This window comes from Pituophis catenifer, unplaced genomic scaffold (assembly GCF_029215685.1).
Source record: "Pituophis catenifer annectens isolate HBS135680 unplaced genomic scaffold, rPitCat1.0.hap2 SCAF_2, whole genome shotgun sequence".
NCBI classification, from domain to species: Eukaryota; Metazoa; Chordata; class Lepidosauria; order Squamata; family Colubridae; genus Pituophis; species Pituophis catenifer.
In genome coordinates, this window is record NW_027256882.1 from 148,573,301 (window position 1) to 148,636,380 (window position 63,080).

General features: G+C 40.2%; 1 protein-coding gene across 1 annotated transcript; it reads left to right on the forward strand.

Annotated features, from left to right (window-relative positions):
* The first annotated feature begins 12,746 nt into the window (after positions 1–12,746).
* Positions 12,747–44,433, forward strand: GDF11 (growth differentiation factor 11). The gene is made up of 3 exons (XM_070934773.1): positions 12,747–13,137; positions 41,875–42,248; positions 44,053–44,433. Exons 1-3 carry the CDS (start codon positions 12,747–12,749, stop codon positions 44,431–44,433), a joined length of 1,146 nt encoding a protein of 381 aa, XP_070790874.1.
* Positions 44,434–63,080: the final 18,647 nt, after the last annotated feature.

Sequence of the window (63,080 nt, forward strand, 5' to 3'; positions counted from 1 at the left end):
GAAACACATCAGGGCCAGTAGTGGTGTAGGAAGTTAGCACCCACCTTTTTCCTAGAAGAATAACATATTTTGGGAAATATTAAAAAAGGCAGAATATTATGTTTCCCTGGATGAGAAATGGAGAAGCATGTTTTAAAGACAAAGCAGCTCCCACCTTCTTGCCCCAACCCTTTTGTTAATGGGCCAGAGGCAGAAACTCAATCTTTGACAATAGGACCCATCTGCATCACAATAGCAACAGAAACTCACCACAAGGCACCTGGGAAGATTGCATCAGCCAGCAAGGCTAGCTAAGACCCCCACCCCCTGGGAGTCTGACAACCAATCAGGATACTCTTTCGGGGCCCCAGGAAGTTCAAAGCCAGAGAAAGCATAAAACCCGGGGACTTGCTCTGTCTCGTCCCTTTTCTGTTCAGGAACTCAAGCCATGTGATCCTGTCCACCATTAAACCATCTTTCCAAGCAGTCTCCATGTTTCCAGTGTCTTTTTCCCCACTTGGAGCAGAACCCAGAAGGATATTTCTTCCAACAGTGGAAAAGATTGGAAGTCAATCTCCCGTCTCGACCTCCCTTCTCAGAAACCACAGGGGGTCTACACCTGCTAGTTCTACTTCCTACCTTTGGTCTATCTTCCAGGGGATGCCATTATCTGGGATCTTTACCCTAAAATTAATAAGTGAGAGAAGCCGAGTTACCACAAACTGTGCACCTTATTACTAAATAAAAGGGTGACAGTGGTGGAATGATTAAAAAGTGCTAGCCTCCTAGCATCCTATAGTCCACCTTCTGCTTCCATAGCTTTAAGGCACCTGGATAGCAAAATCAGCCGCTCCTCATTTGTGGTGAGGTAGATAAATCAATCTCAAAGGGGATAAATAGAATCAAACTTCCTTTTTAAAACAAAAGGGGAAAGCACATGCTATTTGAAGAACAAAGGTGGGAAAGAGGGCTGCTCAAATCTCATATTTAATCCTTGCTAGTATGCTAATTTTCTTACCGTGTCCAAGAGTAATACTTCCCAATATTTCTGTATTTGGTGGAGTGCAGGTAGTCCTTGACTTACAACATTTAGTAACTGTTCAAAGTTACAACAGCACTGAAAAAAGTGACTTATGATCGTTTTTCACAATTATAACCATTGCAACATCTGCTTGGTCACGTGATCAAAATTCAGATGCATGGCAGCTGGTTCATACTTATGACCATTGCAGCGCCCCGGGGTCATGTGATCCCTTTTGCGACCTTCTGATAAGCAAAGTCAAAGGTGAAATCAGATTCACTTAACAACCATGTTACTAACTGAACAACTGCAATGACTGACTTAACAAAAAGAGCCTTGGTAGTACAGGGGTTTAAGGCACCCTGTTATTAAGCTGGTTATTAAGACCAGCTGCCTGCAATTACTGCAGGGTTCGAATCTCGCCAAGGCTCAAGGTTGACTCAGCCTTCCCTCCTTTCTAAGGTAGGTGAAATGAGGACCCAGTTTGTGGGGGCAATAAGCTGACTTTGTATAAATATACAAAAGGATGAAGGCTATTGCTGAGCACATTGTAAGCCGCCCTGAGTCTTCGGAGAAGGGCGGCATATAAATCAAATTAAAAAAAAAACAAAAAACAATAGTGGCAAGAAAGGTCGTAAAATGGGGCAAAACTCACTGAACAAATATATCACTTAGCAACATAAATTTTGGGCTCAATTCAGTGGTGAAATGTAAAATTTGTTACTACCGGTTCTGTGGGCGTGGCTTGGTGGGGGGGGTAATGTGACTGGGGGGGGATGGCCAACTTTTTTTTTATTTTTAAAACCATTTTTTCTACAACCTTCAGCCGAAGAGGTTGTTAAAAAATGCTTTTAAAAGCATCTGACGATCCCAGCTGAGCTGTGTGATCATCAACGGCTTTTTTTTTTTACTTTTAAAAGCATTTTTTCGGCTGAAGAGGTTATAGAAAAAATGCTTTTTTAAAAAAAAAAAGCCTCTGATTATCGCGCGGCTCAGCTGGGCATGGGGGGGCAGGGGGGGCAGGGATTTTTGCTACCGGTTCTCTGAACCACCCGCTGCCATCGTTACTGGATCAGGCGATCCGGTCCGAACCGGGAGCATTTCACCCCTGGCTCAATTGTGGTCGTACATGTGTACAGTGATGTGACTTTGCTAGTGTAACTTTGATGTGAAAGTTAAAAAGACAGGAGCAAGGAACCAGGTCCAACTTTTGTAATTAGTTGCCACCTTGTTGGATGGCTTCCTTTTCAGGAAGGGAAAAAAATTATACAGGAAGTCCTTGACTTATGACGATAATGGAGCCCGCAGTGATGGTTGTTAGGCAGGTCCCCACATGACTGTCCCCGATGTTACAATCTTTTTTGCAGTGGTCATTAAGCAAACACAGGAGTTGTAAAGTGAATGCTGAGGTTGTTAAGCAAACACTGAGTCGTTAAGCAAACCCATTGTTCCCTATGCGGCATTTTTTTTTTTGCTGGAAATCAGAAGTAAACACTGGTTTCTGGCAAAAACATTGTAAATCATGATCATGTGACTGCAGAACACTGCCAAAATTAGTAAATGCAGGCTGATTGCTGAGTGCCCAAATGGCGGTCATATAATTATGGAGGGAGGGGCAGTTGTCAGAACTTCAAGTCATAAATAGTTTTTTCAGGCTCCTTCCAGTGGTGGGTTGCTCCTGGTTCGCACCGGTTCGCAAGAACCAGTAGTAAAAATTTGTAGTAGTTCAGAGAACCGATAATAACATTGGCTGGCCATGCCCCAGAACCGGTCCCTGGCCCAGTCACTTACCCCGCCCACCTCATCAGAGGCTTTTTTTTTTTTTTACTTTTAAAAGCATTTTTTCTACAACCTCTTTGACCGAAAAAATGCTTTTAAAAGTAAAAAAAAAAGCCTCTGATGATCGCGTGGCTCAGCTGGGGTCATCAGAGGTTTTTAAAAGCATTTTTTCTATAACCTCTTCGGCTTGTAGAGGTTGTAGAAAAAAAAATGCCTTTAAAAGCGTCTGGCGATCCCAGCTGACTTGCCTGATCTTCAGAGGCTTTTAAAAGCATTTTAACCTCTTAAGGTTGTAGAAAAAATGCTGTTAAAAGTAAAAGAAAAACAGTTACTACCAAACAGAATTTCTACTAGGACAGAAGACAAACATCATTAAATACTTCTGGTTTTCAAACAATTCTGAGCGTGATTTTTTTTTTTTTAAATGCTGATCCAACCCAGTTTGGAGAAAGATGTCTCCAGGCTCTTGATCCAAAAAAGGTGGCTGACTTCCTGTCATAGAGCAGCTCTGGAGATGGATGAGAAGAAACTTTCCTATGACCCCACCGTCTCTTTGTTAAAGCTCACAGAACAGAGTTCCTGGACTGAAGAGAGAGATGCCCCAGAGTGGTGTAACAGCCATTTTGGCACTCAGGCTGAGGGCTCAGGGGTTTCAAAAGTGGGTTGCTAAATTTTAAGGCCTGACAGGATTATGTCAGACCAGGAAGTCCTTCCTGCTTTATACTATTTTTGTACTCTTTCTCAAATTTGGAATTGGACTTCCAGTTCAGGCAGCCACAATCTATTACCGGTACTACTAGGAAACATGTCATCTGCTTGTGATGATCATCTACCAAAATGCCCAAGTTGGGATTAGCTTGATTTCATAAATTCACCTGGCAGCTTTCATTTGTGCTGCCATAGCAGTCTGTGTTCTTCTCAATGAAATAAAATCTAACCAGTGCTAATAACTTCCTTATATAGTTCCTGGAAGGGAGACATTAAGGAGGCAAGTATGTAGACAAAAATCTACACAGGATGAGGATTTCCCATAAAATTGCATCTATAAAACCATTTTATCCCTTTCATTTCCTTTACCACAATCTGTTATAAAATAGTTCTGCTTTTATAGGCTGTGTTTTTATGACTGAACACATTGGTTTAATCTGCTTTTATTGATTCTTCTTTTATATAAATTTCATATATGTCAGTAGTAAGCAATATATATGTTTCTATCTTTAGGCATCTATAAATATGGAGGGTGGGGGGGGCGAGAGATGAAAACCAGTCTCTGTGTGTGAAAGTAAGTAATTAGCTGAATGTGATTTGTAATTCCAATTATGGTTCAGTTTATAAATCATATTTTAGAAAAATTTGCTGATCTCTCTCTCCCTCCCTCCCTCCCTTTCCCCCTCTGAACTTCATTCAAACATATGTACGCTGTTCTCCTGTGAGATGAAGCTATTTCTAAAACTTAAATTACAATTCCTGGCCAGCAACGTCAATGGCTCTGTTCATCAAGGGAGTGTTATTTATGCATTTATTTAATGAAATATATAAATCTCAATCTCAAAGACTCTAGATGGTGTTCAGGAGCAATAGCGTCATAGCCTGTGCCAGCTTAATAAATACCATAAAACCAAAACATGTCTCATATCAACAATTGTGAAACAGTCAAATGACAAAACCTTCAAGACTAGCTTGTTTTCACAAACTTCCAGGAGGTTGTGAGAATGTGGGCTTTTGCTTGTGGCGGTGGGGTGTCATACAGCTCTGGGAGAAGTGAGCTGCTAAGACAATGCCTCTTGATAGATGGAAAACTTCAGACAAGATAGGCAGAATCTGACCAGGATATGTGGTTGAGCCTTAGAGGGCTTTAAAGGCTATTCAATATGCAGCCCTTTGGGATTGCACTTGAAAACTTGCCGGTAGCCAATGCTGATCCTGCAGCAGAGATATCCAAGGCTGCTGAGAGATTGAGCAGGAAAGGAATGCCTGTGCTCATTCCATAGAGGTCTCATCAAAAGTCACGCGTGAAAGTAACTAATGTGATTTCAGTCCCATGTTCAGGCTTAAAACCTGGCTGCCATAGGCCCAGCGACCAGTTTCTGCCAGGGCCCTTTGTCACTGCTGCCTTCCCACTTCCTTCTCTATAAGGGTGAGGTTAGATATAGGAGGACAGCAGTGGTGAAATCCAAATTTTTTTACTACCGGTTCAGTGGGCATGGCGTGGCAGGCATGGTGTGGCTTGGTAGGTGGGGCTTGGTGGGCGTGACAGGGGAAGGATACTGCAAAATCTCCATTCGCACCCCTCCTGGGGGAAGGATATTGCAAAATCTCCATTCCGACACCACTCTGGGGCCAGTCAGAGGTGGTATTTGCTGGTTCTCTGAACTACTCAAAATTTCCGCTACTGGTTCTCCAGAACCTGTCAGAACCTGCTGGATTTCACCCCCGGATGAGAGTTGTCTAGAAATAGATGAGCCTCTTTTTTTTTTTTATTTGATTTATATGCTACCCTTCTCCGGAGACTCAGGGTGGCTTACAATGCGTTAAGCAATACCCTTCATACCTTTGTATATTTTATACAAAGTCAGCTTATTGCCCCCACAAACTGGGTTCTCATTTTACCTACCTTAGAAAGGATGGAAGTCTGAGTCAACCTTGAGCCTGGTGAGATTCGAACTTACAGTAATTGCAGACAGCTGGTGTTAATCACAATGCTTTTAGTCTGCTGAGCCACCAGGTCTTTCTTGAGGAAAGAGCAGGCCGATATCTTTTATAAGGCTGCCGACATCTCTCAGTTCTGTAAAAAGATGTTGACTTTTGCTGGATGGTCCCCTCCCTGGTTGTTTTAACCAACTAGGAGGGCCAGGGGTCAAGAGCACAATTGTGGAGCTGAAATGGCGAAGGGCCCTGCCCATTTCCTCAGAACCCACAGGCTTTAGAACATCAAACCATTTGGAGAGCATTTGGTTGGAAGGGAATGCTGATATGACACAGAAAAAAAATAGAAAAGGAGGGTAAATGATAACTCAATTAGCTTTTTTCTTTTGCTGATATGTTTTCTGTGCCTTTAACTAAAGTAGGGACGATTAAAAAAATCAAGAGGCAGTAAAATTTTAAACTCAACAGAGGGTTTGCTACTTTAAAATGATTTTTATTTTTATTTATTTATATTCCATTTTTATTATTTTTAAAAATAACTCAAGGCAGCGAACATATTTAACACAATTCCTCTTCTTATTTTCCCCACAACATCCCTGTGGGTTGGCCTGAGAGGGAGTGATTGGCCGAAAGTCACCCACTGACTTTCATGGCTATGACAGGACATTGTTTCACTCTGCTGACTGGTATTCTTAATAGCCGAATCTTTATAGAAGGACAGCATGATTTTATTAGGCCAAAAACTCCTATAAACCCAGGATCCTCCTATAATGGGACAGGAGGGATATAGCTTTCCCTTTACATTTCATCTTCTTCCAAACATGGAGGTTTCAGATCCAGGAAGATAAGTTTATGCCATCACATATTTTTGGTAGGGAATCCAATAATTTTAACTGTGTGAAAAAAATATTTTCTTCCGACTTTTGATCAGGAGACTATTAGCCATTTAACAGGGCAAGCCAAATATAAGAGAATATATGGGAAAGAGAGAACAAGAATATCACAGCTGGAATTGAAGCTGGAGTTCCTGTTTTAATACGGTTTAAAAATCAATGTGTCTATAATAATGCACTATTGTAATCAGCTTTTGTTTTAACAAAGCAAAACAGCAAACAAGCTATACTTCCCCTCCGTATAGCTAAGTTCCTACCTATCCATTTTATAACCTCAATAGCTTACATCCCTGCCCCACTCTGAAGATTGTATGGCAGCCCCTTAGGAAGAAGTACCTGGGGGAGGATGGGGAAAACTAATCTAATTAGCATGAGAAGGAAAGGCCATTTGTCTAATTTTAAAACAGAATCTCATGATAGGCCAAAGACAACAAAGAGCTGTCTTAGAGAAAGGGAAGCCATATTGCGGATAGCAGAAAATGATTCAAGCAAGCAAATCACTGCAGAGAGATAACCCCTATTTGAACCCAAATAACATCTGGCTCCCCCGCATCTGACAATTCCTAATATGGATGAAACTGGTAATGTGGTGCCTCCTGGTGGCCAATGTAACTGAAAATACCACAGGATATATGTGTATATACTATATATTGTGTAAAAATAGATACGTTTATCTCCCTCCAAGAGCGGTGTGTGGAAGTCAGGTAAAACTTCATATAGGGCACAATACAAAATGTAACATCTCTATATCTCTGCTCTGGCAGCTTAAGGAAGGTGGATTTTATAAACTATTTGATAGAATCTATATATTCCTTCTTGCACACTGCTCATCACCAAAATCTGGATAGCTCCAAACATTAAAGTATTCTAGAGTCATCTAGAGTACACTGCCCGAAGGATTTGAACCAGGGGTGGGTTCTACTTACATTTACGACTGGTTCTCATCGTGCCCGCACATACACAGATCACTTATGATGATGTCCAGGTCAGTGGGCGGAGCCTCCCACCAATTTTACTACTGGTTCTATAGAACTGGTCTTAACCGGGGGCAACCCACCACTGGTTTGAACCCTACAGAACATCATCCAGCTACCTATTTCTGACCTGTTCGATAACAAAGAAACATGTAGAGCCTCTTGATGGTTGATGTGACCTATTTGGCAAAGATCTATTTGAATGCTTAGGTAGGCATTGCTGATAAGCCACTTGATTGTATTTAAATATTGTTCAGAACTATTAACTATGATTTGCAACCAGCATTGGTTGGTACACATAGCTTGTTAAACCAAGGACAACGTAATTACATTATGGCTGACATAGCCATTCACTATGATCTACAATCCAACTACGCCTGTGGGCAATGAGTCATGCCTATTAATGGTCCTCAGTGCATTTATATCACCAAATGCATCTAGTCAATTTGTTGGATTTAGATGAGCTGTGCACTTTCATGTAGTTTGTGTCTTAGATTTATCCCACTCTATAATACTAAGTATCCAAAGCAGTTTATAAAAAGAGAAAATATTTTAACAGTATTAACAGAATAATAAGAGTTGGAAGGACCTTGAAGGTGTTCTAGTCTAGATCCCCTACTCCAACAGGAGACCCTGAACCATTCTGTACAAATGACTTTCCAATCTCTTCTTAAAAACTCCCAGTGATGGAGCAGCCACAACTTCTGGAGGCAAGCTGTTCTACTGGTTAATTGTTCTCAATGTCAGGAAATTTATCTTTAGTTGTAGGTTGGATCACTCTTTGGCAAGTTTCCAACTGTTACTTCCTGTCCTGCCCTCAGGTGCTTTTGGAAAATAAGTTGACACCCTCCTTTTTGTGGCACCTCTCAAATATTGGAAGATTGCCATCATGTCACCCTAGTCCTTATCTTTGCTAGAGTAGACCTATCCAATTCCTGTAGCTGTTCATCATATGTTTTCGCCTACAGTCCCCTAATCATCTGCGTTGCTCTTCTCTGCACTCTTTCTAGAATCTCAACATCTTTTTTGTATTTCGGCAACCAAAATTGAATGCAGTATTCCAAATGTGCTTTTACCAGTGCAGGATAAAGCAGTACTAATACTTCATGTAGTCTTAATGCTATCCCTCAATTGATGCAACCCAGGACTAGCTTGGCTTTTTTGGTAGCTGTAGCACACTGCTGATTGTCCATTAGGATTCTAGCTCCCTCTCACAGTTACTGCTATTGAGCCAGATATCATCTATTCTGTACCTGTGCGTTTGATTTTTTTTTTTTTTTTTTTTTTGCCTAAGTGTAAAACCTTAATTTTCTCACCAGTGAATTGCATTTTATTGGATAGGGCCCAGTATTCAAGTCTATCTAGATCTTTCTGGATCTTGAGCCTATCTTCTAAAGCAGGCCCGTCAAACTGGCAGCCCTCACATGCAGGCCACTCCCACCCTGGCTCTGCAAAGGCAAAAAAAATTGTGATACATCACAATTCAGCCCATGACAGGATCGAGTTTGACACCCGTGTTCTAAAGTGTTGGGTATTCCCCATAGCTTGGTGTCCCCTGCAAATTTGATGAGTTTCCCTTCTATCCCCTCATCTAAATAATTTATGAAGATGGTGGCTCAGCAGACTAATTAATATCCACTTACATCTGCTGCATGCAATTACTGCAAGTTCAAATCTCACCAGGCTCAAGGTTGACTCAGCCTTCCATCCTTTCTAAGGTAGGTAAAATGAGGACCCAGATTATGGGGGCAATAAGATGACTTTGTATAAATATACAAAAGTATGAAGGCTATTGCTTAAAGCATTGTAAGCCGCCCTGAGTCTCTGGAGAAGGGCGGCATATAAATCAGAATTAAAAAAAAAAAAAGATGTTAAAGAGTACTGAGATACCCACTGCATGCGTCCCTCTGTGTAGATGTAGTTCCATTGAGGACTACACATTGAGTGTGGTTATCAGCCAGTTTTGAAACCATCTGGTCTTGATGCTATCTGTTCTACATTTTTCTATATTACTAAGAAGTAGGCTGTGATCTACTTTTCAAATGCCACACCAAGTCCTAGTATACAATGTCCACAGCATTTTGCCGGTCCGCTAATTTAGTCACTTTGTCAAAGAATGAAATAAGATGTTTGGCATGCCCTATTTTTGACAAACCCATGTTGGCTTCTGATTATAACTTTGCTTGCTTCTAGGTGTTTGCAGATCTGTTGCTTGATAATCTTTTCCAGGATCTTCCCAGATATTAATGCCAGACATTGGTCTATAGTTTCCCAGATCCATTATTTTTCCTTTTTTGAAGATTAGAACCACATCAGCTCTTTTTCAGTCCTCTTGGTAGTTCCCTGGTGCTCTGGGATCTTTGAAAGATATGGTTTTTGCAAGTAGTGATTAGAATTAGTCAGTCTAAGAGGTCATGGCAGAAGCTTAAAAGCCAACAATGGCAAATTGAAATTAGCATGAAAACCTCAAAGCTGACCTATGCCTGAGCAATATAACACACATTAATAACGTTCATCAGTACATAGTACCACTGAGAGCAAGAGGGGAAAATACTGGTGGCTTGTTTAAAGGAATCACTTTAATAATACTGTTTTCCTATGTAGAAACCTGCAGTAGAACATTTCTAAACTTATTTCCAGAAAGATTTCACTGATGGACTGGAACATTTTTTTACACAGTGTATATTCTGTGCGTCTCACCTGTATTTATTGTCTTTACATGTCTTAAAGTTTTATATGTAAAAAAGAAATATTGAGCCTTATGCTTGATGATAAAGCCCACCCAATTGATAGGCTTAGCCAAGACTAGTCATGAAGAAATGCAGAAGTAAAACTGGCCTCACATGCTTGTATTCATGGATCCTCTAACCTGAAGATGATGATGATTAGCAGGAGAAAGAAGTTCTTTCTATCTGGCTACCTTACTGTACATATTTTCTTCACGAGGGTGTCTACCCTTACCTCCCCCGACACCCCACTCATTGTGTGGAGAAAGGGCGAGGCTTCTTACTAAGCAACTCTATGTGATAAATGAAACATTCTTTTCTCAGGATGACCTTTTACTGTATGTGCTTTTGCTGCTCAGGAATGTTAAGAAGTGAAGGACCCAATGGATGGAAATGCCAGGCTGAGGTTGGGGATGGCAGCAAGAGGGAGCAGTGTGCCAACGTTTCAGATCATGTTTTTTTTTCCCCCTAGCCCCACCTGGAGACTCCAGGCCACGGACTGATCTGAACTTTTAGACAGCAGCACAAGGGGTTATTCTTCTGTACAATCCCTCTCTAAAGAGAAATTTGCTTAATCCTTTAAATTAAATAAGTAATGAGGAACATGTACCCCTAAATCATATAATCTTATAACATCCATATTCCGAATGGCTGAAGACAAATACTGTTCGAAATTTGCATTTTTCTTACAATGCTCCTTTGCCCAGATTTATAGCGATCCCGATGGGCACTAAGATAGGCAGATTGGTGCCCTTTAGAGTGATAGATCGCCTATGTAATGCCAGGTCATTGCTCACAGCAGCTGGGACTTCAAAGAGTTCTGGTCCAAAGGATTTGGGAGGTTGGGTGGTGTGTGTTACTCCTCCCAAGCTTAGATTGGCTATTTCAGGAAACTAAGATGTTCTATGCTCCTTCCTTTTTTACCTATACGGGAAAAGAGAACACTAATTTACACTTATACTAGTTTGGAATCTAGAAATTACAAATCAACGTATTTCGCCCGAGGATCGTATTCGGGGGTTTTACAGGGCCCACCAAAGCAGAGGTGCCACTTGGGCAAGGCAGGAGGAGATCATATTTGACGGGGCTCCATGCACTCGACTGAACTTCAGCGTAAGTGAAACCGAAGCTCTGCTGGCAGGTGAAGCGGCGCTCCTGCCTCGGAGAGAGCATCACAGACCCAGAGCCGCCTTTCTTCTGGCTCCGGTTGCCCCTGCTCGGCCCCATCGCCCGGCTGCTCCATTGGCGCCTCACCTGGCCCGCTCCCTCGCCCCCTTCCGCTCCGGAGCCGGCGGACAGAGGGCGAGAGCGAGCGAGCGAGCTCGTGTTCCCGCCAGGAGCCCCGCGGGCGCAGAGGCGGAAGGTTGCTGCGCTTGGCCTGCGCACCTCCTCCGGCTGAGCTCTACCCGAGCCGGCCGCCCCTCCGCTCTCCGACGGCAAAAACCAACAGGACCGCACGTGGCTGGGCTCCGGGCGTGAGGCACGCCGGGGACCTTCCCAGCCACTCGGGTGGTGGGCAGGGGAGAAGGGCGGCCGCGGGAGACCGCGCACGCAGCGCGGGGCAGCCGCAGCGCCTGTCGTCCGAGGGCAGCGGAGAGTGACAGCAGCCCGCCCGCCAGGCCAGCTTCGGGCGAAAGGCGGGCGAGGGCTCCCTCTCTCTCTCTCTCCCTCCTCGGCTCCGCGCTGTCTTCGCTGCGGCGCGCGTGTCTTGCCGGGCTGGAGCGGGGAGGAGCCCTTCAGGACTGTCAAAGCCACCAGGACCCGGAGAGAAAAGGAGAGAGCTAGAAACGGTCGAATCGATCGGGGAGTCAGACGGCACGGGCACTTAGAAACTGTCAAATAGCCCAGAGAGAGAGAGCGAGAGAGAGAGAGAGAAGGGGAGGGACGCTGAGGCAAACTCTGCGCTGAGGCAAAGCGGCGCTGACCGCCTCAGAAGTGCAGAAGCCCGGAGGGGCTCGGGGGAGCGCCAGGTGGGCCGGCACCCGAAGCGGGACGAGGTCGAGGATAGCCGCGGAAGCTTCTCCCTCGCTCTTTCCGTCCCCCATCCCCTGGGTCGCTTGCCCGGCCACCGCTTCGCCCGAGTGCCCGAGCCGTCCCTCCCCGCGTATTGTTACGAGCGCCTCCTCCCCTCTGGGCCCGGGGCCGAAAGCCACCATCCGCTCTGCCTGCCGCGGGAAGGTAGAGCGCGGGGGAAAGGAAAAAGGGGACTTTGTTTCTTTAAGGGGCTGTCAGATGCCTCCTCCGCACGCTCCCTCCCTCCCCCCTCCCTCCCCATCTGGGCGCCCCCTCCCCTCCCCGCTTCAAAGAGCGCTGCCAGCCTTTAAAAGGTTTGACACCCGGGAGAGGCGAGCGCGGTCGGAATGCTTCGCCCTGACCCGAGGAGAGCGCGGAGAAGTCCGCTCGCTTTCCCCTGCCGCTGACAGCCCTTTTGCCGAGAGCTCTTTTGTTGCCTCCGCAGCCAATCAAGGCTTTTTACGACACAGTTCAGTTGGGATATAAAAGGAGAGTCCTTCTTTCTTCCCCCCCCTCCTCTCCTTCCCCCAACCAGCAAGTCGCCCCCCCCATCTCCAACCCCAAAGAACTTAGCGGCGGCGGCGGCGGCGGCACCACCCCCCAAGCACCCAGCAGCTGCAGCCCATCATCCCGAGGCCGAGCCAGAGCGATTGTGCTCCGCGAGAGAAAGGAGCGGGGCTTGCTTGGCTAGGGAGCGAGCGGAGAAGCGCCAGACATGCCGGTGCCAAAGTCGACCGTCTTCTGGGGCTTCCTGGTCCTGTCCCTGGAGTTCTGCGCGGGCGAGCCCGGCGAGAAGGCGCCCACGGAGGGCGTCCCCCTGGTGACAGAAGCCGAGGACCAGAGCTGCCCGGTGTGTCTTTGGCGCAAGCACAGCAAAGAGATGAGGCTGGAGAGCATCAAGTCGCAGATCCTCAGCAAGCTGAGGCTCAAAGAGGCGCCCAACATCACCCGCGAGGTGGTGAACCAGCTGCTGCCCAAAGCCCCGCCGCTGCAGCAGATCCTGGACTTGCACGACTTCCAGGGGGACTCCTTCCAGCACGACGACTACCTGGAGGAGGACGAGTACCACGCCACCACCGAGACTGTCATCAGCATGGCTCAAGAAAGTAAGCCGGGGCTTCTTTGTTAAAGGAGGCAGGAGCCGGGCTGCCTGCAGCGGCCAAGCGCAACTTTCGCGGCCGCGGGCTTGGGGGAGGGAGGAGGAGAGCCCAGCCGGCCAGCCAGCCAGCCGCTTCGCCTCTGCGAGTCTTGGGGTTTATTGTTTATTGCAGCTCGGCAGAAACCGCTCCCAGAGGAGCAGCAGCAGCAGCCACAGCAGCAGCAGCAGCGCTGGCGTCGCCAGGGACCTCCAAATCAAAGGGAATGGGTGGGCTTCTTTGCTGCAGATGGCTGGGTTTTTGCCGGGTGGTGGGGGCGAGAGCGAGAGAGCCGACCAGGTGTGAAGAAGGCATCCGCACTAAGTCCTCTCCATCTCCGCCTGGGCCGGGTTTCTTTTGAGTATCTCTTAAGGACTGATTTCACTGTCAGGTTAGTTTAATGCTTAACCCACCCCCGCCCCCTCTGCGCGCTAGAGAGCAAATGCCAGGAGGGGTCAGATCGGAAAGGTTGAGTTGAATGAAAGGCCTCTGTTCCTCAAAATGTTCCTCCTGACTTTCTGTGTTTGGGGAAGAGGGAGGGGGGGGAGAGAAGAAAAAAAAAAAAAAAGAAAAGAAGAGACTTTTCCCCAATTGACTGCAGAAACCTAATGCTTTCCCCTAAGTTGTGCAAAGTTCTTCGCCCAGCAGATGCACTTGAAAGAGAAAAGCTTTGCTTTAATGCAGAAAGTGGCTGCATCCAGTTTTGGCAACAGGAAGGTATTGTGCAAACTCATCCCTGTTGAGAGCTCTGTGGCTGCACTGTTCTGTGGGTTTGGAGCTTAGAGTGTGTGTCTGTGGAGGTAGAGTGAAGGGGAAGGGAGGGGGGTCCTTGCGTAGATTAGTGTTGTGTGAAAAGTACTTCTTGCCCAAACCAAATAAACCTAAGAAAGGTCATGGAGAGGTTCTGCTCCAGAGCACAGTTGCCGAAAGGTGTCATGATTCTGAAAGGCCTCTGCCAGTCATGCTCTCTTGCAAACAGAAAGGGGAAACAGCATTTCTCCCGGCTGGAGAGGGTGGCTCCTTTCTCTCCCCCTGCCAAGTTAAGGCATAATCCCTTTTGTGAGTTCCTTTCGCCAGCTGCAAACACTCAGAAGTTTGCCCAGCCAGCAGAGCGTTTGCAATATCCAGCTGCCTCCCTCATCAGGCTCCCTCCTTGTTCTCTTTCCAGGTCTGCCAAAATCCAAGGCCCTTTGTACTTCTCCCGTTTATTATAACTTCACACTGAATGGCATTTTTTCGTTTGTGAAGGGGGAAAAAAACAGTTAAAAGTAAATGCTTCCTAGAGCTTTGAGAAAACAAGCAAGCAAGAATGGCTGGGGAATGACAGGCCTATGTGCGATGCAATCTTTCTTTCTTGCCACCCTTCCCTTGGCTGGTTTGCTTGCGAGTGGACTGAGTGTGGAAGCCCTTATGCAATATTGGAGACCCTGAAGTTACTGAGGTATAATATTTTCAGGAGTTGCAGCGGTTGGAACCGGCATTGACAGATACCTGTTAGTTTCAGGCTCCTCTAACAGGGCTGCTGCTGTTACTGTTGCTTCTTTGAAAGTTCTCCTCTCTGTAAAGTATAAAGGACAACTTCATATAAATGGCAGGTAGTGGGAGTGGAAAGAAGACAAAGTGATCTGCTAACTTCTGTGACAGTTGCACCATTGATAGGGGACTGTAGGGGCACTTTTCTTGCTGCCTGATGGACAAGATATAAGTCTTGGGGGAGGGGTCATTTTGAGATTTATCCTGGGGAGGAGGATGCGTATACACATGCACACACACACACACTCTCCTCCCCACGATAAATATCAAAATGACCCTTCCCCCAAGACTTTAGCTTGCTTAGTGGATACTGCAACCCCAGCATAGAGGGCCTTTTAATTTTCTTCTAGTTCAATAACAGCAGCCTAACACAACCCTGCATGCTCAGCCAGTAGTAAATAATAACTTCATATTTGGGGATAAATATTTTGAATTATATATTTGGCTGGCTATTACAAATAGAGAACAATGTGTGCTTTATTTGTATATAATTTTCACACGGATTGAGTTGTCAAACACGGTAAGCCAGACAATCTGGTTCCTGCAACACACTAAGCCAATATCTAACAAAACACATAATGTTTGTTAATATGGTGTATGTGCCAGTTTATGCTTCCTGCAATATAGCCAGAACATTCTTTTTAAACAAGTGAAATCTCGCAGTATCCTTCAGGGGGAAAAGGTGTACTGAAGCCTGAAATGAAGAGCAAATGCTGACTAATTACAGCTCTGCATTATGAATCTGCAGCTTTTCTGCTTTCTTTGCTTGCTTTGACTTCAGGGAATAATCTCTGTGGTACATAATCCTTATATTCAAACATGAGACAAGAGTCACTGAAACTCTATTGTGCAAGCAAATCTCTCTAGGGCTAGGCTCATGTACACACATCTGATGCCTACAAATCAAGCAAACTTTCCTCCATGAATAATTAGGTGTCATTCACACATTCACCTTCATTTCCTAGTCACTTTTAAGTGTGCTCCCTTCAGCTACAGACCTCTGTAGCTCCAACTTTTAGGGAAGCTTTGCCCTCGGGGAATGCAGATACTGCCACCAAAGAGGAACTGGTTTTCAAGCTGGGGAAACAATTCAGAATAACTTTTCATGCAGTTTTCTATAGCACTTCAATTAATTTTACAAAATTCAGAACAGTTGGTACAGTACTCAGTTAAAGAATGCTGGATAGCAGCCGTATGCTTGAACAAGAGTGATATGTACCCATATTATAAAATTAAGTGGAGATGAGAGCCATTTATTTACCATGCTGAAAACAGTTAGCATAGACCAGGGGTGTCAAACTGGCGGCCCGCGGGCTGGATGTGTCACGTGTAGGCCACACCCATCCCAGCTCCACAAAGGGGAAAAATGTCACGAAATGCCATATAATGGCAACGTGACGCCCTGAGTTTGATACCCGTGTAATAGACCCTCTTCCATATGAGCCATATGTGTTAGGCTTATTGGTGCCTCAGATTGCAAAAGCAGCACCCTTAAAAGTGCTAGTTATACCATTTTGCCATTCATACTAGTGTAAGATAACTTATATAAGCTTTTCGGAGCCAATACATCTTAGACAAACAATCAATTTTGGACATTAGAGCAAATCATAGGATACAAAATTTCTTTACATTCACTGTCTGTCTATAGGCACTGCCTTTTCCTATAGGATAGGAAATTGTGACTTTTCAAATGCTGCTGCCGTAGCCAGAAAATCTAATGTTGCAGGATCCAAGCAATTCTAACTCAGCAGTACCTGAAGGATAGAAGCTTCCTATCCCTCCATTAACTTTTTTTTTTTTTTTTTTGTGCCTTTGAGTCAGGGTTGAGTCCAGGCAACTGCCTGGACTAATCCCTGCTGTTCTCTTGGCAAGGTTTTTTGGAAGTGGTTTGCCTTTGCCTGCTTCCTAGGGCTGAGAGAGGGATTGGCTCAAAGGTCAGCCAGTTGGCTTTGGGTCTATGGTGCAACTGGTTGACCTTTGGGCCTATGGTGAGATTAAAACATGGTCTCCCAGTTTCTAGCCTTAACCACTACATAGAACTGCCTCTTTCATTATCATTTACAGCAGGATATAACTTAAATCTATCTCAAGGCTAGTTAGGTTGAGAATAAGGGGCATTGAAATCGTTCTGTAATTGCAATGAGATGAGATGTATTTTAAGGGGCTGCCACAAAGAAAGGGGGGGTGTCAACCTATTCTCCAAAAGCACCTGAAGGCAGGACAAGAAGCAATGGATGGAAACTAAGCAAGGAGAGGAGCAATCTAGAACTAAGGAGGAATTTCCTGAAAGTTAGAACAATTAATCAGTAGAACAACTTGCCTCCAGAATTTGTGGGTGCTTCATCACTGGAGGTTTTTAAGAAGAGATTGGGCAACCACTTATCTGATATGGTATAGCATTTCCTGCTTGAGCTAGGAAGACCTTCTTGGAGTAGAAGACTTCCAAGGTCCCTTCCAACTGTTGTTTTGATCTGTATATTGATGAATATACTCTTGATCTGATTTCTAGAGCAATAATAGATTTTTAAAGTATCATTTGATATATCACAGCAAATAAATGCACCTTAAGAATTAGCTTAATATTATAAAGGTTAGAAAACTGGGAGAACTATGTTTTAAAAACTGATCAGAATTAGAGAATTAGAATCATTAGTATCATATGATGAGTCAGATATTCAGGCTAATATATTATTAATGAAATCACTAGGAAACAGGTGTTTAGGTCATTTGCAAAAAACTAATCTATTGATAAACTCTGAGCAGGAATGGTTAGATAGATGAAGGGTACTGTCAAACATAAGGGAATATGTTATCCATATTCATCTTGTATGAAGAATACATGTCACAATCCTCTAATGTTGTGGAACTGTATCTTTAAGCATATTTCACTATGGGCCCTGGTTGGCTGGTATTCCTGAAGTATTTTTTCAGCAAAATTTAGAGTTGTAAGTCCTTCATTACTGATTGAGGGAATTGTCTTTTTTACTGTTTGAAATTAAAGCAGTGACCAAAGCATACACAATTGCATTGTACTGAAAGTAAATTGAGTTGAAAATGTGAGTGAATCTTGCAATCTCCATAATTTTTACTTCTGTGTTGAGACTCCACCTAAGTATTTTAATGGTGTTTTAAAATTCAAAACTGAATGAGGATTTGAGTATATATCATTGGAATGGCAGCCTGTTTAACTGTTACTATTATAAATGAATATAATTTATTTTTTGGAACAGCCTGGCTGGACAGAAATGGTATTTGTATTAAGGAATATAATTACTATCTTATCAAAGAGAGAAAATGCCTGCATACTGCTTCAAGACCCCATCTTATTGCAGAGATATAATGAGCTTGGGAGAAAAAAAAATACTTCCTGCCTCCTCCTTTTTTCTTTAAAATAGTTTTACATCACTTACTTTAAAAAAGTCCACAATGCAGTTTACAATAAAAGTCTTTTATGTGGAGGTTTTTGATTATTTTGGGTGAAGAACTTTTCTGCAGTATTGTCTATCCTGAAGGAAATAAATCTAATCCAGTCTTTAGGCAGTTGGATGTTTTATACTTTGTCAAATCTCTTATTCTTAGTTACGTGAAAAAAAGTCACGTTAACCTAATCATAGGTTTAAATATTACCACACTGGCTCATTCTAAAATTTACATAAAGTAAATTATAGAAAGTATTATATTTTATTACTTTTCTTTACATGAAAATATTAATTCTTATATGACTTGACACCACTTCAGCACCATTTCTGCTAACTTTGTTTTTTCAGGATTAGGTGATGTTAAATAACTCTTGCTGAGAAAAGAATGCATTTAATCTAATCTAATCTAATCTAATCTAATCTAATCTAATCTAATCTAATCTAATCTAATCTAATCTAATCTATCCAGCCTGTCAGTGCCCTTTTTTTGGAACACCAGTTGTTTAAAAGGGACAACACATCCCATCTTTATTCTCCAAGGAACTGTAGATAATTAACTGTAGATAATTATTATAAAAATTGCTAGATTTTTATTAACAACACCATGTGTTTCTGCTCAAGTCAAATTCCCCAAATATTAGCACAGTCAATGAAATGTTTGAAATCTAAACTGCATTTAAGCTTACGTTTCATATTTATTTATATTGGTCTTTAGAGATCATGATTCATTAATTCCAGCAACAAAAATCATACTATGAAATTGGGAATTATTAGGCTACATCATTGAGAAAATTAGAAGACATATGCTGAAAATGTTTTGGAACATCTTTTATATATATATTTCTAAATGCTCCCCATATATATACTAGTATCATCATATTACACTCTAGTTCATACTTCATGTCAATGAATCTATCAGATTCCTTTTAGTGTCAGACAAATTTCTTTCAATGCATTCTTCTATTGCATGACTAAGGTAAATACTGCCCTGGAAATGGGCACAAAAGCGTCCTGCACAGGTGGCATAGGAGGCCCAGTACCACCCTTCAAAAGCTCATGTAACTGATCCGATTAGCATCATCAAATTGGATGTCACTTAAAGTCTTCAGTTATCACTCACTTGTTAACTGGGGCTCAAAGTAATTGAGTTTGTTTTTCAGTACTAGTAAGTTGAATAAATGCCTCAGTGACCCAACTCTAGAGAAAGATAATCTTTTCCTGCTTCATTTGTAATGGTTTTTTCATGACAAGAAACCCAGCAGGGGCTCAGAAGGACTTCTGAGCAGTTAGGTTTTTTTTTCCAGAATGAAATGTGAATCTTCTTTCTTCTGGGTTTCCTATTGTGATCTTCAATCTCTACAGAAAACAAAGCCAGATCTAATAAGCAATAGTTCTAATCAGAGGCAGAGCAGTAAAAGTAGGGTGAAGTAAGCTGCGAACCAAAAGATACGTTCATTTCATTGAACCCTCAATTTGGAGTCCTTTGAACCTTCAGTTTCTCCCAAAATGTTACTTATTAATCCTGAGAGCAGAGAGAGAGAGAGAGAGAGAGAGGGAGGGAGGGAGGGAGGGAGGGAGGGAGGGAGAGAGAGAGAGAGAGAGAGAGAGAGAGAGAGAGAGAGAGAGAGAGAGAGAGAGAGAGAGAGAGAGAGAGAGAGAGAGAGAGAGAGAGAGAGAACACCTAATACTGATCAAATAAATCTAAAATAGCGGATCAGTTATCCACATTGGACTTGGCTGTTATGTCAAACTTCCTCCAGAATACTGCTGAGGAAGTTAAGGAAATCAAAGAACTGAAAGCCATTAAAAGTCCTCAGGAGGGGTGATTCACACTGAACTGCTGGACTTGAAATCAAGTCAGCACTTGGCATGGCTAAAAAAAAATCTGGCTCTGTAGAAGGAGAAAAAAAATGACCATTCACAGTAAAGCAGCTCCAGAAGACTCCCAAACAAAATGTACAGTGGTTTAGAAATAAGTTATTTAATGTAGATGGAATCATTTGATGAGAAGAAACCTCTATTCTGATCTTACAGATGGTAGCCATGGGATGGGAGTTTAAAATTAGAGGATCCAAGAATCTGAAGTTTAAGATAAAAGATGAGCAAAGGCCATTCTTCCACTGCCCCAATACATCATTTTGAAAGAGATGAATATCTGTACTTTAGAAATAAAACTATTTGTTATCTTGTGGTAAGATGGGCGGTCAATAAACAAACAAACAGCTTGTAACAGAATAGAATTTGAACAATAGTATTTTGCAGGCTTATAGTGCCTCTGCTTCTGCCCTCAAATGTACCTACAGTATGAGACTGGAAAGACAGAAAATGTATACCAGGAATACTTACCACATTGTGTGAATCGCATCCATTTCATAATCATAAGCTTAGCCTTCTCTTCTAATGTTATGCCCTTCGGAAGAACCGATGATTCCAAAGGCTCAGTTTAGCAAGCAGCCACGTAAGGAGGAGCGACAGCGTATGGTCTGGAGTGTGTGAAGGCCGAGCGGAAGGAAGGGGTGTGGGGTGAAAAGGTGTGGGGGGCACAAGTGTGAGGAATCGCAATAGGGAAAAGGACTTCCCTCCTGGCCAATTCTACAGCTCATTGAGAAATTTCTTTCTCTAGCATTAATAGATTTGGATTGCTTTGAAATTTTACTGCCCATAAAATCGGTGACACACTGAGACTTTTTTCTGTGTTAAACGTTTGCTGCTCCTCCTTGCTGCAACCATTTCTCTCTCCTTAACAACTTGCTTCTCCCCTCAACTAAAAAAAATAAAAAATAAAAAAATAAAAAGTCAGCATGCAAACACTGACAAGAATAATCCAATCTGATTTTAATTAGCCATGTGGAAAAGTTCCCTTTGCCCCAGGCTCACCGATTGGCTGGAGCTCACCCACTCAACTCTTAGGTTTCATCCCCTGGAATCCTGGACATTCTTCTTCATCTCCCTTTCTCTGGATGACAATTATGATTTTTGCTGCTTACATTCTTTCATGAAGCAATTGTGTGTGCCAGTGTTTTTATGGTTCCTGAACAGAAGGAAGAGAAGGTTTTATAGGCAATGGGGCCATAAACCTTTCTGGGTCCCTTCTCAGTCCTTCTGTCCTGTTCTCTCCCCCCCCCAACCTTTTAATCTAAAGCATACATTTCTCCCACTGATAGACAAGAAACTGGGAAAGGATAATTGGGTTCTAAACCATTTATTGGCTACCCATGACCCCTGCTGACCTTTCGTTTGGGCACTGGAGGTGGAGAAGGGAAGTTAATGAAGTATCTTGGAGGTTTTTTCAGGGTGTGTGTATATGTGTGTGACAGTGTGAAATCCACCAAATGCTACTCTCAGCCCAGCATTCTGACTGCAAGGAACAGATTTAAACCAACAGTAAACACAAAGTTGTTTGCAGGCATTATTATTTTCTGGATTTGGGGTAATTTCAAGGCTGATGCTTTGTTCAAAAGTATGAGGTCAGGAATCAGAGACTGAAATATCTCAGGAAAATCAGATTATCAATGTTGATTACAGTATATTAATAGAAGGAAGCTGGAATGGTGAAGTGTTAGCAAAAACAAGCCTTCAATTTTTAACAAGCAATGAAATATCTCAAAAACGAATAGGAGTAAAATGTCATACTGATGTTTTCAAAGTATGTGCAACATATCTCTAGTAATAAGCCATTTATGCCCAGATAGTATTTCCAATATATCTCTGCAGTTGCAACTTGGGGCTAATTATATTTTCCTTTTCATTGTGAAAATATATAGTAAATTCCATCCCCCAAAGAGATGCATCTTGTAGAGCTTTCATGGAGTATCTACTTATATTTAATTGAAATGTAATTCCAACACTAGTATGGAAATAATTATGCCAAGGTTATATGATGTCATAAATATATCTCTTTGTGGAAATATCTAGGGAGTAGTTAACTCTTTAAACATGGGAACAACCTGGCATATTCAACGTGAGGTGGTGAATGAGGTCTCCAATGCAATATTATTAGTAGCACAGTGTTAGTAATTGAAGTTGTTATTACTGTTGTTTGTAAACAATGCTAAGTTTGATAAAATAAGCAGGGCAACATTTTTATACTAGGAGACCACAATCACTATTATCATGCCACAAAAATCACAAGAGCCATATCTGGAAATCTAGCAATGTCACAGATGGGGGACAGTATGTGGCAGATTTTTTCAGTTTAATACACCAAGGTGTGCCTCCATGAAGCCAAACAATAAATAAAATTGTATCTCCAAAGTTCAGTGGCATATGAACTTCTGTGGGAACAGTCTGGGGGCTACAAAATAGAGGCTGGGTATTGTATGAGATTTGTAGGCCATGGGGTATATTCATCCTTGCAATGAACTCTAGAAGAGTTAACATTAATCACTAATGCCAATGGAAACTCAATAGTGTTATATGTACCCCACAGTAGCTCTATCTATTGCAGCAGGTAGCAATAAGTATGAGTTGTTTAAGACAGCTCATGAAAGCAGCTACATTATTTCAGGTTTGTGCAAGAGCCAAAATAAACATGCAATGGCTTTAAAGAAGTGCTACATGTGCACTCCTGGGGATTCCAAAGCACTCTTACTAAATAGTTTCCAAAGCATGCACAACCATCGGATCTTTGTCACTGAATAAAAAAGTTGCTCAGCTAGTTAGGGACCATTCTAGAATCAAATCGCAGTGCTAGTATTCCTCAGCTAAGGAATTATCAGGATTGTATATCTGTAAATGCCTTTAAGAACTGGTTCACACCACCCATCTAACTCAGTCAGCCATTAACTTGGTCATAGTTTCTTACACAATTGTGTCAGTTGAGTTGTGCTATCCCTCATTTTTTTCAAGGCCTGCCTAATACCCTATGAATTCTTAAACCAGGAAAAGGAAGGGCATGTCACTATGTCAGTGACCACTGACCCACTGGCCTGGTGGGCAGCAAAAAGTGTGAGTTTGCTGCAGCTGGTTAATATTATGGGGAATCATTGATTTTATTTATTTATTTACATGAACATCTGTATACTGTCACACTTCAGAGATCAGTTCCAAAAATAAATTCAGGGTTTATTAGATGTTAAATTGACAAGAACAGATAATTTACTTTATCACAGTTAAAAGTCTGAGAAGCATCATATACTGACAGACCTTGAGAGTAAGTTCTGTAATGGGATACTTTGGGTCTTTAGCTAAACTATAGTACCACATCTTTCCTTTAAGGATTAATGAGTTGAGGATTAGGCACTGCCCAAAGGTTAACAGAGTTTTTGACAGACACAGCTGACCAGGGAAGCTTAATTAGGCTCACATTTATTCTGGTACAATATTCTCCTTCTCCCACCTGAGTACTGACTAGTAGAACTGCATAGCACACTGGAGGGCACAGATAAATTAGCAGGTTGAATTAGTTATAGCCCAACAAATAAAGATTCTGTCATTTGGTTTGCATGACACACCCAGTAGATTCAAATTCACTCAATCTAATTTTCTGATGTTGCACAACAACAACCATAAAATAACTAGATGGACTGGCTTGTGGAACATATGAAAGCTAAAATGTAATTTGGGTTGTATTTTGTGTAAAAACAGCCTATTTCTGTAATAAATTACATGCTGATTTCCCAGGTAATAGATTTGGGATATTCTGATTGTTTTTAACTGAAAGCAGGCACCACGAGGACTAGGAGCCATCTTGTCATCTCTTGGGAAATTCAGAACATATGTATTTAGCCCGTATGAAGACCAAACATGTTAAATATGAGTGCCTATTAACTGAGCTTCCCACACAGCCCCAAATGCAGATTAATAGTATACAAACAATTGAAAAATGCCATCAAAATATTATGACAAAATTTTCAATTCAGATGTTTTAGGTGTATGTGTGTGTGGGAGAGAGAAAGAAGGAGAAAAGAAGATTACCACTGGAGCTTTAATCAAAGGAACATATACATAATTGACCATCAGTATATCTGCCAAAAAGATTTACATTCCATAAAGATGGAATAATAAAAAATGATTAGATCTGAATTCCAGCAAAAAAAGTCTCACCTATCTATTGCAAAGGAGGATTGTTTTTTTTATAAATGCAGATTAATGCTAGAGTTGATAATACTAATTATAGGGAAAGTAGGGTATGGACTAGAAACTCTTTGCAAAGGTATTTATATTCAAGTTTAGTATATAAATATTTTCCCCAAGTACGATATGTCTTCCAAGTATATTGGGGTGAAAAGTTCTAAAAATTATGGATAAAGAATTATTGGAGTCAAAATTTAGCACATCAGGAAGGCAGCTGGTTGGGAAACAGCTGATTTAATTTTTTTTTATTTTTATTATTATTATTATTATTATTATTATTATTATTATTATTATTATTATTATTATTATTATGGCAGTGCAATTGAAATAATGAGTGGGAGGGGCAGATATGATGGGCGCAGGGAGCCATATCACGCTCCGGGGGTGTGCACACGCTGTTTACGAGTGATTGCGGACTCCGGCTCCCAATGCGCGACTTGTGTCCGGGATTGCACAGAGCCTCAGGCCCTGGGTCCGTGGCTGATGTTATGTAATGCCGGTTGTTAACAAAGCCCCCCTCATTTGTGATCTTATCTTGGAGGGGGGGTATGGACCTGGCAGGTATTATGGAGACCTGGTTGGGCCAGGTTTCCCCTCGTTGAAATGTGTCCACCAGGTTTCTGTGCATTTCATCAGCCAAGGGCTCGGGAGGGGCGGGGGAGTGGCGGCGATTATTAGGCAAAGTCTTTCTCCGAGGGAGACCACTGTTCCTCAGATAGCCGGATGTGAGTCCCTTTTTGTGAAGTGGGGCCGTGGGGTGCAGATGGGTTTGCTGACTATGTACCTGGCTCCCTGCCACGTGGCGGCGACCCTGCCCGAGCTGCTCGATGTTATTGCCGGGGTGGCGGTTGATACCCCCAGACTCATTGTCATGGGGGATTTCAATTTACCATCTGCAGGTGAGGCGTCAGAGGTGGCTCGGGAATTCATGGCTTCCATGGCGGCCATGGACCTGACCCAGTTAGTTCAAGGCCCCACTCACATAGGGGGACACACTCTGGACTTGATTTTTGTCTCTGGTCAGTGGTTGAATGATCTTGGTAGAGGAGACATTAAACCCTTGTCATGGACAGATCATTCGCTCCTTCACTTGGACTTTCCAGCCACTTCCCCCTGCTGCAGGGAGACGGAACCGACCAGATGGTTCTGTCCCAGGCGCCTGATGGATCCCGAAAGGTTCCTGACGGAGCTTGGGCCGTTTCCTGAGACCCTGGCACACGACCCGACCGAAGACCTGGTGGCTGCCTGGGAGAGTGCGGCCGCTGGAGCTTTGGACTGTGTCGTGCCTTTGCGGCCTCTGACCCGATGCCATTCTCAATTGGCTCCTTGGTTCTCCGAGGAGCTGAGAGAGATGAAGCATCGGAAAAGATGCCTAGAGAGCATCTGGAGGACTAGTCAATCCGATTCTGACCGGACACTGGTGAGGTCGTATATCAAGACTTACCTAGTGGCGATAAAAGTGGCAAAATCTAACCATTTTTCTGCTCTTATCGCATCTGCAGAGAAATGCCCAGCCGCTCTGTTTAGGGTGAGCCACTCCCTTCTCGGGGGGGAGTGCGGGAAGATCCCTTGCAGGGTCGAGCTGAGGATTTTGTGCAATTCCTGCATGATAAAGTCGCTTGGATTCGGGAAGGCTTGGACTCCGACTGGATGAGTCCAGGGGAGGAGACGAGGATAGGTCTTGAGAATATTATCTGGGAGGAGTTTGATCCTGTGGCTCCCGAGGATATGGACAGGGTTCTGGGTAAGATTAGTGCCACCACGTGTTTATTGGACCCGTGTCCCTCCTGGTTGGTACTGGCTTCCTGGGAGGTTACCTGAAGCTGGCTCCAGGGATTATAAGTGCTTCTTTGAAAGAGGCGGTGGTGAGGCCCCTCCTCAAGAAGCCTTCCCTGGACCCGGTTGAATTAGCTAACTACCATCCGGTCTCCAACCTTCGTTTTGTGGCGAAGGTTTTTGAGAGCATGGTGGCACGACAGTTTCCCCGGCACCTGGATAAAGCTATCTATCTGGATCCGTACCAGTCGGGCTTCAGACAGGGGTACAGCACAGAAACAGCATTGGTCACATTGGTGGATGATCTCTGGAGGGCTCGGGACAGGGGTTGCTCCTCTGTCCTGGTCCTATTAGATCTCTCAGCGGCTTTTGATACCATCGACCATGGTATCATGCTGCAACGGTTGAGGGGGTTAGGAATAGGGGGCACCGTCCTGCGGTGGTTCTCCTCCTTCCTCTCCGACCGTTTGCAGTTTCAGCACAATTCATGAAGTAATCTAGACCTTCAATAATTAACTCTTCCTGAATAAATCTGCTTACTTTAAGATCTGCTAAAATGGCCTTCTCCAGATAGATGATAGATGGATGGATGATACATATTAAGGAAAAAGAATTGTTGGATGGAATGTAGGAAAGGACTTCCTTTATGGAATTATGGGATTCCCTGTCTTGGAACTTTGCAGGTACATAGGTAAAATGTTTTTATTTTAACAGGCATACTGTATGACTTGCTGGGTTGGTTAGTCTTAATGGAATGGAATTCTGATTTTTGCTTGCTTTAATTTGCTGTGCTTCACCTCCCCACTTCAAGAATTCTGTTATTCAGCTAATTTATACATTAAACCTTGAATTTGTAACTACTTTAAATTAATTGTTTTATCACAAGAGAAGGATGATGTACACATTTACTAAATAAAATAAGTATTCCAGTATGTGCTACTTCTCACTTATGTGCATTTATTAGCACAGGAATAGGCAACCTGGCACCCTCTAGATGTTTTGGATTACAGCATCTATATTATCATCCTTGCTGAAGTTAATAGGGGATGGATTTTAAAACATTGGAATGTACCATATTTGCTTTTGCTTACTTTGGGGCATTGGAATGTATCATGTTTGCTTTTGCTTACTTTGGGACATGTGCACATTCACTTTCTCTCTGTTAAGCACTCAAAACAGCTGGATAGATTCAGGTGTCTTGAAGAAAAGTGAGAAGAGAACAGTATTTCTCAGCCAGAGATGCAAAGCCAGCTCTCTATTTCTGGTTGATTTGCTTCTGCAGTAAGAAGTGTGAGAAGGCATTCAGCAACTGGTAGAGATGGCTAAAGGTTTGACTCTCTAAATTATTATTATTATTATTATTATTATTATTATTATTATTATTATTATTATTAATTTATTTGAATTTTTATACTGCCCCTTCTCCCGAAGGACTCGGGGCGGTGAACAGCCAAAATTAAAAACACACATTACAAACATTAAAATACTATAAAACGAAATTAAATTTATCTTTGGCTGCCCCAATTTAAAACCCCTTACCCATAAAATTCCCCAATTAAAAGATTTTTAATTCAGCCCGGCTTGCTGAAATAAAAAAGTCTTCAGGGCCCGGCGGAAGGTCCGGAGGTCCGGGATCAGTCGTATCCCTTGGGGTAGCTCATTCCAGAGGGCGGGTGCCCCCACAGAGAAGGCTCTTCCCCGGGGGGTCGCCAGCCGACATTGCCTGACCAACGGCACCCTGAGGAGGCCCTCTCTGTGGGAGCGTATTGGCCGGTGGGAGGTTATCGGTGAAAGAAGGTGGTCTTGTAAATAACTGGGCCTTAAGCCATGGAGCGCTTTGAAGATGAGAACCAATACTTTGAAGCGCACCCGAAAGACCACTGGAAGCCAATGCAGCTCGCGCAGGAGAGGTGTCACGTGGGAGCGCCATGTCGCCCCCATAAGTACCCGCGCGGCCGCATTCTGCACCAGTTGGAGCCTCCGAGTGCTCCACAAGGGGAGCCCCATGTAGAGAGTGTTGCAGTAGTCCAGGCGGGAAGTGACGAGGGCATAAGTGACTGTGCATAAGGAGTCCCGATCCAGAAAGGGGCGCAACTGGTGTATCAGGCGAACCTGATAGAAAGCCCCTCTGGCCACGGCCGTCATATGCTCTTCTAAAGACAGCCGTGCATCCAGGAGGACACCCAAGTTACGCGCCCTCTCCGTGGGGGCCAATGTCTCGCCCCCAATAGTCAGCGATGGCACCAGCTGACTATATTGGGATGCCGGCAGCCACAGCCACTCAGTCTTGGAGGGGTTGAGTCGGAGCCTGTTCCTCCCCATCCAGACCCGCATGGCCTCCAGGCACCGGCACATCACTTCAAGGGCATCGTTGGGGTGGTCTGGGGTGGAAATGTACAGCTGGGTGTCATCAGCGTACAGGTGGCACTGCACCCCAAAACCACGAATGATCTCGCCCAGCGGTTTCACATAAATGTTGAAACGGAGAGGCGAGAGGACCGACCCCTGTGGCACCCCACAAACCAGGTGCCTTGAAGTCGACCTCTGCCCCCCAGCCAACATGGACTGCGACTGGTTGGAGAGATAGGAGGAGAACCACCGTAAGACAGTGCCTCCCACTCCCAACCCCTCCAACCGGCGCAGCATGATACCATGGCCGATGGTATCAAAAGCCGCTGAGAGGTCTACTAGGACCAGAACAGAGGAGCAACCTCTGTCTCGAGCCCTCTAGAGATCATCGACCAACATGACCAATGCCGTTTCCGTACTGTACCTGGGCCTGAAGCCGGACTGGAACGGATCTAGATAGACGGTTTCATCCAGGTACTGCGGGAGCTGTTGCGCAACCACACTCTCAACAACCTTCGCCAGGAAGCGAAGGTTGGAAACTGGATGATACTTTGCCAAAACAGCTGGGTCCAGAGAGGGCTTCTTGAGGAGGGGCCTTACCACCGCCTCTTTCAAGGCAGGAGGCAAGAAACCCTCACTCAAGGAAGCGTTTATAATCCTCTGGAGCCAGCCTCGTGTAACCTCCCGGGTAGCCAGCACCAGCCAGGAGGGACACGGGTCCAGTAAACATGTGGTTGCATTCAACCTCCCCAGCATCCTGTCCATGTCCTCGGGGGTCACAGGGTCAAACTCATCCCAGATAACAGTCTCAAGACACACCTGGGACAGCCCGCCTGTACCCACCCAGTCAGAGTCCAAGCCTTCCCAAATTTGAGCGACTTTATCATGCAGATAATGCGCAAAATCCTCAGCACGTCCTTGCAAGGGGTCTTCCCGTGCTCCCAGATGGAGAAGGGAGTGGGTCACCCTAAACAAGGCAGCTGGCGATTATCTGCCGACGCGATAAGAGCGGAAAAGTAATTATACTTCGCCGCTTTTATCGCCACTAAGTAGGTCTTGATGTAAGACCTCACTAGTGTACGGTCAGATTTGGAGCGATTGGCCCTCCAACTACTCTCTAGGTGTCTTTTCCAGCGCTTCATCCCCCTCAGCTCCTCGGAGAACCAAAGAGCTGGGCAGATTCGGCGCCGGGTCAGAGGCCACAAAGGCACGACCCGATCTAAAGCACCAGCGGCCGCCCTATCCCAGGCGGCCACCAGGTCTTCCGTCGAGTCGTGAGCCAGAGTCTCAGGAAATGGCCCAAGCTCCATTCGGAACCTATCAGGATCCATCAGGCGCCTGGGGTAGAACCACCTGGTCGGTTCCGCCTCCCTGTGGTGGGGTGTAGCAGTCAGAAAGTCAAGTCTAAGGAGGGAATGGTTTGACCATGACAAGGGTTCAATGACTATATCCCCTGTATCTAGGCCATTCAACCACTGACCAGAGACGAAAACCAAGTTCAGCGTGTTTCCTCCTATGTAAGTGGGGCCCTGAATTAACTGGGTCAGGTCCATGGCCGTCATGGAAGCCATGAACTCCCGAGCCACCTCAGACGCTTCACCGATGGATGGCAGGTTGAAATCCCCCATGACTAAAAGCCTGGGGGTATCAACAGCCACCCCGGCTATAACGTTGAGGAGCTCGGGCAGGGCTGCTGCCACGCAAGGAGCCAGGTACGCAACCAGCAGGCCCATCTGCCTCCCATGGCCCCACTTCACAAGGAGAGACTCACAGCCGGCTATCTGAGGTATAGTGGCCTCCCTAGGATCAAGACCTTCTTTTACAATAACCGCCACCCCCCCCACCCCTACCCTGGGCCCTCGGCTGATGAAATGCGTGGAAACCTGGTGGGCACATTTCTACGAGGGGGACACCCCCTCCTGGCCCAACCAGGTCTCTGTAATACCCGCCAGGTCCGCTCCCCCCTCCTGAATCAACTCACAGATGAGGGGGGCTTTATTAATCACGGACCTGGCGTTGCACAACATCAGCCTAAGATTCAGGCTTTGAGGCTCTGGACAACCCAGGGAACGAGGAGAGCATTGGGAGCCGGAGCACGTTAGCGCTTGGAGACAGCGGGTGCGTGCCCCCACAACATGATATGGCCCCCTGCTCCCACCATACCTGCCCCTCCCACCCACAGTACTAATGACATCGCCCTCTTTCCTCCCAACACCCACCCCCTCAGATCCCCGCTCTGCATCTCCCCTAACGGGGCCCTGTGCTAGGCCTGCCCCCCCCAACAAATCACCCTCCCTATCCTTTGCCAAACAACCCTCCCCACTCCCAAAACACCTTAAAAAATTGGCAAATGACAATTTTAAAAAAACCCTCAACCCCCTCTTCGCCGCATGCCAAATATCTTATATTATTGCACCTGCTATGATAAACCTTTCTAAGGAAACTTCATGAAGTTCATATCTATGTACCATAGAAATTTTAAGACGCTATGTGGAATGTATAAAAGCTAAATTCTCTAAATTGTGCTATAACTAAGATTCTAAATCTTTGAACTGCTTAGTGTAGTTGATTCATGGTATTGATTATATGCCACAAATTGTTTTTGACTCCTAGTGACCACATAGATAGATTTTCTCCATGACAATTGATCCCTAACCTGGTCTTTCAGGCCTTCCAATAGTGCATTCATCACCATTGTTAACTATCCACCTTCTACTGGTCATCCTCTTTCCTTTCTCTTTTCCTTTCACTTTTCTCAGCATTTTCCAAGACCTTCATAGCTACTCTACCAAGAGCTAGTCTGTGACATACGGTATTTCCTGACTGCTTGTTCCTTTGCTGTTGATGGTTGATCCTAAAAGGCAGAAATTATCCACCACCTTCATTGCTAATTGGTTGTTCTGCCTGTTGTCATTAGTTTGGTCTTCTTCATATTTAATTTTAGTGCCATTTTTCTCACTGTGCCCCATAACTTTTATCTACTTGATGCTTTGTATTTTGGGCTATTGAGATTAGTATCATGAGCATAGTATAGGTTATTGATGCTTCTTCTTTCAGTTTTAAAATCACACTTATCTTCCAATCCAGCTCCCCTTAATATAGGAATCACAAAGTACATGCTATCTTAAATCTTGCAGGCCTTAAGTTTGGTCGCCAAATTCACTTCTGAATTCACTGAGCCTCCCTAAAATGTATGGAGAAGTAAATTAGAATCCTTCATGTTTTCATTTTGCTAGGTATCCATGTGATGAAGACCTGGTTTTTAAAAAAAGCCTAGTATCACATTCTGAAAATATCTTTCACCAGGAACTACATTTCCAGGGTTTCCAAAATGGTTATCTGTATGCCAGCATTTCCCACTCTGATGAATTCCGGATGTGCAGAACTACAACTTTTATTACCTGCTGACAGCACGATCCTAGACCTCCATTATGCTATCATACTCTCCCTCCCTCTTTTAGCAGCAAATGGGGAAATAGCCAGGGGCATGGCCCAGAACCATGGACAGCGCCTTGGCAAGCTGGTGGGGTGACGGACATAAATCCAATACCATTGAGAATAGATGATCGGCAGTAAGAGAGAGCTGGTTAATGTTCGATATGGATGTTATTGCATTATGACCAGTCTCTTCTTCCTTGGAGACTTCAACATAATAAATAAGGAACCTCATATAGGTGCTTAGGGCGCTTAGACATTAACCAGTTAGCAATTTTTTATTTTCAAAGCTTCAATGGATCTTCTAACTTTTAATCTCAAAATGTCTCGCCACAGCAATGCCTGTTAACTATATGGGGTATTTCAAATCGCTAGGCCTAAAACATTTGGGGGGTGGGGGAGAGAGAGAAAAGGAGGAAAGGTTTTCTGTCACTTTAAGATCTGGCAGAAACTGACAGGGAGAAATTCTCAGGGGAACACAGCATTAATTTGGGACTTGTGCACACCAAATTGCCTTGGGCATTCGTTAGCAGAGGCCTTTGCTCCTAGCTGGCTGTACCGGGAGAGGCGGCTGGCTGGTGTCATGACCTTGGTGTGTTAGCAGGCCTTGCGGTTCATGGCACATGCAGCTGGGGGTGATTAAGCTGAGCGGGGTGCACCAGGCAGGGGCAAGGGGGCCCTCCTAACTGAATGTAACCCAGATGTCTGTGAATAGAGGAGGAAGGTAAGGAGTTTGTCCACTGGGTGTTGCTAACTGATATTGGGAGGGAGGGAAGGAAGAAGTGCCTTCTTCTCACACTCAGCCTATTTGTATAACAACAGGATTCAATCCCAATCGCTCTTCTTGTCTGCGCATCTGCCTTGATAGAAATGATTCTCCATTCTTCCTGGCCATTTGTTCTACGCCAAGAGAATGTGAGGAATCTCCTGTCTGTAGCATCTGGTCCTGAAGGTTTCCTCCTCTGATTTTTCCCAGCTTGGCTTGTACATGAGGCATCTATCTTGGGATCTCTATGTGGTGATGATAACCATCATGGCTGGGCTTTGGATGAGAGGATTCCTCGCTCATTTTGTTTGCTGAGAATGCATTACATTATTGTTAAGAGCTTTTAATGTTTGCAATTTTGTTTTATTTATTCTGCTTCTCTAGTAAAGATGGCCTGGATTTATAGTGAAAATTGCTTCTCCGGTAAAGAGAACTTCACTAGACTCTAGTAAAGACTGCCTTTATAGGTGGTCTGTATTTATGGTTGTAATACATAAATAGATAGCAGAAGAAATTTAAAATGTGACATGGATTAGCAAGAGATCAGGTTAAATCAGAACAATCCAGACCACCTAAGGAGAAGTGACTACTGTACTGCTAAATAGATCACAGACTAAGAAGTGACAGTAATTAAAGTTTCGTTAATATTCTTAAGGTTATGCCAAGAAGCCTCTCATGCAGTGACATTTCAATGCCGTATTAAAGGAGACATTCAAAAGGAGAAAAAGATTAAACTGTGCATATGTTGATATATAGATATGCAGGAGATTGTTCCAAGAATATCCTCTATTCTAAAACATTGTCTTTTTGTTTCCAAGTCAACAAATAACATCCAGTTATTTTAAAATCTGCCTTAAAATGTTGAGAACAGGTACTCTTGGAGAAAGGACAGGACAGCATGAAAAGCAATGACTATTTAATATATACTTTATACTTGATGAATTTTTCAGTAGTGTTGTCTTTGATGTAGAGTTGGTTGATAGTGAGATGGGTGGCATATAAATTTAATAAATAAAAAAAATAATTTTATCTAAATCAGCACTAATGAATTAACTTCTTTTTCCAAATTACAGAAATGAGACATTGTAAAATTATATGATTCATTTAAGGCTAACAGTGAGGTAATGAAGTATGAATTAATAGACAGATATGGGTAAGTTTCTTCAGTGATATGGTACACAAATTCTGTGTTAAAGCTTAATTTTAGGGATTCTCATCTAATTTTAGGAATTATTTAAGAGTTAAAGAAACCTATGCTGATACAGGTAGTCCTCAGTTAACGACTGCTGTTTAGTGACTGAATTTACAATGGCACTGAAAGAGTGGTTTTATGACCAGTCCTTAAACTTACAACAGTCATAGTGTCGCCATGATCACAATTCAGTCGCTTTGCAACTGACACACACTTACTACAGTTATAGTGCCCCACAATCACATGATCACAATTTACAAGTTTCAAGGCTGGCTTCTGACAAGCAATCAATGGAGAAGCCAGCAGTAAGACACAAATTGCAGTCACATGACATCATGCATAACAACCTAGGGTGATTTGCTTAATGATTGCGGCAATATTGTCAACTTAAATCTAGCACAATCACCTGATATTTTATCTAATGACTGCACTGTTTAACTATGGAGTTGTCAGTCCCAGTTGAAGTCATTAAGTGAGGACTATTGCACTGCCTTCCAAAGCAAGGATAATATACAACTAATGCTTGCATTATATGGTAAATTAAAAAGTCTTCCTTTCTATGAAAACAGACAGATAAAATTGAAGGACTTGAACTATGAAAAGTCTAATGATAATGTGAAACCTGATCAATATTAATTTCTGTCAAGAAGTACTTAGCAGATGCTTTACTGCAGAACAACAAAAAGCCTGGGAACATTCATATTATTTTATTTCTTAACTATTGGGAATATCTAGATGATCAATCTCTGGAATTGAACACTTAATCTCTTTTTAAGGATATCAATCCTAATGTTGTAAATAATATATTTTACTTACTGAATATCTCAACTTCCAAACAAATTATTCTATGAATAAAAATGCATGGGGACCCCCCCAAAATCAATAGAAACATATTAAATCATAATGTTAAAATACCAATTTTTGTTTAAATAAATGTGACTTAGCTCCTCACTGAAAAGTAAAGAAGCCAGTGCAACAGAGCATTTCAACTTGTCATGGTACATTTAGGATGGGAATATTAAGCTGTTTTGCCTTTATAAGTTTCAGTGATTCCTAAAAAATTGGTAGCCTATGGTTCAGTGGTGGGTTGCTACCGGTTCGCCCTGGTTTGGGCAAACTGGTAGCGGCAGGAGGCTCCACACACCCACCTGGACGTCACCAAATACAATCTCTGCATGTGCAAGCGAAGTGCGCGCGTGAACCAGTAGCAAAGGTAAGTGAAACCCACCCCTGTTATGGTTGATCTTCCAGCAATGGCATCAAGGGATCCTGGGGCTCTGCAATGGTTCGCAAGCAACCTGTCTGTCACATTTTGCAGCAACTGAAGTTTCCACACCTTTAAAAATAGGCCCACATATAACAAATAGCTGAACTATAAACATAATGCATGTTCTATGTCATAGATAACTGATGTCACATCTGTCTGACTTAGAGGTGGCTGTAGGTGCCACATCAGATTTAAATGGATGCATGTGCCTCTCACTACAGCCATCACCAGGGAATCTTGAGATAGACAACAGGCCTGTTTTTGAAGGCTATGTTAAATCTTTGCAGGCAACCGTTACGTATAAGTTGGGTTGACAAAATCAGAAATGAGGAGGTGATAAGCTGCCTGGGAAAGCCAAGGGAAATCATCAAAACCATAAAAAGTTAGAATATTTTGGACCTGTGATGTGACTAAATATGGCATACTTCACTTAATCCTCTAAGGAAAGATTGAAGGCAAACGAGGCCCAGGCAGAAGAAGAACATCATGGCTTCAAAATCTAAAGGACTGGTTTGGACAAAAACTCAACAGCACTTTTTTGTGAGGCTGTTGATAAAAATAGGATCACCAACATTATCGCCAATGTCCGATGATGGATATGGCACAAGAAGATGATGTTAAATCTGCAATATGTCTGTCTTACTTATCAGCAGCATCTCTTTCTCTTTCTCTCTTGCCATCCTTTCTTCCTAGAACTGAGTGAGAGTGACTGGCCCAAATCATCCGTTGGCTTTGTCACAACTCAGGATTTTCTGGATACTTGCTTGGTGCTTTTTCCTATACAAAACAAACTATCATCTCTATCATGCTTAGATTTAGCTTCATTTGGTTCATTTTGATCCAGATCATTGCTGAACCAAGAAAACATTTATTGTTCCTTGAAGCCAAGTAGCAAGAGCAATAGAGCATAGTATCAAGCAGCATGCCAGAGACACCTTGTTTCATAACTCTGGATGACCTTTCCCAGAGGTTTTATATAAACACGAAGCATAAATAAGAAGCTGGAACCCTATTATTCATTGTAACAGGTTAGATGTTAAACAGAGTTTTCCCTTTGCCGTATTTTGGATAGGGTTTGACAGGAAAGACTGGTATTGTGACAGAGAAAAGTCTCCAGGGCTGCAGGAAGAGAATTTAGCCAATAGCATCAAACACTGTCAAGAGTAATAGAGCTGCAGTTTGAATCAGTTCTGCAAGCCAAACTGAAAGGCAGAGAAACACTTGTTATGATCTCCTTTGCCATCCAGTCTACGTTGATCTGATTCATCTTTTTTCTACTTGTGTTCAAATTGTAGTGCATCCTCCTGCTTTGTCACTGTTAGTTTTCCACTGCTCTGGTTCATGAAGAAGAGAGCGCCTAACAGCAGTCATCGGGGGGACTGCGCCTGTATTCTACAGGTCAGCCAAGGCTTCCGTAGTATTAATAGTTTATTGCCAGCAGACAATACAGGGATATTTCACAGTATCTTTCAGAAACAATTTTTATTGGCCCACCACTTGAAGGATGTACAAAAGGTTCCATGCACGAAACAGCCAGCACTGGGCTGTCTGTTTCTAGACTGAAAAATGCTTGGATTTTCTTTTGACTGAAGTAATATAAAGCACTTTATAATAAGCATATTTGGCATGGAAGCAGACCCACAATGATGCATTCTGGGCAGAGGATTTCAGAATGGAGAGAACAGAGAACAGCGGGAGGCAGTGGCTCATGACTAAGAGACAAGAAAAGGAAGGCATTGGCGGTGTACAAGGCATGTGGACAAAGAAGGGAGAGGTATACCCATCTTGTCCTGCCTTGGCAAAAAGCTCATAAAATCGTAAGTGATTCACTTAACAACTGAATTACTTAGTGACAGACATTCCAATCCCAATTGTGGTCCTAAAAGGAGGACTACCAGATGAAAGTTATGACTTCTTGCTTTCTAAACAAGTCCATTGTCTTGCTTCTTCATGATAACAAAGTTCATAATACTAATTATGGAAAAGCATCTAACCTCTGAGTGCCCAGTTTCTGGCTGGCTAGTTACTGAGCAAACTCCAGGTTCAGTCTGAAATTTCTCTCCAAGTTTGGATTAAATCAATTTTTTACTCTAAGCCTCTAGAAATATTTCTTATAGATTATTTTATGTTGTTGGAAAATGTTATTCCTAATCTCAATACTGCTACATCTGTTTTTTACTTTTGCTTCAGTTCATTAGTCCTTATGATCTTCCTTGGCTCTTGCAGCATTTTGATATTGCTCCCAGGTAAATCAATTTGCTCAGTAAAGGAGAGAGGCCAGGAAACTGTCGCCCTTCTTACTGGGTTTATGACAGCCACCTGCAGTACAGAAGCTAAAATGGGGAGAAATTCAGCTCCCAAATTCAAGTGTGACCTTGATTAGAAGAGTCTTGATATTAATCAAAGAGGGAAAGTCTACTGCTAATTCAGTTTAATCCCTAGCATTACAGCTATTTGTTGGGTGGGGAAGGGTTGGGGTGGGGGCTGAAAAGGGTCTTTCTGTTGGGGCAAGGGATGAGGAGGGAAATATCCATTTAGGTATTTAGAAGGTGCCATGTGCTCAGTTATTTAAGGAGTTATTTCATGTTTTTGGTATAGAAAAATCTGGCTCTATCTACATCATTCTGAAGCTGCACAATGATGGCCAAATATTTTATTTAGTGGAAGCAGGCTGCATTTAAAAAAGGGTTAACACCTAAGGAAGAATAGCAGGGTTAACTTGAGCCTTTCAAGAAGCCCTATCTTCTACTCTACTGGCTAAGCAATGGCCTGTTTCAACTGTATTAAATTAACTGGGTTCTGAATATGCATGATTTTATCTTAGAAGACCCAGTGCCCTTTGTCACAATATTTTTCAGTCTCTTACAGTTTCTTTTATAGGTGCTATTATTCACTAGGCTAGTGTATAGGGCTGAGCAGCATTGCTGTGTAGCTGTTAAGCTGACTTTATTCAATAGGCAATAGAGCATTCAGAGCTCTACATCAGTCTGCTCCTGCAAGAAGATTGCACAGAAAGACTACAAACAACAGCATGACAAAGGAGTAAGAATGGTACATTAGAATATCTGAAAGAAATACTGTTTGTTTGCAAGCAGGAACTGATAGGAGCACAAAATAGACCAAATAACAGAAAATGAAGAAGGTAAATTGTTCTGGGACTTTAGAATTCAAACAGACAAGTACCAGACACATAACATGCCAAAGACAAAAAAGACATGAAAGACAAAAAAGTCCAGATAGTGGATGTGAAAGTACCTGGAGGCAGCAGAAGAGAAGATAAAGAATAGGAGAAAATCATAAACACTTGCAAATAGAAGTAGAATGACTGTAGAAAAAGCAAACAAAGATAGAACCAACAGTAATAGGCAGCTTGGGTGCAATCCCAAAACAACTGGCGCATCACTTGAACACCATCAGCATTGACAAAATCCCTATCAGTCGATTATAAAAGGCAGCTTTCTTGGAACAGCTTACATCCTGGAGATGATATCTTTTAACATCATCAAACAAAAGCATTTGCCTATCCCAGATCCTTGGGAAGGACTCAGTAAGTGGATAAAAATTGCTTAACGCATTGTAAGCCGCCCTGAGTCTCCGGAGAAGGGCGGCATATAAATTAAAGCAAAAAAAAAAAAAAAGTCAAATCCAGTCTACATATCTGACTGACTGTGTGATGAATCATAACTCAATAGGTGGACAAAAATGTCAAATCCAGTCTGAACATCTGGCTGACTTTGTGACGAACCACAATAACAGACTGATAAAAGTCTTGGCTCATAACATGAAATGGCTTGAAAGAAGAAAGTATTGATAATTGAAGTGGCAATACCAGAGGATAGTAGAATAAACAATAAACATCTGGAAAAGTTCGGAAAATACCAAGATCTGAAAATTGAAAGATTATGACATAAACCAGCTTTGGTGGTCTCAGTTGGCACAGTAGGTGTCATACCAAAAGATATTCGATGGCACTTAGAAATTTCCATCTGTCAGTTGTAAAAGACCATGCCACTTGGATCCACACATATACTACGCTGACAGATTATGGCATCCTAGATTCTTGGGAAGAATTTGATGTATATGAGGGCAAAATCCAGCTAAAGTACCAGCAGCTGTGACTTCACATTGTTGAGGAAAGATAATAATTTATAATGTTTTAGAAAAAAGGTAAAAAGCTTATTGTGATATAATTTGATAAACATCATGACTACAAAAAGATGTTTAGAAAAGAGCTAAAACACTCTAATTTAAACAACACAATACTGGTAGTCCTCGATTTATGACCACAATTGAACCCAAAATTTCTGTTGCTAAGTGAGACAACAAATGTGAGCTTTGCCCCACTTTTCAACCTTTCTTGCCACATTTGTTAAGTGAATTAGGCTTTCTCATTGACTTTGCTTGACGAAAGGTTGCAAAATGTGACTCCAGGACATTGCATCCATCATAAATATGAATCATTGCAAGCATTCGAATTTTGATTAGATGACCATGGGGATGCTGGAAAGGTCACAAGTCTGAAAAACATTCATAAGTCACTTTTTCAGTGCTGTTGTAACTTTGAGTGGTTACTAAATGAATTGTTGTTAAGTCGAGGTCTACCTGTATTATCATCATGCACTCTTGGGGGTTCATGATGGATTCCCTCTGGAGAATAATACAAAGGTTGTTGAAACGAGCGTATGCTTACAAAGAGAAGAACATATTTAATTGACTTGAGATTATTATTTTTTTCCCTTTTGGCAAACTCCTCAAAATTCTTTAAAGAGGCTTGGCTATCTTCTAGCTACATTCAGTTCTTCTAAAACTCTTCTACCAGCACATTTTTGGTGAGCTCTATACTGACATCAGATAATAGCTTCATTTATTACTGCTTCCTGTCCCAACACATTGCTACTACATTTCATTATGAATTACCATTGCAAGCCTATGCACATATTCCTAGAATGCCCCATCGAACTTGGGGGACTTGCTTCTAAGTAAAACATATGCTTTACATACCATTACATTGTCCCTTCTCCATGGCATTTAAGGTAACTTTTTTTGTCTTTCTTATCAATAATTGTTAAATCCAGGGTGTTGTATGTGGCAAATGCTTGACTGTTTGAATTCTGAAGTCCGGGACACTTTAGTTTCTTAGTTTTCTATTACTTTGTCTATTTTGTGGCCCTATTTTGTCTAGTTTTGGCTTTCAGGCAAGTGGTATTTCTTGCAGGTATTCAAATATACCATTCTTATTACTTCATTATCCCATTTTCTGTAATCTGTCTGTTGTTTGCTGTTATGGTTGGCCACTGATGATGATGATTATATAATTAATCTCCAATTACCGGTAGATTCACAGTCAAAGATGGTAAAAATCTAATAATTCAAGACCCAACCAAGGATCTAAGAATTATTATTATTATTATTATAGGCAGTTCCAAGCAGGGTATATTTTGTAAAATTAAGGTGTTCAGGTCCAAATTAGAATTATTATTATTGTTCGTCACATAGTCAGCCAGATGTTGAGACTGGATTTGGCATTTTAATCCACTTTTTGAGTCCTTCCCAAAGACCTGGGATATGCAGATGTTGATGTTTGGTGGTGTTAGAGGTATCATCGCAGGATATAAGTGATTCAGAGTAAAGCCACCTTTTGCAATTGACTGATGGTGAATTTGTCAATGCCGATGATGTTCAAGTGGTGCTCCAGTTCTTTTGGGATTATTATGGTTCATTACACAGTCAGCCAGATATTCAAACTGGATTTGGCATTTTTATCCACCTATCGAGTCCTTCCCAAGGATTAGACCCTTTATCCACATATTGATATTTGCAGACTACCAAGGAAAACAGGTGGGGTTATTGTTATTATTATGGTTCATTACAGTCAGCCAAATGGTTAAATCAGATTTGGCATTTTTATCCACCTGTCATGTCCTTCCCAAAGATCTGGTATTATTATCTCCTGCCTATTACATATTTTATCCTGCTTTTATTTTTTTATATATATAGTTAGCCATTATCTATACCATACACCCAAATTATCTGATAATCTATAAAACCAGATACTATCTAGAAAATTTCACTCAAACACCCAATTCCTACAAATTAGTTTAATTTTGAACTGATAATATGTAAATAGATTTGGATCTTGATTTCCATTCAGCTGCCAGAACCTTCTGGGAAGAGAGACCCATTCATGGAATAGTAGCAAGGATGTGACTTTTCCTGTTTCCCCTTTCTTATAGTGCTTGAAAGTTTTATTCCTGAGGGTTCTTGCAGACAAAGACTGCAACAGGAGAAGAAAAGTAATTTCTACCAACAAGCTCTTCTGCTGAGTTACAAGCCCCTTTTCTGAACATGGAAGTTAATTCAAATCTGGGCGTTGAATTTAATAGGCAGCACAATCATTTTAATGTCTAAAACTCTAGATGTTATTTATTTTATTCTATGCCATTTTTAAATTTTTTCTAACTCTCACCTTTTTGGCTCCATCTTCCAGTAGTGGAACACCTAAAGTCCCATTTAATGGCTACTAATTCAACAGTGTCCTCTTTATTTCTGTATTACATCATTTAGAACATGGATATGGAATAAATGATTTGGATATACAGTAAATGGTTTCTTAATTACTTTTATTTACATAAAATATACATTTATCTTGAAGATTTTAATATTCCCTGTGCTTCAGGCCAAGCCATGCTGCCAATTAAGAAAAACCTTATTGTTCAACACTCTCTTCATTGCATTACAGTAACAGTTTCAATTATGCAACAGCTGTGATCTTTATATGATAATCATAATGATGTTACAGTAACTGCATCTTAGACAGAAACGTATCAGGAGTGTGGGAAACAGGGCGTATGAAGAAGGTCTGTTCACTACTTCTCTTTTTGTCTTTCTCTGCCAGCGGACCCAGTGGTACAGATCGAAGGCAATCCACATTGTTGTTTCTTCAACTTCAGCCCTAAAATTATGTTCACCAAGGTAGTAAAGGCACAGCTCTGGGTGTACCTAAGGCCTGTTCAACACACGTCCACAGTTTATCTACAGATCCTGCGTCTTAAGCCGGTGACAGAAGATGGGAGCCGACATATCCGTATCCGCTCACTCAAGATTGACCTGAATTCACGCATTGGCCACTGGCAGAGCATTGATTTCAAGCACGTGCTTCAGAACTGGTTCAAGCAGCCTCAGAACAACTGGGGTATTGAAATCAACGCTTTTGATCCCAATGGCAATGACCTGGCAGTGACTTCTCTTGGGCCTGGTGCTGAAGGCCTGGTGGGTAAATGAGAACACTTCCTATGTATCCTCTTCTTTCTTGATCCTAGGCTTGAAAATGGAGCCAGAGGCCCATGGAATATTTTGATTGCCGGCTGAGCTCATATCTGTCAACGTTTTTCAGCCATTGCAATGGGCTTTGAGAATAATCATGGGGCATAGGAGGAAGAGCTGCAGCCTAGACAACAATCTGTTAAACAAAATCTGAGTCCAAAGGTGGTATGTGGATGGAGAAAGCATTTCAGAAGGGAGACTCCCTAGTTCTTTGGAAAGTAAAGGCAAGGAAAGGGAAAAGTTCTTTCAGACTTTCAAGAGTCTATTATTGTAATTCTTATAATAAAGGTACTATTAGGACTCATGGTTAAGGTTTCCTGTCTGGACTACCTTGAAGGACTGACAACCATGATATAGCTTTGACCTAATTTTAACGTTAGGGTAAGTAGTACTGTTGGGAGTGTTCCCTAGGGAGTGCTGCCTTTCAGAATCAATACTATCAGTGTATAATATAATAATCAAATGCAGGTTGGAGAATGTGAAGTATTTTCCTTTTATCTGTTTCATCTTAACAGTAGGCTTATGCTATTGTCAGGGCTAGGATTTAAGAAGGGAGTTCTTACTACCTCTATGGTCAGTTGGGGACTGCAATGCTATTAGTTAGAGGTGTTTACATGTCAGTCATGGCATTGCAAAGTCATTGTGCTAGTTGCACAATGGTGACTTTTGCTTGATAATAACACAATCAGTATTCTCGCGATATTCTTATTACAGCCATATGCATTAATTTAGACACAATATTGATTGCTTACAAACATAGGATTAAGATAAGTTTATATCAGTTTAATTATTTACATAGAAAAATGAGGACAACTCAATTTCAGTTTGTGCTAATTAGAGATCTAACAATGAAATATCCTCAGGAATTCAGAATTTACAGGATATATTTTACAGTTGTACTTTATTAGAATTAGCTCTCTTTTTTATACAGAGAGCTATTGTATCATGCATTATTTCATGATTTAATTTAATCTTATAACTCATCAAATTATTTATCTCAAAAACATTTAGCAAATTACTTATATGAATTTCATCTCAATTTTCCTATGTGTCATTTTTAAATTCTCTCATTCTGAATTATTTCCTTGGAAGCTATCCCTTTAATTATAATTACCTAATAATTCTTATAGCTTAATTAAGAATAACCCACATATAACTAATAAAAAATACAACATAAAATACATTAAAAAAATTCTCTTTCAGAGTACTATTCATCCATTATGTACAAACTGATCTTTTAGCCTGAATACTTTTTTTTCCCCTAGAAGCAACTGATGGATCAATATTCCACTTTTTCATGGAATTTTTTTTTCATAGTAGACCTTGGTTTACTTAAGGAATATTTCATCATCAGGCTTAATGGTGTTAGCTGGAGTGGATTTTTTTTTTAAAGGAGCAAAGCTCAGGACTGTTATTAGAAACTGAATAAATAACTGGAATAAATAATGACAACTGCTATGGGCTATCTTGGAAAGATGGTCAAGAGATTGTATTGGGTTTGGTAAGTCTGCAGAGGTGAATGTATATTCATAGCATTAGTTTACTTAAGAGATACAAAGGGGGACAGCAAAGGTTGCACAGATGAAATGTGGATGGATTAGGCATAGATGTGCATGTAATTGATACCCATCAAAACTCTCGTCACAGGCTGTTTTCCACAGCTAGAAACTGTTATCTCATCACGGGGGCCAATAGTTATCCTATCTAAATGCCTATCTCTGTGATTTCTCTTTTTGTATGTCATTTGCAGCACCCATTCATGGAACTGCGTGTGCTGGAGAACAACAAACGGTCCCGAAGGAATCTAGGCTTAGACTGTGATGAGCACTCAACGGAGTCCCGCTGTTGCCGTTACCCCCTGACTGTTGACTTTGAAGCTTTCGGCTGGGATTGGATAATTGCCCCGAAGCGGTACAAAGCCAACTATTGTTCAGGCCAGTGTGAATATATGTTCATGCAGAAATATCCCCATACCCACTTGGTGCAGCAAGCCAATCCCCGGGGCTCAGCAGGGCCGTGCTGTACACCCACCAAGATGTCTCCCATTAACATGCTGTATTTCAATGACAAACAGCAGATAATCTACGGCAAAATCCCTGGCATGGTGGTTGACAGGTGTGGATGCTCTTAAACTCCCAGCCTGTTCTGTTCCATTCTTTTTCCTGTTTCTCCCCCACCCCACCCCGCCCGGATTCTTGCTTTCGACGATGCACCCTGACATTGATGAATCCATTCATTAGCATTTTAAAACACTTTTGAAGAGAAAGTAATTGTGGGAAAAGAACAAAACAAACAGAATTGTATCGAAAATCTCTGAAGTGACAACATGCGCTGTGCAATAATCAAAATAGACATCGCATTAATGGAGAGTGGATGAGTTGTCTTGGATCGATACTTCCATTCCTGAGTCAGATCTGAAACAAGCATTCTTCTCTCCTCCTCAAGCTCTTTGTTTGACCCAACACTTCTCAAGCTTTACTTTTACTGGCATTCTCTCTTACCAACCCCCCCCCACTTTTCCTCTTTTGATCTGAGACACGAAAGTGGTGATAAAGAGAAAAGTCCATCAGAAAAAAAAAAAGAGCTGTTCAACCCATTTACAAGAACAAAAGCTTCCTTAGGTTGTGATAATGTGGAATAAAATGCTGTATGAAGTTATAGAGATAAGCACGGGGAAGGGGGGGTTTTAAAATGGATATTTTATATGATGAAGATGAATGAAATCTGCCAGCATGAGGGATATGTGCCATCCTGAATTTGGGGGAGGTGGGAGGGAGGGAAGGAAGGAAGGAAGGGGTGATTTTAGAAGTTGAGGATTGCTGAACCTGCCTGCCTTTTGAGAGACTGAATCCCTAAAGAAATGGGAGGCTCTGAAGAAATGAAAACTGGAATTATTTGGAATGCTTTTGCGAGTTGCATGATAGCAAGAAAAAATAATGAAATGGAGGCATAGATGGGGAGGGGGGGTTATGGAGGAATTATCTAAATGGAGGATAAAATGTTAATTTTAGCTGCCTTGTATTCACATTCAACTTTTTCTTTTCAATCTTTATATATAACCTGAGCAATCTTTCTCCAAAAGTCATTATTTTTTAGCTTCCTTTTTTTAAAAAGAAAATTGAGAAACTAATTCAGTGAATTTAAATTACATATTTCCATCCTCAACCCACTTTTGAGGTAGTGTTAAAAAAAAAACCCACAGAAAGGGTATTGCCCATGTGAGGATAAAGAATTTTACTTACAGAACAGAAATCTCTCCAGGCAGGATGAAGTTAAGAAAATTTATTTATTTATTCCTGGCAATAGAATCTTTTTTTCTGTGTCACTTTTGCTTAATATTCCAATGGGGAAAATCATATATATACATGTATATATGATAGAATTGGTAATTTTTCTTTATCATTTGTAGAACTCAACTAGATCCATCCAGTTACTCTGGTTATGTACAATATTTTTTCCACTGGCTAATATTGACATATCAATATCTTTGAATAATAGGATGTGTTGCTCTGTACTGTTCCTTTTCCCCCTTCCTAACATTTTAATCCTTTTTAAATTAATTTTAAATGCACTTATATAGATTTAATTTCCAGCTTTCTTTGATGTTGTAGTATGACTTTCCTTCACCTAACCAAATAATACCATCCAATTCTGCTTCTTTCTAAAGCAGCAAAATCCAGGTAACATAAGAGAATTAAATTAATAAGGAATGCTTTCTAAATAGAACTCTATTGATGCCATAGATTGAGTTAATTTAACTGAAGTGTTGCTGTTCTGTTTTCAAGAGTTTGTTGAAAGTAGACAGAAGATAATTATCCTTCAAGTGACAAAGCATTAGCCGTATAGCCAGAATACAGTAATTGCAATCTTCAAGTTTGTATAACTCAGATAGGATTTCAGATACAGAAGATAGAAGCTTTTTGTCAGAATCTCTAGCAAGACCAATTGTATGGGACCAGAATAACAAATTGCATCTAGATGTTAGCACTTGCTGTTTCCTACTATTAGGATTAATTACACGTCTCATAATTCTCAGAATTGAAGAAGAGGGGGAGGTAAAGGTTAAAAATTATTAAGACACTAATTATTATTTACATTAGTGATAATCATGGAGTCAAAGTATTCAAAGGTGGTTTTTCCAGGCAACTGGGTAATGTTGCAACCTGGACCAAATAAGTGATCCATTATTAGAGATTGTAATCCAGCATGTGAACTAGAAAACAAAATGTTGCTGTTTGACAATGACCTGTGTCCAGTCATTCCCTGCTGATTCTCTATTTGCGCAGGAAACAAAAGTTTGACAAGTTTGGCATAGGAAAAATCAGTTTTTTCCAATTGTGGCTAGCAGTAGCCAAATTATGAATGAACCACCAAAATATTATTTTCAAAGATTGAAGCATTTTGGCAGACAGGATGGCATATCTAACAGACTTTGTATTTTTTGGAAGGATCACTTTCTTTTCTTAAGTAGAAGTAAAAAAAAAATAGGCAAAACAATGAATAGCAACTTTGCAATGAATCAGCTTTCCCTCTCCTGATTCATTGTCACATTTGGAATGTTAGACCAATTCCTTTCTATTTGTGAGATCAAAGTAAGGATTGTATTAATGTGAGACTTTGCTGTTGCAGTTTTCATAATATTTGTGCAATGAAATTGGAATGAAGACTTTGTAATTACTTAACTGAAAAAGGAAATATGTGACAGGCAAGTGAGAATTAAATAGGCCTTTAGTCTTACGGCATCAAACTGGAAAAACACTGGGACTTAAACTGCTCATACCATTGTGGCGTCTTGATTTCCCTTTTGCTATTTTCCTGACAGTATGAAATCAGGATCCCTGTTTCTTCAGAGTTCAACTGTTCCTGCTGCTTTAGGGCTTGTTTCTCTACTTTCGGCTTGGGCTGTCTAGGGAGCTGCTGTGTTGTATGATGCAACCCTTCAGAAATGCCTGTCATAGGTCTGGAACCCAAGTGCTGAGGTGATGGACCGGAGGGGAGTCTGGCAGGTCTGGCGCCAAGAATTTAGTCAAGATTTTCAGCATAGACAATTTTGAGCCAACCAACTAGCTTGCCAACACGACAGCTGCTTTATTGTAATCAAACAACTAAAATATGCCCTTTAAATTTTTCTGAAGTCCCTTCCACAAAAGTACTGGTTTTGGATAAGATGGGTATTAATAAATGGGGAAGAAGAGTCAACCGAGATTGTCAGGAAGAAAGATTATTTTTCTAATTTCTAGCACTTATTGTATATTAAGTTGAGGATCTCGGCACTCAGGTAGATTTCTATGTAGATGACAACTTTGGTTCTTTTGTAGACAAACTCATACAGCTTTGATTTCTCTCTTGAAAGTTCCATAATACTAAAGCAGCAAAGAAGGCATGGATGGATTTTGGATTGAGGATATATAAGGTGAAATTCTGCACCCCCAAAACAGACTCCCACCTCTATTCTATTGATAGGGAGTTTAACACTGCTCAAGTTGAGCAGAATCTTAGCACTTCTCATGGGTTAAATCCTAAATCTTAAAAGAAGGGAACAGTCGCTTACCCAAATGGCACAGAGAACAAACTCTCCTGGCCCTTTCTGAGCTGTACTGCTTTTCCTCCTCTAGCACTTATAGATTGAAGCGCTTCGCTCTCTTTCAAAGCACTCATCAAACATGCCTTCTCAGCTTAACACTGGCTAAATTACCCTAACTTATTAATAGCAGAAATGGAGAGTTTTAAACACATAGAGAACAACAGCTCTGCAACTAGTAGCCTATGAGGGCATTCATAGCTGGAATACTTAATTTTTCAATAGCTTAGAATCTTTTTAAAAAGATGGTTAATAGGGTTTAGTTGGGGTCGGGGTGGGGGGGTTATATCTCTTATCTTAGTATTTGTTACCTGCATTGTTTAGTCTACATTCTTGTCATTTATCAGGCCCATACAAAGATTTAGTGTCTTCTTGAGAAAGAAATTAAATAGTTTCTTTTGTAATGTGCTGCCAAATCCCCACATTTGGACTACCAGCAGTGCGAATGACATATATATGACAGTTTTAACATTTTAGACAAAGGGAAAAATGTGCATAAATCTTGAAATGTGAGATTTGTCTTAAAAATTGGATCCTAGCAACCTTTATTATTTGTCTTAGTACTTTTCTGAATGAATTCTGAGTATTTGCTATTTAGTAATGTAGAATAATACCACTGATTTATTTTTCAATTCCTGTCCTATTATTATTTTTTTCCATCTTTGTGAATGAACACAAAATCTGCAAATAACTGGTATTTCAACCCTCCTCTGAAGTATTATATTGATCTGGGAATTTATATTGAGAAATAGCAAGACATACTTAACTAACAATCCTGCAAATATGTAAAATTCTCTGCATTTTAGTTTCTTGTTTTGCAACATATAGTCTACCTTTCAACTCTTATTGGACTTGGCATAGAAACAGGCAATTCAGAGAAAATGTGAGAGGGCTTTTCTCAATAAACATGGCATATTAAGAGATACTGTACTGCTTTCTCTCTGAATAGAACAAGGTACATGTTGCATAGATTGTAATTCAAGTAGCTATGGTACTCTAAAGAATTAGCAACAGAACAGAAATTACTTTTCTTTACTAAACAATAATCCCTACATATATCTAGGCAAAAAATTTTCCCTTTTAAGTCAATCCATAATACAAAGATATATTCTTAATTTTCTAACAGTGATTAAAAAGGTATATCTTGTACAAAAAACTTCCTCACAACTACTGACCCCAACAATTTGACAAATCAAACATTGCTGATGATTTTATTCATATGTTTGTGTGTGTGTGCACATATAAACACATTCTCTAAAAGTCTAGAATATTTGATGTAGAAATGAAAAATGAATGACTTCCAAATCTTTATTCAGTCAAGCATTTTTCTTCTAATATTATATCAGCACTGTCATTCACAAAAGGTGCCTTTTGATATTTTGCAGACAGGGCACATAGCACACACAATCTTTCATTTTGATTCCATGAAAGCAACATTCGAGATTTCACATTTCCTGGCTAAAGTTTGAAAGAGTGCAGATAGTATTTCCTGACCATGGATTTAAGTAGGTTTTTCTACAGTTGGAAATAGCAATGTGCAAATTTATTTGAGACAGGAAATTCATTAATCTACCTCGGTAACATGCTTGAGAGAAATTCTTTTTATTGTAGTAACCTTTTTTACTATCTAATATCTAGTAGGCCTTAGTTTCAACCATTCACCATGACAAAGAACATCTCATCAAGAAGCCCAACAAAACGCTCTTTCCTTAACCATTTCTCCATATCTCGTGGGGAAATGGGCAGCAAACAATTTAATAAATATATTTTTTTTTTAAAAAAAATTTTGGTTGATTCAGAGAAGGCACATTTGTGGCTATGGTTATCAGATTCTTAACTTTATTCCTCTTTCAGACAGAGATATGGCACAATGCCACATACTTTAGTATGCACAAGTCCTTCCTTGCTATAAACACAGAGAGCAGAAATGCATGAGAGGGCTGTTTTTTAATACCTGCAATTTTTTGTTGGTAACTTTGCTAAACTGCAAGGATGGAACTCTCTCTCTCTCTCTCTCTCTCTCTCTCTCACACACACACACACACACACACACACACACACGTCTTGTGAAAACTGAAGATAGAAATGATCAAACTGGACCTCTAACGGTAAGATTTACAAATGAGTATTTTCCAATGTCCAATCAAGAAAAAGTTCTGCCCTATTTTGTTGGCATGCAGGGGGAAGAGGCTGAATGTACTGTACTACAACAATTTTTAAAAATACCTGAAAGAACTGAATTACTGTACATTCTTAAGCCAATTTGTTGAAGCTAGTTACTTGGACTGTTACAATTCTAAATAGCTTATTAAATACCAAAACTTTCCATTCTGCTAATCAGAGGGGACCATTAAGACACCATAAGCACTGAAAGCAAAGGCTTTGCTTTGTCTTATAGGTAAGCCACTTCAACCTGTTATGGCTAATGTGCATCATGATGAAGAGAGAATATTCTACTTGAATTTTACATGCAAAGATATACATCATAGTGGAGCAAATATGATTTGCCCTTTTGTCCATCTATTAGTACAGTTAGTTAGTTAGTCTCTTTAGTAATAGTTCCCTACTGGCGCAAAGGTCCAATGCCATTTGGGATTCTTTTGAGACATGCAAATTGATCCTATGAATGTTTACTTAGATATAAACCATGTTATTTCAGTGGCACTTATTCGCAATAAGTGTTTAGGACTGCAGCCTTAGGCAGCAATGATACAGCCCATACTATTGTATAAAAACAACTCTGTATCTGAAAGATCATAATTTCCTGTTCAATGCTGACTAACATTTACCGGCCACATTAAATATAACAGACTGAATAGCTAGGTAAGTCTTTCCTGAACTATGGATGCTTTCTTTCTGGGATTTGGGTGGTTTGATTTCCTGCTTCTTCTACTGCCCAATGGTGCTAAACTAGAAAGATAAGATCCAATTTATCTGCTACTAATAGGTCTTTCTAATGGGATAGTATTTTGCTTTGGGTAATCTGACTCACAAAAGGCAGACAGGCATAATTATTTTTGGAGGTGTGCTTGTAAATATCAGTCCTGCAAGTATATTATTATTTACTTTGTTTATATTAGTGTCCATAAATGTCGTAGAAGGATGTGTGAGAATAAGTATGTGTGTGAGTGGACGCATAATGTGCCTGCGTGTGTGAGCTGAAGAAATGAGACTGAAGATGATAACATGGGCTAAGTTTTGTTTATTTTAATCACATGTCCAAAAGGCCATTCACTGGTTAAGATTGTGTTTATGTTTGTTTGTTTTGATGACATGACCAAACACAGCACTTGAACATCAAAAATAAAAATTTAAATATTAAAAATATATATTAAAAAAAAAAAAGAGTTCAGAGCTTTTCACTCCAGCCCAGCACCTGGGACATACATTGCTGTCATTTTAACCTTTCTAGGCAGAAGCTTATTGTCTTAAACAGAAGAGGCTGCCAACTAGGGAAAACAGAGATTCCAAGGGAAAACTGATCCTACGACAGCATGTTATGATGCCATATAGTAATTTTGGTTGGGAAAAGGTACAAGGTGGTTTTGGGCCATAGCAGACATTATTCAACAGGGATGTTGAAAGTTGTACTTTATCAGTGAATTCATTCATACCTCCTCACCATCACCCTGACTTGCTGCCTTTTTCTACAAAATGGATGCTGGTTCACTTTGGAAGTAATATAGGCAGTCCCATCAGAACATATGGAAGCCTCAGAGACTTTGCAGGAGTGAAGCAAAGCGCCTGGACTTAAAAATGTTGAATGTTCACTGTAAAAATTTCTGTACTGAGAGACTGCTTTGGGCTAAGGTACCATTTGCACTATGGAAGGTTAAAGAAATTTTTTAAGAGAATAGGAGGGGTTTCCCCTTTTATGATACACCCTAGAACTGAAGAGATACTTTTATGTCTGTGTTTTCTCTTTTTGTAAAGACAGTGTGCGAGGACTAGTATGTATGAATTTTGATGTAGCTCCCTCTCTGAGGAAGGAAATTTGCTAAGTAGTTCTGCAAACATAACAATCATATGTTTTACCTAACTTCCAAGTCATAAAGTGTTTTGTTACCACTAAATCCAACTTTAATAGGATTATATTTTAGTTCTCCACAGATTGTATTTAGGTAAACCATACTATTACATCTTTCTGAAAACCCTAAATAATTAAAGAAATAGCCAGTTAATGTCCAGCTAGGCTTTGCTTTTGCTGAGTTGTCATGGATGAGAGAGAAGACTCTATGAAATCATTAGTCTGGAAGAAAGGGCTAAAGCTAACGTTTACAATAACTTACTGCTCCTAAGTTATTAGGAAATCAGGAGTAAAAAAAAATGCACCCCTTTCCTTTTTTGCAACGATACTTTTTTAAAAAATATTTCAATATACATCTAGTACTTAGGACGCCTGAAACACTTTGCAGACTTCTTCACCAAATCTGGTGTAATTTTAAGTTACATTGGTTTACCTATGTGTCTCATCAAAAGAAGAGGGCTTCTCATTCATCGGTGTTGCGAGTTTTAAGTGATATGTTTGAAGTTTTACAGAATTTAGGAAATGAAGGAAACACTAAAGGCATAAGAAGGATCATGTGGTTTAATACCAATTTATATTTTAAAAAAGCACCATAGTCTTGTTAACCTCTTGCTGATATTTTTTAAGTTACATTTTTTTTCATATTTCCATCTTATTTGTCACTGTTGAAAATCTATTTCTTAAATGTCTTCATTGCATTTATGAAATGCACAAATTCTTGTTGATTTCAGTTAAAACAATGATTTATTTATGAAATTAATATGACAAATGTTATACTAGAAAAACAGTTTTCCGGTTTAGCCGGAAAATGTTCCCAACTATTATTCAGTTCCAAAAATGAAAAATATGCTAATTCTGCTCAATAGGGTTTATTGAGTATGAACATAGGAATTAAACTGAGATGGCACTCATTTATAAGGAGATCAGAACTGGTAATTTTAACAACTCTTCTTTCATACACATATTAGAAAAAAAAAATTAGAGGAAAAAATACTGCCTTGGCTATTTCTCTTCAATGTTGTATAAACTAAATTTGTCCTGTAACAAATGGCTCTAGTCTGTTAATTATATCATAATCATTGCTTCTGTTCCAATTTCTCTTTGTCCTTTTATAGATTTTTTTGTACAATAAATATATATAGCAAAAACCTTTTCTTCTTTTAATGTGTCAAGTTTGGAATCTTGAGAAGTATATAAGTTGATGTTCTTGGTTTTGAGTTTCCAATGTTAATGAAAAGATTGGCATGTTTATTTCAATGTGTAACTTAAGGCCTCAGCTCTATTGCGAAGAAGGAAAAAATATGTGCTGGAATATAAATTAGTGTTACTGGATGCACTTAATCTCAAAACCATCTGAAACCATCCAATCATACTTCTTGAGAAGTGAAAATAACATAACAAAGGTATTGAGTTGCATATGATTAAATTGTAATCATGTTGTAAGAAAATTTCAAAATCTTTATAATTCCATTGAATTGGCTATTTTTATGTATGTCATTCTTTTCTACTGTAATTTCATTCTTTTCTTTTTTTAAGGAGTTTAATAGTAGCGTTTCTTGACTTTCAAGATTCAAGTTGCTATTCAAGCAATCTAATGAACTAAAACTTGCCAGAGTTAGAAATACCGTTTAAAAAAATATTCTTTCAAACCAATCTCAACATTTATGTAGCTTTCTCAGCAACAATTTGTGATTGTACTGATAGTGAATTTGGAATTTTGGTATGGATTTTTCCTGGCTTACCACTTTCTTGGAGAGAGAGAGAGATTTAATTTTTAGAAACAGAAATGCCATGTATAATTTATTTCCTTTCACGGTAGTCAGGAATCTCTTGAAACAATCTCTTTAAAAAGAATACTTAGATTAGAAAATATTTTCTAACATCTCTCATCTAAGAAAGTAACAATATTTAAACTACTAGAATATATTCTAAACTAACTTCCAATCCTGGAAACTATTTTTCCCATCTGTTTTTTCTAAGCTAGTGGTAAAAGCAAGGTTATGTCAATGTACTTTTTCACATAATCACTTGGAAAGAGAAAGGGCCTAGAATTAGTAATAATTTGTTTAAAATAAAACTTCAGTAACATCTAAATAAAATGCCTAGCATTTGAACAAGCTCTCTATCTAATTCCTTCTAATATTTCCTGGTTTATAAATAGTAAAATTATAAATGTTAAAATGGATATTATCTATTTAAAATGTTTATTTTTTAAAGTTATCTATTGGAAAGGAATTAGTAACAATAAACAATAACCCATTCCCTAGTATAAATGGACAATTGCCATGGCTGACAGGGTTAAACACAATATAGAAATATAGGTAGTCCTTAACTTATTTGAGCCCAAAATTTCCATTGTTAAACAACACAGTTAAGTGACTTTTGCCCCATTTTACGACCTTTCTTGCCACAGTTTTAAGTGAATCACTGCAGTTAAATTAGTAACATGGTTGGTAAGCGAATTTGGCTTCCCCACTGACTTTGCTTGGCAGAAGATCACAAAAGGTAATCATTTGATCCCAGAACACTGCAACTATCATAAATACATGCCAATTGCCAAGCATCTGAATTTCGATGATGTGGCCACAAGGATGCGGTAATAGTTGTGTGAAAATGGCCATAAGTCACTTTTTTCAGTGCTGGTGTAATTTCAAATAATCAATAAATGAATGGTTGTAAGTCAAGGACTAATTGTATTTTCTTTGAAAAGCCTCCAACTATATGTAAATTATTTCTGCTGGCTTCAGCAACAAATACAATAATTGTATAAACATCATAATTATATTGTCTGTATTACTGCTTCATCGAAACCGTATGATTATTCTATTTATGAATTTTAAGAAAAAAATGACTTATATAATCTACCTACTTTGACACAAACTGAAATATGGGCAAGAATAGCAAAAATATATTTTTGCCACACTATATTACAATAAAACATTAGTCTTGTTTTAATTTCTTAACAACTTAAAAGTAATTGCTGTAATAAGGTATTTAGATGGGAAACTCACAAGCAAGCCCAAGAATAATTAAGCTCAGAGTTGTACACAGAGATAACATAGCACACATGAAAGTGGATGTTATTAATTTAATCCAGAGTTCAGTTACTTCTGAAGAACTCATCTACTTCTGAAGAAAAAGGGCAAGAAAAACTTTACAGATAAAGCTTGAAATAATAAATAGGCACCTCAAGTACCAATATAACGCAAATTGAAAGATATTTAGCATTAATTAAAAATTGGAAAACACTGTGAACCATCAAAAACGCTTAAAAGATACTTTTAAAAGATTAGAAAATCACATCATTCCCAAAATAGCTTTCAATTTATTTCAGCTGACCTTGGCTAGTACAGGGTCACTACTGTATATCTATTATTTCTCTCTATTTGTGATCAATTGCAGGCATATACATAATGGAAAGATACATGATTCAATGTTGTAGCCTCCTATCTATCTATCTTGTTTGCTCCACTAATTTTTTTCTCCTTTTATTTTTATTCTATCCCTGCAACCTTTCAGGCAAAAATATAATGCTTTGGATTGATCACAGTATTGAAGAAGCAATTATTTATTGAGTGATAACTATATTGCAAAAAAGGTTGCCAATTATACCAAGGAAGTAGATAGTGTCCTGAAAGGGAGTCTCAAGCCCACCTCAAATTATTTCATTTGTTTTGCTATCCCGAATTGTAAAAGCTAAGATTTATAATTGGCCAGAAGTGCTACAGGAAACTAGATCATGGAATGTTGTTTTATGGAGTCCTCATAAAAAGGCAACAGGCATGTTGAGAATGCTGGCTGTGTATGTTATCAAAGTGACAAGGTTCAACAAAATGAATCTGTGTATTATATTGAGGTAAATGGAAATGTGAATGCACAAATGAATATCAGCAAGAAGTACTATACAGTTTATTTATTTATTTATTTATTTTAATTTGATTTATATGCCGCCCTTCTCCGGAGACTCAGGGCGGCTTACAATGCGTTAAGCAATAGCCTTCATACTTTTGTATATTTATACAAAGTCAGCTTATTGCCCCCACAAACTGGGTCCTCAATTTACCTACCTTTGAAAGGATGGAAGGCTGAGTCAACCTTGAGCCTGGTGAGATTCGAACTTAGAGTAATTGCAGACAGCTGGTGTTAATCACAATGCTATCAGTCTGCTGAGCCACCAGGCCCTGGTATATTGAAGTTGATCCTCGACTTTTAACAATTCATTTAGTGATCATTACAACGGCATTGAAAAAAGTGATATGACCATTTTTCACACTTACAAATGTTACAGCATCCCCATGGTCACGTGATCAAAATTCAGATGCTTGGCAACTGACTCGTATTTATGATGCTTGCAGTGTCCCAGGGTCATGTGATCCCCTATTGGGACCTTCTGACAAGCAAAGTCAACAGGAAAGCCAGATTCAATAACTGTATTATTAATTTAACAACTGCAGTGTTTCACTTAACAACTGTGGCAAGAAAGGTTGTAAAATTGGGCAAAACTCACTTAACAACTGTCTTATTTAGCAACAGAAATTTTGGGCTCAATTGTGGTCATAAGTCAAGGACTACTTGTATGGCTAAATGTGCAAATTTTAAGCAGCTCAACTTAACCAACTTCACACAACTAAGTCTTCAGTTTCCCCAAGCATCTCTAAACTAACAATGCTTCTTCAAGCTCAATAATCTATTCTAGGATACTTTCCTGATGAGATAATTTGCATTTATATAATTCTCTTGCCTGCTTTAATAAGAAAAGGCTGTCAGACTGAACCATCTATGCCAGTGATGGCAAATCTTTTTGGTACCGAGTGCTGAAAAGAGAGTGTGCATGCACATGTGCAAACAACCCAGAAGAGAAGCTGCCCAGGGCGCATGTGCACACCTAAAAATGAACTTCTGGTTTCAGCTACTGTACTTCTGGTTTCAGCCAGCTACTCTTCCGGGTTTTCTGGCATGCATGCACGCGCACGCGATGATCAGCTGGCCAGCGCGCATGCTCACGCAGGAAAATGGAAGACCAGCTCTTCTAGTTTCCGGCACTGCCGCATGCAAAAAAGCCAGCTGATAGTTGCACGCACATGCGTGCCAGAAACCCGGAAGAGGAACAGGCAACGCCATGTGTGCCAGGCGACATGGCTCCGTGTGCCACTTCAGGCACACGTGCCATAGGTTTGCCATCACGGAACTATGCAATTTGTTCAGAGTCTATTATGAAAGCTGAAGCAGTAGCCTGGGCAGATCTATCTGAGGAAGTTGAAAGATGATTGACAAACTATTGCACTTAACTACAAAATTATGTCAAAAGATATATTTATTTTCTTACTGTAACATTTTTTAAAAAATTTAATAACAAAATAGAAAAACATGCATATGTAACTAATTGCATGGTTCATACATAGTTTACTAATATATTTATTGTATATTTATTATCCATGGTTACAGAAATAGCATAGCATTCTTTTAATTAGAAGGAATGGGATAGACAGCATCATTTCTTCTCTTTAAATGAAAATCTGCATGGCTATTAACTGAGTTACATACTTACAGCATATTGACAGATTCATGAATATAAAAATGTGAATTCATGATCCGAGAAGCTACTTCTCTTGAAAGTCCATATTTACATTACATCAACCTTGCTTCTATTTTGCTAAGAGTCGCTTAATAGTGAAATGGGCGGCATATAAATATAATAAATAAAATTTCCTGCAGCTATGTCTCATTTAGTAATATAAACTAGACACTACAAAGTAGCACCAATGGGTTTTTCCATATTTACTAGTTCAGTCCATGAAAAAGCTAATAATAAAAAAACATAACTTAAAAATTGCTAGTGTTCCAGAATAGCTAATTACTCTTTGCTTTGGGAGTCTCTTCTCATTCAACAATCATCTCTTTTTAGCAAGTCTTTTACTGAAGAACTCAGTCCAGGGGGGTGAATTTCATCTGATCAAAGAATAAGCTACCTTCTTGACTCAAGCAGCTACAGCGGCAGAATACTTTTTTTGAAATTGGAGATACTCAAATTTAACTAAATAACTTGATCCATGGCTTAATTCATTCTGAAGCAGTTGCTGATTATGTGAGTAAATGAAGAAAGAAAAAAAAAACCCAGAAAGAAGAAATCACTTAATTTACATTTCAGGGTACAGCACTGCTACTCTGCAGACATAGTTTATTATTTATTATTTTATTTTTATGCCACTCTTTCTTCCCAAAGGAACCAAGAATTGTTTAGCAGAACTTTGCATATTCAGAACAAAGAGGTGTTCAGAAAAAACCGAAACAAACTCCAGAAGTAGGTAGAACCTCAGCAAGTAAAATGCCAAAAAAGCAGCAATCTGGTGTGCCACAAAGTCAAAATTAAAACTGAGAGGCGGCAGAATGAAATCCACAGTTCAGCAACTAAAAAAGTTAAATCTTAAAGATATTAGACATTAATGAAAATACCAAGGGGGATGGGTGGGAAGGGGGATGATTACAGATGTCCAAGCGGCTTTCACTATGAAGATAATGAAGAAATGGAAGAACGGCACACGAGGCATGACAAGTGCAGTCAAAGCCCCGAACAAAAGAAAACAACTCAAGTTAAAATTCTTTCTAGCATTATAAAAGCCTTTTAGATTAAATTAAATACCTAGAGAAACAAGCCTTCTGGAATAATTAATGGGATGTGTCTTAGGAGGCAGGCAGAATACTCAATAAAGGGGAAAACTGAAAATGCTTGGAGAGAGAAAAGAAATTGTATTCAGCTAAACCAGAAAACCAGACCCGATGATTAAAGCTGTGTTTATGAACTTATTAATATATCGTGGCTTATAACTCTGTTTTATTAGCACAGAAAAAAGCAGGTTTCCAGTTTGTACAAAAAATCAGGATGGGAACTGTTCGTTGGGAACTGTTATTGCTGTTAGTTCTGGCTTACTGCAATGTCTGGAAGTTTCACCTAAACAGAGGTGCATGCTAAGAATCATATAAATGTGTTTATCTCTAGAGCACAGGTGTCAAACTCGATCGCGTCACGTGACGTATTGTGATGTTTGTTGCTTTTGTGGAGGTGGGGTATGCGTGGCCTGCACATGATGCATCCGGCCTGACATCCCTGCTCTAGACAATTTCTATCTAGAGAAAAGTAGCTTTGAAAAACCTTCCTAAATCTGGTTTCTACAAGTTTTTCTGTGTACTTAACTGCTGACCACCATGTCAGCAGCCACATTCTCATGACAAATAAGTAAGATCGGAACTAAAACTAAAATTGATTTAATTTCAGTGATATTAAATTTTAATACAAATATTACCATACGTCTGAATGGTAACTATGAAGATCCTTTACCAAAATATATTGACACAGCAAAAGTTGGAGAATTTTTCAGGGAACTATAATAAAATCTCATATACTTCCTCTTAGCGCCAAAGTGGGGTTTTACTTGAAACCTAAATTATTTTAAATACCTTTTAAATTATTTTAAATTAATTAATGCAATGTATCTGACAGAAAACACCTAGGAATAGGAAGATCACAGGGTCCTGTTAATTATAAGCTCTCTTTCTGGGAGAGCAAAGGAATAGTTTTGATGTCCAATCCTCAGAATCCTTTTTGGATCTGAACAGGAGTTCTACTTTGGTTGGGAAATTGCCCCAAAGTGCCTCCTTACCAACCCTGAAGCAAGAATTTAAGGAGAGGAAGCCCTTGTGTGATTGAATTTTAAATGGAGAATGCCCCCATTTCTGTAACTACTGTTCAAACTTCTGATAGACAAAGACACTTGGTAAAGGGACTTTACTGGATTATTTAATATTATTTACGTGAATGGAGAAATGGTCCTCTGAGGATTCAAATTCCATATCATGCAGAGCTTCCCAGGCCATGGCATCTTCTTGAACTGAGCCAAGGAATAACAAGCCAACAAAGATGAAAAGGATTATATACTGAGTGAATCACAATGTTTACCAAACTTCGCAACATTTTGTTACAAAAACTCTAATTTCCTCTATGTAAAAACTAGATGCAATCTACTTAATTATTTATAATCCTCATTTATTTGTTGAAGTATTTCTGAATCATCTATCAACCAGCAAAGTTTTGTGACCAGATATTACTTTAAAACCATTACAACTGAATTCAACACAGCCAAATTAGAAACAGTTGAGCTGCTGAATTACAACCTAACGAGCAAAAGCCTAGAAGATGATGATTCTTCTGGTGCTGAAAAACAATGGCACGTTGTTTCCTTGGGGGGAAAAAAATCCAACTCCAGGTGCAAATTTCCTTACTTTGACAGGGATATGTGGAGGAGAGTCTCTGATGGTAATATAAACACTGATATGGAAGCTGACATTTCTTCACATCATCAACAAAGCAAAAGCTTCATTAAAAGCCCATGTTTTGAATTCTAGTTGGAAACTGGCCAGTATAACAGCAGACTAAAACTGGTGAGATATAACTTCATCAATTGGTTTCCCACCCGCCAAAAAAAATTCTTAACAGATCTTACTGTATGCAACTCTCAGCATATGTAGAGCATATGAGAGAAAAGCTGCAAGCTACCAGCTTTTCAAAGTGCAAAGCCCTATATGGCACAGAGCCAGGTAATCTGTGGGACCATGTCTCCTAAAGACCTACCAAGTCAGTCATGGTAGACATGCTCCTAGTCTCTTCCTTTAAATACCACTATCTTATGGGATCTAGCAAGCATGTCTTTTCTATGGGAGACTCTGCCCTATGGAACGGCAGGCTCTGCCCTCCTGGGCTCAAAAAGCTCTGAAGACCTGGCTAGGATAGGATAAAGTGGACAAAAGGATTTAATGAAGGACTTTATGTTAGAAGCTTAGCTTAGTGCCGAGTTTTTTTTAATGTTTATAGTTTCAATAGATATCTGTATTATATTATTATTGACATTGTTTTAATTATTGATTGGGAACTGTCTAGAGTTTGACAGTAAGATGGGTGGTTATATAAACGTTTTACATAAATATGTCACCACTAACTTTATAGAGTACTGGAAATTGTAACTTGTCAACATCCTCAGGCCTATAGTTAATGAATTTGCAGTTACATTTTTGAAATAGCAGACATTAAAAATCTTTGAAAGTAGCCTCTATATAAGTACACAGCAACTGTTTAGATTGGATATTATTTAAACTTGAATAACAATATCCAGACCACAGAACAATACAGCACAAATATTTTATACCATGTTTCCATTGATACAGCTGAATAAAAATGTCCCCAGACTTATGCCTGTTTAATGCAATCCAATTAAGACTAAGTGGAATACATTTGCCTAAAAATACCAAACATTTTTTATCAATCTTCTATGCAACATCAAAGTAACCAATGTAGTTTCAGTATTAAAATCAGTCCTGAAATCATCTTATGTTTTTCTAAAAAACTGTTTGAATGCCAAGTTATGTCAATTAAATTACACTGTTTGATCAAGTTCCTTCTGCAGTGGAATCAACATGCCTTGTTACATACAGCATAATCCTGGGTATGTATTGCCAGGAAAAATAAATTATGTCCTATGTGACTCATTCTCCAATACACATATTTATCATTGCAGGCTTAAAGGCAAATCTCATCTCCTTGCCCTAGGGCAATGTGCAGTGTAATGAGCTGCATTCTCTAAAACCTGTTAGCACTAATGCCACAATTCTGAACCATAGTTCTTGATCATGGTTGCATGTGTTTTTCTATCATGCTTTTCAAAATATTTTCCCCCTCAAAAAAGAGAGGAAATGTAGTTTTTACATGTGATCTTAATAGTTATGTATCTATAAGATTAGCTTTTAGTTCTTTCCAAGGTAGAAGGGGACTAAGTTGAATTGCAGATGTTCAGAATTTTGGGTATGAAGTCACTTCATTTGCCTAGAAATAAATTTGTTAGAACTCAATAAGGGGGCAGGGAGCAAAGAAAATATATTTCTTTTTAACCAACTCCTTCCCGGCACGCATCTAAGATGCCTTCCTCTTTTTGTTACAAACAAATTTCAAACCCATCCACCAAAGGCTGGAAGGGTGGGTGAGAGGCCAATGGGGGGAATACAACATTGCAATTGGGAAGAACATATGTTTGTATTTTGTTATGAAGGACAAATTACAATCATTCTCCTTTCTGACCTATATTCAGACCTATTGCATTTGGAATCCAAGTATCTATTTTTGAAAAGTGACTTCATGCTGAACGTGGGTGCTACATAGCCTTCCGTAGCTTTCACACTGCAAGTCTTGGACATCCCTTTCTTTTCCTGGTTTTCCCACACTTTCTGCCGCTCATTGTATGCCTACTGCTTTTTTTTATCTGCCTATTCAGCTCAAATTAGTCACGAGCGGCCCCCAGCTTAGAGAGGAAAAATAAATTAGGTAGTATTTTAAACACAGTTTGATTAGATTGATCCCCTGCTTTTTTTTTTCTGCTAAAGAATGGAGTAACCCTCACCCTTTACAACATAGCATTTTAAAATAATTTTTCCCCAATGCAGAAGTAGTACAGAAGGCAAGAAAGACTTCTGAAAGATAATTCCTTTTTGAATTATAATTAACAGGATCAGAACAAACTGAGTACATAGAGCAGGAGTTTACTATATTAGCACTACCGCCAAAATAGGTAATTTCATTAAGTAACACCTAAAAACATTTTATTTTAAGCATAGGAATGCAGTCATGGTAAGATGAAAATTTACTTATAATAAGAGTACAAATATCCAACCGTAACAAACACTTGACCATACATCGTTCTGAATCTAGCCATGTAGATTTCTCCTTATCAAGAAGCTTGCTATGTATTGCAAAAGCATTCTGATTTGACAAAGCCTGCATTTTATCTTTTCAGATACCCCCGTCACTGACTCCTATTCTCTTCATTTAAAAAAAAATGAGATGAGTATCCATAATCGTTTGCTTCGATATGATAAAACAGAAGGGAAAGAACAAAAATTATACTGCATGCAAATACATTTAATTAATAAATATATAAAAATAAATATCCTGTATTAGAAAAGGAAAGCAAAAATTATTCTACTGATTTCACAGTATTAAATAGTATTAATTAAATCTGGGTAAAAATGAAATGTATGTAAAAGCAGTTAGTAAAAGTGATCACATCACCATAAATGAATCTCTCAATTGCAGAGAGAGTTATCAGAATTTATTCTGATAGCATCCAAG

Coding starts and splice junctions, on each gene's coding strand:
- GDF11 (XM_070934773.1), top strand. CDS start 12,747: ATGCCGGTGCCAAAGTCGACCGTCTTCTGGGGCTTCCTGGTCCTGTCC. Junction 13,138..41,874: donor CATCAGCATGGCTCAAGAAA/GTAAGCCGGGGC, acceptor TTTCTCTGCCAG/CGGACCCAGTGGTACAGATC. Junction 42,249..44,052: donor GGCCTGGTGCTGAAGGCCTG/GTGGGTAAATGA, acceptor TGTCATTTGCAG/CACCCATTCATGGAACTGCG.